At 43.1% G+C, this 72,089-nt stretch overlaps 4 protein-coding genes, 1 long non-coding RNA gene and 1 pseudogene across 5 annotated transcripts; 3 read left to right on the forward strand and 3 right to left on the reverse strand.

The window, feature by feature from the left end:
- The first annotated feature begins 4,500 nt into the window (after positions 1–4,500).
- LOC111258300 lies at positions 4,501–5,696 on the forward strand. The gene is made up of 2 exons (XR_002678967.1): positions 4,501–4,662; positions 5,248–5,696. It is a non-coding gene; the product is annotated as an uncharacterized LOC111258300 (long non-coding RNA).
- A 3,523-nt stretch (positions 5,697–9,219) lies between these two features.
- LOC101774436 (fruit protein pKIWI502-like) lies at positions 9,220–34,198 on the forward strand. Its single transcript, XM_022829516.1, has 2 exons — positions 9,220–9,364; positions 33,690–34,198. Exons 1-2 carry the CDS (start codon positions 9,220–9,222, stop codon positions 34,196–34,198), a joined length of 654 nt encoding a protein of 217 aa, XP_022685251.1.
- A 1,156-nt stretch (positions 34,199–35,354) lies between these two features.
- Positions 35,355–37,188, reverse strand: LOC111255656 (pre-mRNA-splicing factor 38B-like). The gene has a single exon (XM_022829278.1). It carries the CDS (start codon positions 36,382–36,384, stop codon positions 35,566–35,568), a length of 819 nt encoding a protein of 272 aa, XP_022685013.1. The 5' UTR covers positions 36,385–37,188; the 3' UTR covers positions 35,355–35,565.
- LOC101778352 (vegetative cell wall protein gp1) lies at positions 36,346–39,639 on the reverse strand. The gene is made up of 6 exons (XM_022829517.1): positions 39,634–39,639; positions 38,382–39,482; positions 38,194–38,282; positions 37,915–37,991; positions 37,196–37,367; positions 36,346–36,409 (listed from the first exon to the last, which is right to left on the reverse strand). The coding sequence occupies exons 1-5, from the start codon at positions 39,637–39,639 to the stop codon at positions 37,348–37,350; spliced, it is 1,293 nt and encodes a 430-aa protein (XP_022685252.1). The 3' UTR covers positions 36,346–36,409; positions 37,196–37,347.
- A 477-nt stretch (positions 39,640–40,116) lies between these two features.
- Positions 40,117–42,680, forward strand: LOC101780090 (zerumbone synthase). Its single transcript, XM_004979302.3, has 3 exons — positions 40,117–40,290; positions 40,549–40,617; positions 41,605–42,680. The coding sequence occupies exons 1-3, from the start codon at positions 40,262–40,264 to the stop codon at positions 42,431–42,433; spliced, it is 927 nt and encodes a 308-aa protein (XP_004979359.1). The 5' UTR covers positions 40,117–40,261; the 3' UTR covers positions 42,434–42,680.
- A 7,516-nt stretch (positions 42,681–50,196) lies between these two features.
- Positions 50,197–50,675, reverse strand: LOC101774833 (annotated as a pseudogene).
- Between the last annotated feature and the right edge of the window lie 21,414 nt (positions 50,676–72,089).

The raw sequence follows: 72,089 nt of genomic DNA on the forward strand, positions 1-72,089 counted from the left end.
TTTACGTACTAAAGTCGTCTGGTGCTAATGCGCAAAATTAGTACCGGGTAGAAAATTTTGGTCCTCGGAGGCCTTTTAGTACCGGGCAATAACACTGACCGATAGATAGTAAATGGTGACATTTAGTACCGATCAGTGTTATTGCCCAGTACTAAATGCCTCTCCACGGGTTACTTCAAAAGGAAAGTATATCTAACTCAATCACATGTGGTGAGATAGTAAAGAAGGTTCACATAAGGCTTGAGGTCGCGAGTTCGAATCCCACGGACCGCACACGCACATATTACGTGTGCGGGAACCTCCAGGTTGTTCGTCAATTTTTTTCTTTAGTTTTTGGATGCAAATCCGTTTAGTACCGGTCGGCGGTCGGTGTACTAAAGGTCGATTCTCCAGTAATAAACTATGTAGATTGCTTATGGGTTAGAAAGAAATATAAGCAACCTATCATATGAAGGGAATGAATTTTGATTTACGACGATGCCTCGAAGTTCCACATAGAGTCTTAAAAGAAACACTATCGCCAGTCATGAATACATGACGTTCTGGACATAAAGTAGTATCCATGCCCTCTGCCGCACGCATCGCGGATAAGCTTTTCAATTTGGTTTTTGGCCTTGTGCTTGTGGAGGCTTTCCCTCCCGTGGACCGTCTCCTTGGCTGATCCCTTTGCGTGTAGCCATGGATAAATCATGCGACCAAAGTGCTGCGCGTGCTGTGCAACCGTGGCCTTTTGCTGCGTGTCATTCTGCCTCTCTTTGTGCTCTGTCCCCTGGCCTGATCCAGTATGATTCACCCGAGTGCGGGCTTGGCTTTCAACACCACCAGGGGTAAAAAGAGGCACACCCCTGTCCCCCTGTATTTTTACTTTCTTGAGAAGGTAAAAGGTGCAGTGTCTTTCCTGTACGTACACGTAGCTTTAATTTTCAGACAGATTCATAGTGTTTTCGTGCTGTAAAAAATCAGATTCAGACACTCAAGTAGTGTGTTTACTATGACTAGCTAGTTTCACGATGAATATACTCAGTGTGTTTTACTCAACGAAAAAATGTGTGGATTTCTGTCTCAATGGAAGGCCTCTTACTTCTTACTCCCTCCGTTCCAAACTACTATTCATTTTAGCTTTTCTAGGTACATAACTTTTGCTACGTATCTAGATATACATATATCTAGGTCTATAGCAAAGGCTATGTATCTAGAAAATCCAAAACGAACAATATTTTGGGACAGCACGCTATTGGAAAACGGGACTTTAGTCCCGGTTGGATAGTGCCATAGATCCCGAAAATTCAACTGGAACTAACTATTCAAGACAAAAGGGGGTGTCCTTTATTCCTAGGTCATCCACCTGGGACTAAAGACCCACTTTAGTCCCGGTTAGTATTACCAACCGGGACTAAAAAAGTTTCCAAAAAAATAAAAAAAGGCCACCCGCGCCGGCCGGCCGTCCGTGCCCGCCCGCATCCGCCCACCATCACCGCCACCCACCTCTATCCACCTTCGCCTCCCGCCGGCCACCCGCCGCCGCACGCCCTCGCCCGCCTCCACCCCGCCGCCTCCGCTCCGTCCCCGCCGCCTCGACTCCACCCGCTGCCACTCGCCTCGGCCCGCCTCTGCTCTGCCCTTGCCCGCCCGCCTCCGCCCGCGCCTGCCTGTGCCGGCCACCACCCGCCGGTCACCCGCCCGCCTGCGCCCGCCGCTGCTCGACCGCCCACTGCCCGGCCGCGCCATTGCCCTACCCTCACTCTGTTGCCGCTCCTCACTGCCAGTGAGGGGCAAGCAGAGGGGGAAGGGGAGGGGCAGTAGAGAGGGAGGGGCGGCGGCAGTGGGAGGGGAGGGGGCGGCAACAACGTAGAGAGGGAGGAGAGGATGAGGAGAGGGAGGCGCCGGTGGAGAGGATGAGGAGAGGGAGGCGCCGGTGGAGAGGATGAGGAGAGGGAGGAGAGGAAGAAGATACGGTGGAGAGGAGGAGAGCGCTACCTGGAAGAAGATAAGGAAGGTGGAGAGAGAGGGGGGCCGCGTCGAAAGCACCCGTAGTCCCCCTTTGTCTTGGTTGGTAACTAAATCTTTTGTCCCAGTTGGAATTACCAATCGAGACAAAAGGGGGGGTGTTGGTGCCATATTTTTTAGCCGTTACAACCGGGACTAAAGTGGGGCTTTAGTCCCGATTGGTCTTTACAATTGGGACTAAAGCCCCTCCCCTCAGTGACCTTCGGTGCCTCATTTTTGACCCAGGACTAAAGGTACTTTAGTCCCGGGTTCAAAGTCAACCGGAACAAAAACACCTGGATGGAATGTCAGTTCTCTAGTTGCGGTAATTTGGGACGGAGGGATCGAGTGGATTTATCCATGCCATTTTTTTTTGGGAAATCTAATAAAGAAATAGAGCTTTATTAAATATCGTTCATGAAAACAATTGGTTCTTTAATTTTCAAGCCTTTCTTTAGCTTGCTGTAGGGATTTGCGAGCAAGGGACAGCTCCACGCACCTATTAAGTGATACAAATATTTATAAAAAACATAGATTTGAAGAGCAAATTACACTGTAAAGACACAATATTTTCTGAGCCCATCATGACGTAAGCTTTTATAGGTCCACCGCCCACGTTGCCTTCAGTGGATTTGGACAGTTGCCTCTGAATTAACTCCCTAGGCTCTCGTCTCCGTGGGGCAAATTGCTCCGCATTATACTCGCATTGGCATTGGCTTCGTAGAAGAAATTTAGATCCCGCATTGGCATTCTTCTTCACCCACCACAGTCAGGGCCTAGGTGTTTGTGATCATCCATGTTCTGGGACAAATTTGCTTGCCCTCGAGTACGTTCTTAATAATATTCTTTATAGAAAAGGCGATTGCAAATTTGACAAAATGATACCTAGCGGGGTACACAGCTTGAGGCATACTAAGCAACCTACATTTTAGGATCTACTAGAAGGGCACATCGATGCTTAACTTTGTTTACTTTTGCATGAATCGAGCACCAGACACAGCTGATTGACAACCAATCTGCTCCCCAATTGCAAGGGCTCTAAGTGGTCCAAGCTGATAGCTTCTTGATATAATATAATATTGCATCTAAGATAAAGGGTTTAAATACATACTGCAGGGGTGTGTTTGGATACGAGGGGTTAAACTTTAATAGTGTCACATCGGATGTTCGGATGCTAATTAGGAGAACTAAACATGAGCTAATTATAAAACTAATTGCAGAACCCTGTGCTAATTCGCGAGACGAATCTATTAAGTCTAATTAATCCATCATTAGCAATTGGTTACTGTAGCACCACATTGTCAAATCATGGACTAATTAGGCTTAATAGATTCGTCTCGTGAATTACACTCCATCTGTGCAATTAGTTTTGTAATTAGCCTATGTTTAATACTCCTAATTAGCATCCAAACATCCGATGTGACAGGTGTTAAACTTTAACACATGGTTGCCAAACAGGCCCGTACACAGCTTTGCATACAAAGTTGTTCTTAGCTACAAGCAGTAGACCTACAAATTGGTTTCATCACTCTATGTGAATAGAAGGATAACAATTGATGTCAAATCTGACCACATAAAAGCTTTCGAAGGACAAAGACTAGTGAGACGTTAGTACATTATATTTAGTAGTAGATCTTTTGTACTTTTTTATCTAAAAAGTATCTTCTGTACTTGTACTTGGCACATCCCCAATTTGTTGATCTAATCGGATTGAGGTTGTGCACGAAAAGGGAGCTGCTACCTTTGGTATGAAAAGGTCAAGCTATAGTTAATAAGCATATCCGCAATGTCCAAAGATGCCTGGTCACTTATTTCTCATGTGCCAATCAGGTCACTTAGTCAAGGAACAAGCTTACAAGCCTATTTTCACACTCTTACTATCACGGAAGCCTGATTTAATTCTCTTACATTTTCTAAGGGAAAAAAGTTCTCCCGGCGATGTGTTAATCATATAGGTTACTTTTTATATTTTTAAAAAGAATACTTCTCGGTTGAATCCATTTTCTATTCTTTTCATATAACTTTTTTATGGCATTCTTGCTATTTTTCCAACTATTTTTCAAGTAAATGCAACCTTGTTATTTTAAAAAGATGAATTATCCCTCTTAGATGTTGCTAAATTTTAAACCCTATGTTACTAAAAAAAAAGTAAACCCTATGTAGCTGTAACTTATAGCCAGAGCTAAGACATTCGTTTCAAGAAACATTGTGAGATGATGAGGTGGACCATATATTAATGGAATAATGGTGTGGTGTTCATCAATAGACAACTATTATACGAGCGAGTTGTTAGATCAACTGCATGTAACGTGCCACTAGTATAAAGCCAGCAGTTGGCTAAATTATTAGCCAGCACAGCAGTTGTATAAAACGTGTGAAAGTGAGACACGAAAAATAAACCGTCAGCTTAGATGAGCGGGGGCAATCATGCACGCCGCAACATGGGCCTTTGAAGCGAACCATGGGCCTTAACGGACAGCTCTGCCTGCCACGGAAGCCAGCCACCACGACGCGGCCCAGCGACCCAAGCCACTCCCCTGCTCCGTGCTCTCCGCTCGCCGTTGACCACGACGCCGCCGGCATGGATCGAGTCGAGGAGCCGTTCCCGCGCGCCGCTGCTCCTCCGGATGCCGGCTCTGGCGTGCCGCCGCCGCCCCCGGCCTGCGTCTCGTGAAGGTACAATAAACCCCTCTCACCCTCCTTTCTGCCCCACCGCCTCCTCCCCCTCTTCGGTGGTCGCCATCCTTGCCTCCACCACGCGGTCGCACGGTCGTCCGGGAGCTGGATCCGCACACGAGAAGTGAGAAACTCTGACAGGAACATAGCATTTTTTTCCCATTGTTGGGTTTAATGCCAATTAGATTTCGTGGGTATTAATGTTCTTCAGGAAGAGAAACAAGTTTTTTTCTCTTTTTATAAACGCAACAATTAAGTCATCAGGAACAGAGCAACTGTTATAAACTGATCTGAATGAAAGGAGCAGTCTCATGCCTGCGCTCTCCCTATCTCTGCTTTGTTGCCAAAATGACACACATGTTTGCCTTGCCCACGATTATCGAGCCATAATTTATACATTGACTCAAATGTGAAAATGTTGATTATTACACGCATATATACATATTACACATGTAGTGTAATCATACCATATGTCACATAGTAGATACTTTTTTTCTTATCAAGTAGATGCAGCATAGCTTCTCTTGATCAATAAGATGTTTGGCATCACTTTCAAACTAATGTTATTTCTTCTTGTCCTTTTAGACAGAAGCCGGAGGGTTGCAGATTCTTGCTGAACCAAGGAATTGGTTTTTATAGGGGAATGAATGATAATCATGGGATACAAAGCAACACATTAGTCCAATTTTACAGTGTACAATGAAATGTCGAACAGGACTGTAACATTTCATCACCAGGAAACACAAACCAGGTAGGAGTGGATCACAAACTGCAACAGAACTACAGAAGTCTTCCCTCTAGCTGCTTTTATTTACAATCCTGAGTTTGAGTCATAGGTTCAGCATGAGTGCTTATATTTTCATGGTTTGTTCTAATGATAAGCTAAGCAGCATTATTCTTTTAGTTGTAGGTGAAAAATATCCGTCAACAGAATAATGAATGGTTGAGTGCATAACTTGTGCTGGAATGAAGTTCTTTTTTCTAAAAGGAAATCAAATTGTGGTAGCTGGACTTCAGCTACCAATTCCTCTGTATGTCATTCCATCGCCATTCACAATGAATCCCATTTGCATTGCACCTCAGCTCGTTGCGTGTTTGAACCGGGTTTTGTCCAAATCATATATAGCTTGTGCTCATGCCAGCTCTAGTTTGCTGTCCATATCTGTCTTGACTTTACGAATCGAGATTTTGGCCTCCCAATTTGGGTACTAACTGCTGCAGTTTGTGCAAGAAAAGTTTTTCTTCTCCGCATGTGAATTTGAAACCCTAGCGTTTGTTGTGTTTCTCCACAAGTGCTGCTTTCAGTTTCAGGAAGCGTGGTGGGCCGTCCAAGGAAAGCTTGTAGCGTTTGTCGTCCTTCGTTAATGAGGCCAGCCTAGTGGGCCTCCGTATCTGGCCCTCCGTATCGGGCGGGGCTGCTAGGGTCTCAAAAAAAAGTTCTAGGATGGGCCGATGGGACAACCTTTGAGTTGAGGCCCCGTTTTCTTCCACTGACTTATTTTTAGCACCCGTCATATCGAATGTTTAGATATTAATTAGGAGTATTAAACTTCGAATAATGCCTTTTGTATGCCCTATGCATTGAGATGTCTCGCTGACATATGGACCCATGTCGTCTTAGTCCATGATTTGACAATGTGTTGCTACAGTAAACATTTGCTAATGATGGATTAATTAGGCGTAATTAGACTTAATAGATTCGTCTCGCCGTTTAGATTCGTCTTATGTAATAGGTTTTGTAAATAGTCGGGGCTGCTAGGGTCTCAAAAAAAAGTTCTAGGATGGGCCGATGGGACAACCTTTGAGTTGAGAAAACGTCCCCTGACTTACATGAGAGGCTATCCAGACGACGGAACGCGAGAAATGGGCGGCGAGATTACTTCGAATAATGCCTTTTGTATGCCCTATGCATTGAGATGTCTCGCTGACATATGGACCCATGTCGTCTTAATTCATTCCTCACAATATCGTGGATATATACTCCTAATATGTTATTCGGCGGCATATTATGGATTTATTGGAACAAATAACCCTAATTTAATTCGCACCTTACTGGAGTGAGTCAAGGCTCAAGGGTATGTTCAGATATTTCAGAACATAAAGTTTCCGTGGTTCCAAATATTAAGGAGATGTTAGCACATTTTCAGATAATCCATGCATTACTGTTTATTATTCCCAACGCCTATTTTTCAACTATGAATAATCGAAAGAGGAGCAAGAACATGCATGGAGCAGTGCGGTGACTCCGCATTATTGATTGCTCTGTGTTCCCACTGCAGACAAGGAAATCAGACAAAGGAAGTACAATATAAAGAGAGCAGATCATACTAATAATCCATGAATCACAAGAGGTCCTAGCAGGTGGCCCATCATCTTCATGATAATCTCGAACGAATGACCTATCTGCTTGTCACATCCATGCAAATTCGTGGTGCAGATCGATCTCAAAAGTCGGCACACACAGCTAGCCGAACCTCACAAAATTCAACCCCGAAATCCTGGAGATCGTATCGCACTAGCGCGAGCGCGTGTGAAGTGCTCCTTCCGTTCCAAATTATAAGTCATTTCAATTTTGTTAGAGAGTCAAAACATATCAAGTTTAACCAAATTTATACAATAAAGTACTAATATTCATGATACCAAATAAGTATGATTAATTTATTTATTAAATATATTTTTATATATCTATTCGGTACCATAAATTTCTGTGATCCTCTCTATAATTTTGATCAAATCAAGAAAGTTGGAACTTGTAATTTGGAATGGAGATGAATTAAACAATATCTATAGATATTATATATAGCAATCAGAACAAAAAGGTACTACCACAGCAGCAAGAAATACGGCACGCCATGATCTGATCGCTTTGTTTTGCTGGGCAAAGTGCGGGACAGATTTGGCTGTGCCTGAAAAACCAAACCGCGTATGAACAGAATCCAAGACGGATCGACGTAACGCCACTAAGTTTGATTACCTGAACACTAAACAAACTAGGAAGGCGCAAAGCTGGATCTGGCGCAACTAAACTACCGCGAGTCCAGCTGGGGTACACCAGGGCCTGTCCCCGGCCTGTCTCCCCTCTTCCTGACACTGCACACCCATGCATGCATGACATGATTGTAGGAGTACAATGTTGTTAAACACGTACTGTCGTCAAAAAATAATGCATGGACGATCATAGTGTATCACATGAGAACTGGGAGAAGTCGAACAAATTCAGTGATCAGCAGATAGTGGTGGGGGCTAAAAATGATTACCTTTTTCATCTTCTGTACCCTGTGATGCATGAATGATGCCTTAATCAGGACTTATCCACCATATACTATATATCCATGTAGGAACAACACACATTCTCGTCACAAAGTACAAATGAATCGATGGGACTTTTTGATCGTTGCTAGCTGTAGATAACAAAATTCAAAACAATTAATTGTCCGATTCTTGAACTCCATCTGTACTAAATGAAAGAACAACGAAAAAATTGTGATGGTGCTCTATCAGTCTGGATCATGCTGTGTAGGACGATCTCTTTTGGATGCTAGTGCTAGAAATGTATGTGCATGCCTTACTAATTTACGGAAGGGCATGGGTGGCTTTTGAGCGAAAAGGGGGTAGATTAGGTAGTCACGGCGGGGGCTTTAGGGCAGAGGAGGCAGGCGAAGACCACGGCACTGTAGGGCTAACGCACGGCACAGGGGCGTCCCCTTTTCGTTGCGTGTCCCTTGTATATATTGTTGTTTAATTAGGGTCGGGCGTACCTAAAAAGAAGGCGCTGTTGATCACAGTATGCTAGAGGCATGCATATGGTGCATTCTTTTGTAACATTTGTCCCCCCTCGTGCGCCCCTCAGTTTGAGGATAGGTGAACTCTTTGATCTGATGCTGAGCAACAAAGCAAATCCCCTTGGAGTAAGCGCGTTTGCATGCAATATTGTAATGGAAATGGGGAATCCGTTTTTTTAATATGACATTTCAGTGTTAATTAGCCTACACGTTGGGAACCATCGGCGTCAAATAAACAAAAACGGCGATAATATACTATGTAGCACGGGTTTATATAGAATTAATAAGTTGAATAAACCAGCTGGCAGCTGATATATACTACTCCCTGCGGTAATAAGTTCCGACGCCGTCGGCTTTTTTGATCTTCCAAGTTTTATGTTGACCGCTATCTTTTCCTTATTATTATTAGAATATAGTTGCATCTAATCACTATGGGAAACTAATTTTGTAGGCAAATAATAACAGTATAATAATAGGTCGAGGCACCCTGCGCTAGCTGCGCAGCAACCAGGACCGGACCCATGCATGCAGGCATGCAGCGCGCGCGTCGGTGTCGCCGGCGTGTCAGGCACTCAGGCTCTGTGGCGTGCAGACATGCATGCCATGCCCCTGTGGCTCTGCCCGGTGTCAGGCTATCCTACCACCACAGGTCTAGGCTAGCTATCTGCTGAGTCCGCGGATAGTTCCGATGCCTAGACATATCTTCAGAAATTAAAACGATCTGCCAATTTAAAAGAGGGAAAATAGCTGGTAGAACGAAAATGTAGCAACGTGCATGTCGTGCCATGGAGATGATGATGAGACAGATGCTTCGTGCCTGCCGGCGTTCGTCTCCATGCATCCTCACCTCACCGGCCGGCGACAGTCGATGGAGGGCCGGCCGGCCGTATATACAGTGGTGATCCTGTACTTTGTACACAGTACACACGTGACACGCCAAGAGAGAGAGAGGGGGGTGGTCACGAATGGATTACTGGAACAAGCAGCATGCCGCTTTCAGTAATTCGTTGACAGACACGGCTTTGGCCTTACCGCGCCGCGCACCATGTGCAGGGATTAAAAAAAGCTTTATTTGTGTACACGACGTTTCTGAGAATAAACAGAGTACCATCAAAGTCTTTTTTAAAAAATACCAATCATCCTTGCTGCGGTTGGCCGATTTTATTTGGTTGCACAAAGGCTGAATGGAATATATATTGACTAGGGACTATTTATGCATTGCGTTGTGATGGCTCGTAGCACTACAAGAAAACTGTGCATTCATCTAACGCGTTAGTACCGGATGGCTTTTGATCCGATACTAACACACGGAATTCGTACCAGCCTAAATTTTCGATCCTTAAAGATCTTTTAGTAATGAGTCAAAATACCACCCGTACTAAATATCACCCCTTAGTACCAGTTGGTGTTAACCCGATACTAAAAGACCTGGACCATTTAGTACCGGGTAATAACACCAATACCCCGTGGAGGACCATTTAGTACCGAGTAATAACACCAACCGGTATTAGGCAGTGTTATTGCCCCACAGGTTACTTCAAAAGGAAAGCATGTCTAACTCTATCACATGTGTTGTGGAGGTGAGATGGTAAGGATCGTTCGTGCAAGGTTTGAGGATCGTGGTTCGAATCCTACGGACGATTTAGTACCGGGTATATTAGCCGGTGGCATTTACTACCGAATAAGCGGTACCGATCGGACGCTCGGTACTAAAGAGGTTTTCCGAGGTTTTCCGACCGGTACTGGAAGTGAGTTGTCTAGCAGCGTAGAATTGTAGGCCACTTTAGCTTTTATAGATATAAAAATCATGTATTAAAAAACAAAACTACTTATAATTTGAAACAGATGGCTTACATATGTATTATCCCTTTTCTTTCTGTACTAGAACACGTCTCTTTATAAGTATGTAGGAGCAATTAACGTAACCTAGAATATCATGAAGTACTCTATCCTTTGAATAAATGTAAGGTGCATTTTGTTTTTTTGAAAAGTCAAACTTTATATGTATTGATCGAAAGTAGTCAAAATACAATTTGGTGTAAAAGGAAGTCAATTTGTAGTATGTTTACGTATGAAATTGTTCAATCAGATCTGCCACATTAGTAAAGTCTGAATTATTTCGAGAGTATGCTTCAACATGAATTTATAAAAAAAAGCGCACCTTGTTACCAAAGGAATGCTAGCTTCGCTCCATTCTCAAAATGTACGTACAGCAAAGTAGCATGGACCAGGTTGCTATAGCAGCGCTGCTAGCTCCGCACATATGCTACCTGAAAACAGACAGGCCATGGGCGTCCTTGATAAGCTAGATTGCCTAGGACACTGTACATGTGGCCCTGCAATTGCCAAATTTTATCCATTCAGGTGGCTTTGGTAGTTTCAAGTTATATTTTATTCTTTTCTGTTAATTTAAGATCGGAAAGAATCGTCAAAATTCACCAGTTGTTTCCCATAAACCACACAATGCAGACCTTAGTTTCAGTTTTTTTCCTTCATGTTTTGCATAAAATGGGTTTTAGTTACCAACTTAACTACCCTTTGCTGCCGTGCCTCTTGTTCATAGTATCTGCTGCCTGTGTATGTTCAGCTACTGCATTATGTCGGCATCACAGCGAGAAATTACTCTACGAGATGGTTCAATGGCATGAGAGAAATTCTCTCTTTTTGTTTGTTATTTCCTTCAGTTTGTTTTTCCTGTTTTCCAAAGTGTTAAAGCTTTTTAACCAGACACCTCCTCAATTCACGAGTACTGTCAGTGAAGTCTTGGGTAATCTGTTTCTATCGACAAGTTCTTTAGGACTTCTCTACCTCCATGCATGTGCGTACTTGAATTCTGTCATAGACAATCAGCGTGTGTACAATATATTATATATACACAAACACACGTACACATTCTTTCTCTTTTTTTATTGTTTCCCCATGTTCTAGACCTATATGTACACACGTCCAATGAAAATTTCCCCCCCGACTAGACTATTTATATAAAGTATGGACACGGTTAATTTACGGCCGTAAATTAGACTGGTCCTACGGCCGGACCATTTTTGGACTACAATGATAAGAAGGCAAACGGCTTTTCCTTTTTATTCATTAGCCCACGTGACCGTGTCAGAAAAAATGAAAACTAGACAGGTTTTGTCTCTCCGGTCTCCCAATTTTCCTGCTTTTGAGATGAAGCGCAAATAAATCATACTGCACGCACACAACACAGAAAAAAAATACATATGGACCAAAAAATGCACAGTACAAGATCCTAGATCTCATGTGCAAATACAGGAACCTAGTCTGCCAAAATTAAGGTTCATAATAGCCTATTTTACACAAACAAATTTGCCACACCCCTCCTGCCCTGAACCTAAAAATACAGCATCACGGGCAAAACTGAATGACATGATTCATGGGATTGCACACGCATCTCACAGAAGGGTTACTACCTGCATAACAAATGAGCTTCTTTTATGACCTACAATACAATTGAGGAAAAAAAAGGCACCAAATCAGTTAGGCTGTAGCACATAATAAAAGGACAAACTAAGAAAAATTAGTTGGATTTGGTGAAGAACTAGATTGTGTATCCTGATAATCAACAGAGACACTAAGAAAATAAGGCTAGCAAAACTTGCCTCTGCAAATTATTGTTTTGCTTGTTTGTAACAAAAAAAATTATCTAACTAATAATATTACTTTGCCTAACTGATAACAGTGATTTGCCTAAGCATACTTTGACTAACTGAGAACAGTACTTTCCCTAACTCACACAAATATCACACTATCAACATCATTATCTATCATGAACTCCAGTTCTGCAAAAAAAGCAAGTAGTCTACGTATCTAACTCGGTACCATAAACCAAATGATAAGTCTAAATATACACAAAGTCGTCACCCCTGATCCTCTAGCACCAAAAAAGCATGGATTTGCTGCATCATTGGCTTTGTGCGAGCCTGATCTAGCACAATCACAAATTAGGAATTAAATCAGTAGAAAAATGGAAAGAAAAATGGCAGATCATCATAAGCACACAAAATTGCTAAATCAGAAACATAAAAGTTTGGTAAACTAAAATAAATAATTTGCTTGTTGATTTAACATGAGTTGCCTACAAAATAAAATCCATAAAATTGATTCAAAGCCCATGATGGAAAATCATAAAAAATACAGGAAAATGCTCAAACAAGAACACAAAAAATCCTAAACTAAACAAATAAATTGCTTGTCGATTTAGCATGAATTGCCTACAAGCAAAATCCGTAGGATCACCTCAATGCCGTCGGTGGTGATGAGATGCAACCACCATAGCATAAGTTGCCTCACCATGCTTGACAATGCATATATGTATTCAAATATGTACTTTATAGTGTACCTGCATAAAATTCATCTATGATGAAATAAGAATTGCAATGTCCACCCAATTTAATGCCTATACCTTCTTGGGCCTAACATTTCTGTTGTTCTATATCATTCAAAAAGAAAATTGACTCAATTTGAAAAGAAGACACTAATTTGTGTTAGAAAGCTATTTTTCTAGAAGAAGATTTAAGTTGGATTAAGGGAATTGCAACTAAATGAATCAACAATTGTGTATTCCCTAAAGATGGAGAAGTTGGTCATAAGTCATAAGTCATAAATTGTACCCTACTCTGATTTCTTTCTATGAATCAATTTAAACCTCTCAATTTCTCTAATCATAAGCCACCGTAGAACTTCTAGGCGTTCTTTTTCCTCTTTTCTTCCTCTTCTCGCTAAATGTGTGTATCAGTCATTGGTAATGATTGTTTACCACTAGTAGAGCACTGACCTTCCATCCAAGTGCTTTTGTCCTGATTAACATTAGACCCATGACTAAAGTGCCTTTAGTCTCGGGTCAAAAATGTGGCACCGAAGGCCGGAGGGGGGGGACGCTCTAATCCCGATTGGTACAACCGGGACTAAAGCCCCGCTTTAGTCCTGGTTGTAACGTCTATAAAAAAATTGCATCGACGCTCCCCCGCTTTTGTCCCGGTTGGAAATTCCAACCGGGACTAAATCTCCTCCCCTATAAATCCAGAAACTCTTCTTCCTCCCCCAGCCAGAGCCACTCCACTTGACCGAGAGCTTCATCCTCCTCTCCATGGCAAGCAAGCAACTTTAGGGAATGTGCTGCCCAAATCTTTTTTCCTCATTTTTGTGGGGATTTCACTCATCCAAAGTGTTGTGAAGGTTAGCTACTTCATCCTCCTTTCATTTATTGTTATTATACTTTATTTTATGCTTTAGAGAGGGAGAATGGAGAGGATTTTTATTTATACATGTTTTTGAGCTAGAATTTGATGGATAGCTTGTTTGTTATATATCATTAAAAATAACTTGATCAATATTAGGTATGGGAAAAAATAGAGTAAATATGTTTTTAATATTTAGTCATTGCAATAAAATTAAGGTAAATAAATTGTAGGTGTAAGAAATAGAATTTGGTCATTGCTAATCTTTTTAATGTCACTGTAATTTAACAATAATTGTATTTCTTTGACCAATAATTTATTTATCTCATGTTTATTGCAAGAACTAAATATTATAAACACACTTACTCTATTTTCCCCCTACCTAATATTGATCAAGTTCTTAATGTAATACAAAGCCCTATGTTCATTTTCCACATAATACGGTGCAGATGGACTGGCAATGGATGTACCACCTCTGTTCCTTCAATCCCAGAGAACAGTGTCTGCACATGGCATGAATGTGCTTACACTATTCTCTGCACATAACACAATCTTCTATGAAGTCTATGGAAAGTCATCCTCACTCCTCCAGTACAAGAAAAATAATGGTAGAACAGAAGAGCTTCGAATCCACAAACTTAGGTTGAATATCATAAAAGAATCTTGAAATAGTATTCCAAATGCCTTTTGGAGCCTAATTCTGATAATAGAAGTATGCTGGCCCAATAGCCTATTCAGGCAGAGATCTGTTCACTGACCTTGACCCATCGGCTTTTGGTTGGTTTTGGCTTGCCCAAATGGGCCATGCTTAGTGAACAGATCTTTTTCCTAGATGGGCTATTGTGTGCCACCATACTTCTATTATGAGAATGTGGCACTTGCTCCAAAAGCCATTTGGACAATTATTTCAAGATTTCTTTATGATATTCAGCCTGGATTCGAAGATCTTCTGTTGTACCATTATTTTTTGGTACTGGATATGTGGAGGTGACTCTCGATAGACTTCGTAGAATATTGAGTTATGTGAGATGGCTTGGAGGGCAAACATTCTGCTATGTTGTACCATTATTTTAGGATAATTAACTACATGAACTAAAGTGCGGATATCATGCCTGCACCCACTGTTTAGATGACACAGACAACATGTATTTGAAACACTATAGGAAGGTTGTGTATATGGGCCATCGTCGATTTCTTCCTGCTAACCACCTGTTAATAAAGAAAGGGATGTGTCTCAAAGGGGCGCCAGACCATCGTAAAGAACCTACACACCATAATGGAAAGCGTGTATTTGAGATGATAAAGGATGTAAGCATAATCTTTGGAAAGGGTCTCGGTAGCGAACCTGTTCCGAATGACAATAACGGATGTGCACCCATGTGGAAGAAAAAGTCTATATTTTGGGAGTTACCTTATTGGGAATTCCTAGAGCTCCGCAACGCAATAGATGTGATGCACCTAATAAAGAATTTTTTGCACGAACGTGCTAGGCTTTATGGGTTGTTATGGGAACTCAAAAGATACATTGGAAGCACGATAGGACCTGAAACATATGAAGCAATGAGATGATCTACATCCAAAAAAGAGAGATAACGGACAACACTACTTATGTCTTGCCAGTTAAACTCTCGACAAGGAAGAGAAGGATACCATGTTTGAATGCATGAATAGTTTCAAGGTTCTGTCTGGGTACTCTTCGAATATAAAGGGAATAATAAATATGAAAGAAAAGAAATTCACAAATCTCAAGGCCCATGACTGCCACATGTTGATAACCTAGTTGCTTCAGGTTGCACTTAGGGTTATTCTACCAGAGAATGTACGATTGGCGTTTGTAAAGCTATGCGTGTTTCTCAATGCAATTTCGTAGAAGGCAATCAATCCAGCCAAGCTAGTAAAGCTACAGAACAATGTGGTACAATGTCTTGTCAGCTTTGAGTTGGTATTTCCACCATCCTTCTTCAATATTATGATGCACCTCTTGGTTCACCTAGTCAAAGAGATTACTATTCTTAGTCCAGTATTCCTGCACAATATGTGGCCTTTTGAGAGGTTCATGTCAGTCCTAAAAAACTATGTTCTTAATCATGCCCATCTAGAAGGAAGCATCGCTAAGGGATATGGAATAGAAGAAGTCCTTGAGTTTTGTGTTGATTTTATTGACTCAATTAATTTGATTGGGGTTCCAATATCATGCCACGAGGGGAGGCTGCAGGGAACGGGCACCCTTGGAAGGAAATCAAGTTTGAGCAATGAAACTGATTTGTTCCATAAAGCACACTTCACTTCTCTACAACAATCATACTTTGTGGCTCCATATATCGAGGAACACAAGCAAATTCTACTTTCCTAATACCCAAGAAAATCTGATGCCTAGATTCTACGTCATCACATGGATACTTTTCCCTCTTGGTTGCATCAACACCTTATGGGTAACTCCATGATTCATGAACAACTCGCTTGGTTAGCCAGGGGACCTTCTAGCACAATCATGAAATTCCAAGGTTACAAGATAAATGGTTATACATTTTACACGAGAGCCCAAGACAAGAAAAGCACCAACCAGAATAGTGGTGTCCATATAGATGTCATAGACAGCAACAAGAGCAAGGACTCATATTATGGTTTCATAGAGGAGATCTAGAAACTCGAATATGGACTGCTGAACATCCATCTATTTTGTTGCCAATGGGTGAAACTAACTGGAGGTGGCGTAACGAAAGATCAGTATGGAATGACAATAGTAGACCTAACCAAGACTGGATACAATGATGAACCATTCATACTTACCAATGATGTGCATCAGGTTTTGTATGTGAATGACATGTCTAGCAAACCAAAGAAAAATTCAAAAGAGCCATGGGAGCCAAAGCACTACATAGTGCTTCCAGGTAAAAGAAAAATCGTGGGACTCGAGGAGAAAACAGACCAATCAGATGATTATGATCAGTTTGATGGCATGCCTCCATTTGCTATTGAAGTTAACCTAAGCATCATGCTACCCAAAGAAGAGGCTCCATACTTACGCTGCGATCATGACCAAGGAACTTTCGTGAAGAAGAAGTTTTTTAACATTACATTGTAATGCACTATGCTTCACCTTTATGTAAAGTTCTATGATTTCATGTACTACTTGATACAATTTTTAATTTAATGTATCTATGATTTCATCTGTGTTTAAATTAGGTGAGGTGAAGAATTATTCGTCCTTACCAATGATGTGCAGTAGGTTTTCTATGTGAAGGACATGTCTAGCAAACCCAAGAAAAATTCAGAAGATAAAGAAAAATCATGGGAGCCAAAGTGCCACGTAGTTCTTCTAGGTAAAAGAAAAAATCGTGGGAGTCAAGGACAAAACAGATCAGTCAGATGATTATGATCAGTTTGATGGCATGCCTCCATTTGCTATCAAAGTTGACCCAAGCATCATGCTAGCCAAAGAAGAGGCTCCGTACTTATGCCACGGTCATGACCAAGTAACTTTCACCAAGAAGAAGTTTTTTAACATTACATTGTAATGCACTAAATATGGTTTGCCTTTATGTAATGCTCTATGGCCATCAGAACCTTTGCATTATATTGTAGTGCTCTATGAATTATATTGTAATGCTCTATGGTGAACATTTATTCGATCAATATAAACAATGTTACCTTAACCACATGCATCATGCATTTTTTGCGCGTTGAAATTATTTAATGAATAGTTTGTTGATCATAATGATGCATTAAAATAATTATTTTAGAAACTTATATAACTAGTATAGAATTAATGACTGATTCAAACTTATTTTAACTATACTCTATTTAATATATTTCTGCGTGCTCAAAATATGTAAAGTTTTTATTTTTTTATTTAACAAAATCAGTGGAAAACAACTGAAAACATACATAAATTGTAATTGGAAAACATAAATTTATTCGATCAATATAAACAATATTAACCTAACCACATACATCAATTGCATTTTTTGCACGTTGAAATTATTTAATTGAATAGTTTGTTGATGATAGTGATGCATTAAAATAATTATTTTAGAAACTTAAACAACTAGTATAGAATTAATGACTGATTATTTGCCCGCCATCTCTCCGCCATCACGGCCGCCCTGGCCACCGTCATCCGCTTGCACCATCACCCCGACATCGTTCGCCCGCTGTCGATCTCCCCGCCAGCCGGTACGGGCTGACGCTCCCCCTCCCCCTCCGCCCCGCGCGCGCCCGAACCGGGGCCCTTACTGACGCAAGGGTCCCTTTTTTACTGTTTTAATTTCATTACAAGTATGTATTACTATTTTTATTTAATTATAATTATGTATTACTATTTTTATTTAATTAGCTTCAAATAGGTTAATTGTTTATTAGTATGGAGTAATTAATTATAATTATGTATTACTATTTTTATTTCATTATAATTGTGTATTAATTGTTTTTATTTAATTATAATTGTGTATTAATTGTTTTTATTTCCTTCTACATTTTAATGAGCTAATGAGATCATAAATGCTTCAAATTTGTCCGGTATAATACGTGGAGTGTATATGTTCCATTTTGAGTGCTAGTACTTAAAATATGGTGTATAAAATGAAGTATCCAATTTATAAATAGGTTAAGTGATCTCGAGCTTAGCTTCAGAGTTTCAGTGATATCCTGTCATGATCAAAAATAGTGATAAGTTCAAACTTTAGGCTCCAAAATAAATAATCAAGTCTCCGTTTTGGTCCTCCTTAACTTCCTAAATCCATTTACCCGGTATTGCTATAAATAAAAGACACAATATCTCTTATCTTTTCTGATAGCATTTGCTAAGGAAATATTCCTAGAGGTTCCAAATTTTGGAAAGGCATTATTGATATAGGTGCATAAGTTAACTTATCTTTTTGTAATATTTGTCTCATTCGATGCTAATACTTGAGTTCAATTCGAAGACATGTCGGTGCTTATATAATTTTTCAACATTACTTTTAGGTTATGCTTTTATAGTTTTACGCACTACTTCGTTCAACCACTAGAATAGTGGAGTTTTGGTTTCATGAAATCAACAAAATCAAACTTTGATGCTGAATGATTCATTGATGCTACATTCAAAGTCTATGATATAATTTTTAATTTAATGTATCTATGATTTTATATGTGTTTAAATTAGTTGAGATGGGAGATGAAGAGGATGCAAGGTATTTAATGGAGTAGATTATTGCTAGTGGTAGTGGTTCCAATGTTCCAATAACGTACACCAAGGATGAGGATAGCCAGGCGGACATGTTCCTCAACATGTCCGGTGATGACAATGATGAGCCCGAGCACTGCGTTGATGACAATGCGGAACAAAATCTTGTCGTGACGGAAGGTTCGGCGAGGTATATATCATTTTCATTGTTTAACTCCATCTATAATTTCATATTAATTCTTACTATGTATTAATTAACAAATCTTGAATTGTTAGCCCTCTAGATCGACGAAGCGAAATAAGCCCCGAGATCGTACAAACATAATGGAGGGAAGGCTTCACATGACGGAAGTGATAGAAGAAGGCAAGCCAATTGCTCCCGAACATCTGGCTAGAAAGTTCGTGAGTTAGATTGGGGCTATTGTAACATGCCCATCAGATTAGAGAATGGAAGGGTAAAGAAGATAATCCATACGTGCTCCCGCAGACACAAAAGGATATGTTGTGGACAGATGTCAAGAAACACTTCACACTTCCTGAAGGTATCGTAGAAAAAGATTTGAAAGAGTGGATGCTAAAGAAGATGGCAACCCAATTCTAGACCTTCAAGAAGAATCCGGATGCCAACTTGATAGAAGGGCCAAACTTCAGATTTCAATGAGTGGCCAAAGTTAAGGGATCACTGGAACTTATTTGTCGAATACAAGATGAGCGAAGTGCAAATAAGGTTCGCGTCAACATTGCCAATGCTAGCAAGAAGGAGTACCATCATCGTCTAGGGCGAGGTGGTTACATGAGTGCAATTCCCAAATGGCACAAGATGGAATAAGACCTATTCGATTGAGGTATTGTACCAGCAACTATTGACTGGCCCGATCAATTGGAAAATTGGTATTACGCTCATGGAGGCAACCTGAGCCAAGAGGATGGGACACTTATGTTCAATGAAACAATACATCAGAAGGCCGAAAGACTTATCAAAAATATTGAAGATGCTAAACCTAGGAAGTTGAAGGTGGATAGAGAGAACGATGAGCTTACATTGGCGCTCAGGGATCCCGAACACCTAGGATGTTGCCAAGGCTACGGGATCATTCCGTGGAAGTTCGCTTTCTGTAGGTATATCGACTTATACAGAAGTCGCAAGCGAAGAAAGGAACAACAAGATGAGAGCTGGCAGTGCATGTTAGAAGCCAAAGTGCATTCACAAGAAGTAAGAATGCAGGAAGAAATTAATCGTCGAGTGGCCCTGGCAGTTATTGAGCCCTAGTAGTTACATTCAATACAAAGCTTCCGGTACGTATGAAGTTTGCACATTTTGTACATTCTATAACACGAATCTTTCATAACTTATTTTTTCCCACTAAAGTGCTTGAGACAGGAACAAGGCAATAATCTATGTGGATACTACGTCTATGAGCACATGAACAATTTTGTGCGTTGTCGTTGCATGATATAAATGTACGTAAAATAAAACTATTAATAATTAATTGTTTTCTATCTCCTTATATTTAATTGTTCGTGTAACATTCACATATTTCCAAATTACAGATGTTTAATATTCAACAAAAACTCTTGGAGAAGGACAGGATTTTGGCAATATGTGAAGGTCTCATAGGATTCCTGGTGGACGAGGTGATAAATCCCGCGGGAGAATTTTATTACGATGAACGTTCAATAGACGCATCGAGCAACGCCATGACAGGAGGATCCTAAGAATGAAGAGGACAAATTATTATATATATAGTAATTGCATAAATACTAGTTTGATGTGTATAATATACTAAGAATTATATATATATATTTATTGTCATGAAATATATATATGACTTGAATACAATATTAATATGGAAAAGAATTTTTTTAAAAAAGTCTTAAGTACTAAGGAGTACGTGCATGCGCCCTGCAGGCGCACATACAAGTGCATGCACGTACCCCCTTTAGTCCCGGTTGGTAAAAGGAGCCTGTGCTGTGCCTGGCGTGACCGCCTCTTTAGTCCCGGTTGGTAAAACCAACCAGGACTAAAGGGGGTCTTTAGTCTCGGGTGGGGTGAATAATCCGGGACTAAAGAACCCCTTTTGTCTCAAAAATTTAGTCTCGGTTGGATTTTCGGGATCTATGGCCCTATCCAATTGGGACTAATGCTGTGTTTTCCACCAATGTAACCAACATCCATCCTTGCCGCCACAAGCACTACCAGCCAAAAAAATCCCAGAAGTGTGTTGCTGGACAATAAGCACATGCACATGCTTCATTTGACTAAATTAAATCAGTTATATCTAAAAATGATGGACATGTAAGAGCACATAGGGAGTGCATCTGCTGCAGATGAAACATTTCCATGCATACCCACTACTATTATGTTATTGCCTACCTGTAGTATTGCCTCATTCAGAGCTATGTTATTGCCCAATAGAAAATGGGGGAAGATATTCATAAAAAACTATGTTTGCAGTTTTATTATCGGAAGCAGAAAATTTCTCAGATCATGACCATGCAAATATAGAAAGTGCTAGATTAGAAAAAAAAATGCTAATATGTGATGGATAATTTATCTATTGAATTAACATAAGTTGCCTACATATCTGAAAAACAGCTATTACAGGAAAAAATATGATAGATACACCCATGTGTAAAGGTAACTTTTGATGAACAAGCAGGAACATTCACTCTATAAATTCATCTAATATGATGTATCCACACTAGAAATTCATTCAGTTGAGAGTGGAAATCACATGAATTAGAGAGGCAGGGCAATTTGATTTTATATGTGACCAATTCTTTCAGTAAACCACCGTCAACTGAAATCACAAGAAATAGGGAAGCAAGACTTGAGCACACCTCTGATAACCAGACCTGAGCTAGAAGCTAATCCTTTTACTAGGTTCCATACTTACAATGCATATGTGTGTATGTTGTTCACTAGTGAAGCTGCACTTTCTCTTTTCTCCTCACTTCACCAGCTGGCAGATATTGAAAAATGCGACGACCTCCTTCTTGCTCCAATTCAAACTAGTAGGAGCAACTGAAACGAAGTGCAAGATACCCAGAAAGAAATAAAAAAAAACTGTCAAGAACACTGAACCTAATGAAGAACACTGTAACAATGCAGTTATGAACAGGATTATTGTTTTTTCCTATCTGTCCATGAGTATAAATTGATTACTTTGAATGCAGCTTACGTGAATTTGTTTTATAGAGAATCAAACAAAATCACTAGTAGAGAATTGGCTTTCGATCCGCCCCCTTTTGTCCCGGTTTAAAGTTGGCCCGGGACAAAAGGGGGTGCGCCACGGTAGGCAAAATTGGAGGGGAGATTTACTCCCAGTTGGTAATTGCAACCGGGACTAAAGGCCCCCCTTTAGTCCCGGTTGCAACAGCTAGTGGGGGGCTGTCGGCGGCGGGACCCGGTTGGAGCCTCCAACCGGGACTAAACTTTCAACCGGGACAAAAGGTGTTCCTTTTTGTCTCGATTGGAGTTTTTAACCGGGATAAAAACTCATCCCCATTATATACGGCCAAGACAGAGGACTTTCTTCCTCCTCCAGCCCGAGCCAGTCCAGCACATTGACAGAGAGAGCTGAGCTTCACCTACTCTCCGGTGGTGCCGAAGCAAGCAAGGAAGGTGCTGCCCGAAGTTTTTTCCCTCATTTTCGTGGGAATTTCACTCGGCCAACACAAGTGTTGCGAAGGTTTGCTACTTCATCCTCGTGTTATGCTTTGATTTATGCTTTGGAGATGGAAAGATTATTTGCTAGAATGTGATGATGAAGTAGAAAAATGGAGAGATATTTTGAGCTAGAATGTGAGGGAGATTGATGTGTCATATATAATATGCATTATTGCAGTGGTTTAAAAATGATGCTACCTTGTCTAGACGGTTTATCTTATCAAATTCAATATGGTTTTTTAAATCCATACTTGTTGAACTTGCATACCGTGTTCATTTCTGCTACGATGTTCTCCGCCGAGCAGCAACGTATGTCAAGAAAAGGAGGTTCGATTTTACGAGAAAGAGTGGATACGGACATCGTGACCGTGTCCCCTTTTTCGTAGCATCTAACCTCTTTCATGACGAAGTGCGGTGCCGCCCAGCTGAGGACATCCTCGCGAAATGATCACGGTCTTCAAGTTCAACAACTTCTGTAGTGGTAAGGAAAGAATTTTTGTACATAGATGACTTCTGCTACTTGTTGAACTTGCATACCGTGTTCATCTCTCCGAGGATGTTTTCCGCCGAGCAGTAACGTTTGTCAAGAAGGAGGTTCGATTCTACGAGAAAGAGTGGATACGGACATCATGACCGTGTCCCCTTTTCCGTAGCATCTAACCTCTTTCATGACGAAGTGCGGTGCCGCCCAGTTGAGGACATCCTCGCGAGATGATCACGGTCTTCAAGTTGAACAACTTATGCAATGTTAAGATCATAATTTTTGTACATAGATGGCTTCTGCTACTGGAGGAAGTGGCGATGGTGGGGGCGATCGTGGTTCCTATTATGGTAAGGTTCTAATCATAGTTGGCCCTCAGCATAAGCCGAAGAAAAAGAGCGCGCTGGAAAAAGCAATGCTTCGTTATTTGCAGCAACGTCATGAAGAAGCTGTTGCCGCGGGTCAGGAACCTCCTTTTGGTGGTCGTTATGCTCCACCCTCAGTCCCGGGTGTTTCACGTCCACTTAGTACTACCGTTTCAGGCGGCACAAATAAACCTAAGGATGAGGTTGGGTCAGCGGAACCTTCGTCTTCACCGTCCAAGGATGCTTAAAGTCCTCCTTGATAATAACCAGTGGATGGCTTGTTGTATTGTATCATGTTGTTTGGGACTTTAATTTAAATATGTGTATTTGGATCTTCATGTTGTTTGGATCTTTAATCGATTTTCACGCGTAATCCATTGTCAAGTGTAATCCATTTTCATGCGTAATACGATGCAGATGGACCGGCAATGGATGTATAATGCAGACAGGCGGAGCAAGGCGTTTATTGATGGCTTGCATTATATTCTCGAAGTGGCAAAAGAGAACAAGCCAGAGAATGGGTTCGTATGTTGTCCATGCTTCCAATGCAATAACAGGAAGGAGTATTCAAAGGATTCCTGGGGGACTATTCATAACCACTTGTTTAAATACGGTTTCATGCCTAACTATTTGGTTTGGACCAAGCACGGTGAACTAGGGGTTGTAATGGAAGATGGCGAGGAGGAGGAGGAAGATGACACCATTCCGGACTGGGTTGCAGGCCAAGCTTTTGCAGGTACTACAATGGGCGAGGCTGATGAAGATGAGTTTGCAGAAAATGGCCCTACTGATGACCTTGGTCAGGTGATACGAGATGCATACAGAGATTGCGAAACTGAGAAGGAAGCAGCAAAGTTGCAGCGCATGATAGATGATCACAAAAAATTGTTGTACCCAGGTTGCCAGCAGGGCCATAAAAAACTAGGTATGACACTAGAATTTGTGCAATGGAAGGCAAAAAATGGTGTGTCCGATAAGGCATTTCAGGGGATGTTGAACATTGTCAAGAAGATTCTCCCCGAGAATAATGAATTACTGTCCACAACATATGAAGCTAAACAGATTATTTGCCCTCTCGGATTGGATGTTCAGAAGATACACGCATGCCCTAATGACTGTATCCTTTATCGTGGTGATGAATACGAGAAATTGGATGCTTGTCCCGTCTGCGAAGCCCTGCGGTATAAGATCAGGCGAGATGATCCTGGTGATGTCGAGGGGCAGTCTCCCAAGAAGAGAGTTCCCGCGAAGGTGATGTGGTATTTCCCTATAATACCACGCTTGAAGCGCTTGTTCAGAAACAAGGCGAATGCTAAGTTGATGCGATGGCACAAAGAAGACCGTAAGGAAGATGAGATGCTGAGACACCCCGCAGATGGGGCACAGTGGAGATCAATTGATAGAACATTCCTAGACTTTGAAAGTGAAGCAAGGAACATAAGGTTTGGTTTAAGCACTGATGGATTCAATCCATTCGTTGAGTTGAGTAGTGGCCATAGTACTTGGCCTATGACCCTTTGTATGTTCAACCTTCCTCCTTAGCTGTGCATGAAGCGGAAGTTCATTATGATGCCGGCGCTTATCCAAGGCCCAAAACAACCCGGCAACGACATTGACGTGTACCTAAGGCCGTTGGTTGATGACCATTTACAGCTATGGAAGGAAGAAGGTGTACGTGTGTGGGATGAGGATAGACAAGAGATCTTTAATCTACGAGCACTGTTGTTCGTAACCATCAACGATTGGCCTGCATTGAGTAACCTTTCAGGATAGACAAATAAGGGATATCGGGCATGCACCCACTATTTAGACGGCACAGACAGCATGTACTTGAAGCACTGTAAGAAGGTTGTCTATATGGGTCATCGTCGATTTCTCCCTGCTCACCACCAGCTGAGAAAGAGCGGGATGCATTTCAAAGGGGCGCCAGACCATCGTAAAAAACCTGCACACCGTAATGGAAAGCGTGTGTTCGAGATGATGAAGAATGTAAATGTAGTCTTTGGAAAGGGACTTGGTAGCCAACCTGTTCCGAATGATGATAACGGACATGCACCCATGTGGAAGAAAAAGTCAATATTTTGGGAGCTACCTTATTGGGAAATCCTAGAGGTTCGCAACGCAATAGACGTGATGCACCTGACGAAGAATCTTTGCGTGAACGTGCTAGGCTTCATGGGTGTTTATGGAACCTCAAAAGATACATTGGAAGCACGACAGGACCTGAAAGCCATGGGGCAACGAGATGACCTACATCCGGAAAAGAGAGATAATGGACAGCACTACTTACGTCCTGCCAGTTACACTCTCAGCAAGGAAGAGAAGGATAGCATGTTTGAATGCTTGAATAGTATGAAGGTCCCGTCTGGGTACTCCTCGAATATAAAGGGAATAATAAATATGAAACAAAAGAAGTTTACAAATCTCAAGGCTCATGACTGCCACATGTTGATGACCCAGTTGCTTCCGGTTGCACTGAGGGGTGTTCTACCAGAAAATGTCCGGTTGCCGCTCGTAAAGCTATGCGCGTTTCTCAATGCGATTTCGCAGAAGGCAATCGATCCATCCAAGCTATCAAAGCTACAGAACGATGTGGTGCAATGTCTTGTCAGTTTTGAGTTGTTATTTCCACCATCCTTCTTCAATATTATGACGCACTTACTGGTTCACCTAGTAAAAGAGATTGGTATTCTCGGACCTGTATACCTGCACAATATGTGGCCTTTCGAGAGGTTCATGGCAGTCCTAAAAAACTATGTTCTTAATCGTGCCCGTCCAGAAGGAAGCATCGCCAAGGGATATGGAACAGAGGAGGTGATCGAGTTTTGTGTTGATTTTATTGATTCAATTGACTCGATTGGGGTTCCAACTTCACGCCACGAGGGGAGGCTCCGAGGAATGGGCACCCTTGGAAGGAAATCAAGTTTGAGCAATGATACTGATTTGTTCGACAAGGCACACTACACTGTTCTACAACAGTCATCCTTTGTATCTCCGTATATCGAGCAGCACAGGCAGATGGTAGCTTCCAAAAACCCGACCAAATCCGATGCTTGGCTTACCCGTCATCACATGGAAACTTTTCCCTCCTGGTTGCGCCAACAACTTATGGGTAACTCTGAGATTCACCCACAGCTTGCCTGGTTAGCCAGGGGACCTGCTACCACAATTGTTAAATTCCAAGGCTATGAGATAAATGGTTACACATTTTACACGAGAGCCCAGGACCAGAAAAGCACGAACCAGAATAGTGGTGTCCGCATAGATGCCATGGACAGAAATAATAGCAAGGAGTCGTATTATGGTTTCATACAGGAGATATGGGAACTCGAATACGGACCGCTGTACATCCCTCTATTTCTTTGCAATTGGGTGAAGCTAACTGCCGTCACCAAAGATCAGTACGGAATGACAATAGTAGATCTGAGCAAGACTGGATACAGTGATGACCCATTCGTACTTGCCAATGATGTGCATCAGGTGTTCTATGTGAAGGACATGTGCAGCAAACCCAAGAGGAATCCAGAAGAGACATGGGAGCCAAAGTGCCACTTAGTTCTTCCAGGTAAAAGAAAAATCGTGGGAGTCGAGGATAAAACAGACCAATCAGATGATTATGATCAGTTTGATGGCATGCCTCCATTCGCCGTTGAAGTTGATCCAAGCATCCTGCTATCCAAAGAAGAGGCTCCGTACTTACGCCGCGATCATGATCAGGAACTTTCGTGAAGAAGAAATTTTACAACGTTGTATTGTAATGCGTTAAATGTACATGACCTTTGTGTATTAATTGATACAATTTGTAATTTACCCTATGTATGATTTCATGTGTTATTAAATTTGTTAGGTGAAGATTTTATAGATAAACATGAACAATGTTAACCACAAACAAACATGGATTTTTCTGCGCATTGAAATAATTTAATTGAATAATTTCTTGATCACAGCAATGCAGTAAAATAAATATTTTACAGGCTAAATGAACTGGTATAGAATTAATGATTAATTCATACTTATTGTCAATTTACTCGTTAATTAAATATATTTTTGCATGTACAAAATCTGTGAAGGTTTTGTTTTTCATCCTGAAATGCAGTGAAAAGATAAAATAAAATCCATTTCCAAAAAACAGGCGGGAGAAGAAAACTAGGAAAAAAGACCTTTTGTCTCGGGTGCTAACAGCATCTGGGACAAAAGGCCCCCCTTTTATCCCGGTTGCAAACTGAAACCGGGATAAAAGGGTACTTTTCGTCTCCCGCCCCAACGTACCCTTTTATCCCGATTGCCAACTGCAACCGGGATAAAAGGCCCCCCCTTTTATCCCGGTTGGTGGTGGCACCCGGGATAAAAGGGTACGCTCCCAGCCCCACCTGGCGGGGGCACCCTTTTGTCCCGGGTGCCATTACGAACCGGGATAAAGGGGGGGGGTTAAAGGCACTGTACTCCCTTCTACCCGCATGCCAGTTACACTTAGCCAAATTTTCGCCAAGTCCCGCGCGTTCTGCTCCGCCGTCGCCGCTCGTCCGCCTCCCTCGCCGGCCGCCGCCGTCGTCGTCCCCCATTGCGCTGGCTGTCGTCGTCCCGCCGCCGACCGCGCCCAGACATCGTCGTCCTCCATCCCCCCGGCCGGCCCGCCTCGATCCTCCTCGTCCGTCGACGCGCCCGGCCCCCGGCCCCCTCGTCGCCTCCGGCCACCGGCTCCATCCTCGTCGCCGGCTCCATCCTCGTCGCCCCTCGTCGCCCCTCGTCGCCGTCCCGCCTACGCCGCCGTCGTCGTCGTCGCCTCGGCCGCCGTCCTCGCCGCACCGGCCGCCGCCGTCCCGCCGCCCGGCCGCCGCCGTCCCGCCGCCCTGGCCGCCGCCGTCCCGCCGCCCGGCCGCCGCCGTCCCGCCGCCCTGGCCGCCGCCGTCCCGCCGACCCGGTCACCTCGTCGCCCCGGCCACCGTCGACGACCGCGCGCGAGAGGTCTGCCGCCGCGCTGGCCGGCAGCGCCGGGAGGGCTTTTTTTTTAAGTTAGAAAATTAAGTTATATTTTTATGATAGATTTTTAATTTTGATTGTTAAGTTAGAAAATTAAGTTATATTTTTAAGTTAGATTTTTTAGTTAGTTTGTTAAGTTAGATTTTTAAGTTAGTTTGTTAAGTTAGATTTTTAAGTTAGAAAATAAAGTTAGAAATTCGTAGTAGGCACCGCCGTCCCCTCCGCCGTCCCGCCGCTGTGACCGCCGCCGTCCCGCCGCCCGTCACAACCTAGTAGGCACCGCCCGTGGTTCCGGGGAACCGTCCCCGCCTCCGCCGTACCGCCGCCCTAACCGCCGCCGTCACCACCTAGGCACCGCCCGTGGTTCCAGGGAACCGTCCCCGCCTCCGCCGCCCTGATCGCCGCCGTCACAACCTAGGCACCGCATGTGGATATTGCTAGAAATTCGTAGAAATTCGTAGAAATTTGTATAAATATTCCGGACTTTGTAGGATTCATGTTATTTTATGATTTCATTATATACATGTATGATTCCGGACTTTGTAGGACTTTGTAGAAATTTGTAGTAAGACGATTTCTATGACTGTCATGTATGATTCCATGTATGTTTCCATCAATAGTTGAAATGGCAGACGATGAGACCGCAAGGTATATCATGGAGCAGATAATCGCTGGTGATGGTAGTGGCAACAACGTTCCACTATCATACACGGATGAAGAGGGCACCCAGGTGGACATGTTCCTCGACATGTCCGCCGATGGGAATGAAGAGCAACAGCCGCAGCAACAACTTGCCGTGGCGGAAGGTTCCGGCGAGGTATATATAACCATTCTTGTATTGTTTCACGCCACCATTACTACTAAGTACTAATTAACGAATCTTGAACTGTTAGCCCTCCGGATCGACACAAGGGCAGAAGACCCGAGGTCGTACAAAGGTGATGGAAGGGAGGCTTGTCATCACGGAAGTGACAGAAGAGGGCAGGCCGGTTGCTCCCGAGAAAGTAGCAAAGAAGTACGTGAGTCAGATCGGGGCAATCGTCCGGGACAACGTGCCTATCAGCATCAGAGAATGGAAGGGTAGAAGCACTAATCCGTACGCCCTTCTAGAGACAGAAAAGAATATGCTGTGGGAAGACGTGAAGAGACATTTCACATTCCCCGAAGGATATAGTGAGAAGGATGTCAAAGCGTGGACGCTTAAGAAGATGGCTACTCAATTCCAGACATTCAAGAAGATGCTGGATACCCACTACATCAAGAAGGGCCGAACTCCAGACTTCAATGCGTGGCCAAAGTTGAGGGACCACTGGGATGCATTTGTTGAATACAAGAGGAGTGAAGAAGGTGTGAAAAAGATCACGACCAACACAGCAAATGCTAGTCAGAAGGGCTACCACCATCATTTAGGGCGAGGTGGGTATGGCTCAGCAATTCCCAAGTGGAGGAAGATGGAACAAGATCTGATCGAACGGGGAATCGTACCTGCAACTATTGAATGGCCCGAACGATCAAAAAATTGGTACTACGCTCATGGAGGCTCCCTAAGCCAAGAGGATGGGACGTTGATTTTTAATGACACAATACGTGAGAAGGACGAACATCTCATGAAGAACATTGAAGATTCTAAGGCTGGGAGGTTAAAGGTGGACTGAGAAAATGATGAGCTCACATTGGCCCTCGGTAATCTAGAGCACCCAGGACGTTGCCGAAGGTTCGGGGTGGTTCCGTGGAAGTTTGCTTTCCGAGGCGACAGCGCCTCGTACAGAAGCCGGAAGCGAAGAAAGGAACAGATCGAGGAGAGCTGGCGGCAGATGCTAGAACAAAGAATAATGGATGAAAGCAATCGGCGGGTGGCCCACGCAGTTGCGGAGTTGGCCCAATCTGGAGCACTGCTGAATCCTAACACCGCCAGCCCTTCTCAACGCCTCGGGAGCAGTTGTGCTTCTACAGGGGTCCCCGATGCGCAGACGCCCAGGTTACTCGTGGAGGAGCAACGGTTCCCCGTGGATGCCATCACGCAACGGACCTCATGTGAGCTGCATGCACCGGTCGGCAACCTCACTATTAAGGTATACTTATACATAATATTTATGCAATCTTGTCAATTGATCCAGGCCTCGAGATCGGAGTTCAACTTGTTTACTTCTGCTATATGTACAGGTAGCGTACGGGAGTGCGTTAGCAACCCTAGCAGGGCAGAGCAGTCATGGCATGGACATTCCAACAGGCTACACCAGCGTCTGCGTCGAGCAAATAGTTGATCCCCAGTATGAAGGTCTAGAGCTCGACTTCCCGGGAGGCGACGGGGAAAAGACATTGGCAGATGCGCTTCATGGGATCATTCTATGGAAGAAACGTTACATCATTATTCCCAGCACGGAGCTATCTCCTCAGACCTCAAGACAGCTCCCCGTAGATCCCCAGCAGCAACCTTCTCCTCATACCTCGAGACCGGCATCTCCTGCTCCAGGACCGTCCCTTCCATCTATATCAAGGTCTCCATCTCCACCACATCCTGGTGCTGGGAGTGACGACGACAATAACAACACCCCTCCCCGATCACCGTCGCCGGCACCAAGAGCGGCCCCCTTGAAGGAACCTGCAGCACCACTAAAGAAGTCACGAGCACCGCCTCCCAAGCAAAGACAGAGAAAGAAGAAAACAAAGGACCCTGAAGTGACTCGTAAGGAACGCTGGGAGGCAATGTCTCATGAAGAACAGTGGGCAGAAATCCAACGAGAGGCCAGTGAGTGGTTCAAGAAACAAGCCGAATTAAAAAAGGCAAGGGAGATGGAGCCACCGCCAGTAAGTCGGTGAGATTTAAACTTTTTTATCAGGATGGAAGAAGGAGCCAAGAAAAGGATACCACTCTTGTCAAACTATGAACGGGCTCTAGTAAAGGCTGATGAAAAGGATAAAAGGAAAGGAAAATCATCCTCCAGCGGTCCAGTCCCCGACCTCAGCCATTTATCAAAAAAAGATGCTCAACGGGTAAAAGCAATGCCCTTGGATCAACAAGCAAATGTATTGAAGTTCATGGAAGAAACAGGTCTGGGACTTGATGAATGCATAGGGCAAGTTGAGACACCAACTGCACCGCCCCCTGAGCCGAAGTGGCCTTATGAGCTAGGAAAACCTCTAGTAAATCCTTCATTGGTACGGAAGCTATCAACAAAGATGTACGAATTCCATCAATGGTACATGATGGCATCCGCCGACTTGAGGGAGATGATCGGCATGAAGGTAAAACTGATAGATTTTCACGGTGAAGGGGAGAAAGTGCTGTGGCTAGACTTCAAGATATATACGAAGTGTACCATCATGATGCCCTGGACGTCTCTCTGATCAGCGCTTGGATGCTATAAGTGTCCGTTTATCTCTACATGTAAATTTTGGCGTGCGTCACCGTACTAACTTCATCTTCCATTTCATGTAGGATGCTAATTCAGACATGCCGCCGAGAGGCGTACCTACATATAGGCTTCATGGATCCATCTGTAGTTAACCAACAACAGATACAATTAGCGCCGGAAAAAACCTTTGCGGAAATATACAATTTCCTACACAAACAAACATTCAAGGATTTCATACTACTTCCATACAACTTCAAGTAAGTGTGTGTATACCGTCTACTTTCGATGTCTTTTTCCTTATCTCTACATGTTAGTTAGCTCTAATATGCATGAACATTTTACGCACGCAGCTTCCACTGGATCCTTATTATAATTGAGCCTGAAAGAAGCCACGTCACTGTCTTTGATTCATTAAGGAAAGATCCGGTGGACTACCAAGAATTGCAAGACATGCTAGGCTTGTAATAATTCTGGACCTTTATCTCTATGCAAAAATTTATTTCCTAAATTTTATCCCTGTTACACTATATCATTCATTATTTAATCCGCAGCGCATGGAAACAATTCATAAGGAGACACAAAGGTCCATTCAAAGAAAATCTTACATGGAACACAGACTTCCCGGTACGTATGCAGTCTGCACATTTATTACATTGTATAACACGAATATTTCATAACTTATTTTTTTCCGCACTGAAGTGCTTAAGACAGGAACCCGGGAATAATCTATGTGGCTACTACATCTGTGAGCACATGCACAGTTTTTTGGGACCCAAGGGACCGAAGATGACGCCGCACAACTTTAAAGTACGTAAAATAAATATATTACTAGTTAATTATTTTCTAGCTCCTTATATGTATTTGTTCATGTAACATTCACAAATTTCCAAATTATAGATGTTAAATATTCAACAAGGACTCTTGAAGGAAGAAAGAGTAGCGGCAATATGTGAAGGTCTCATTGGATTCATAATGGACGAGGTGGTAAATCCAAAAGGAGAATTTTATTACGATGGACGACAATTAGACACTCCGATCAGCAACACCACGACGGGAAGATCGTAGGAAGATACTTTGATTTATTTGTATATATAATACGCGCTAATTATGATTGATTTGTACTAAGCTAGTTGAATTGTGTATATGAATTGTGTATAAGGATTGTGTATATATATAGTAATTGTATAATTACAAATCCCATTCGTTTAAATACTAGTTGATTTCGTTCTAAAAAAATCTCAACTACAAGGTTAACAAATTAAAAGGGCCGCGGTACTACGTATACGTGATGCATGCATGAAAAATTCAGACGTCACGGCAGTGCCATGCAAGCGCCATTTAGTCCCGGTTGGAATCGAGCCGGGACTAAAGGGGACCCCTTTAGTCCCGGTTGGGAAATCCAACCGGGACTAAAGGGCCTGTCCCGCACCTGGCGTGGCAGGCCCTTTAGTCCCGGTTAGTGACACCAACGGGACTAAAGGGGGACCTTTACTCCCGGTTAAAAGACCCGGGAGTAAAGACCCCCCCTTGTCCCGGTTGGTTTATCCCGTTGGATATCCGAGAGATATGCACCCTACCAACCGGGACTAAAGGCCAATTCTCTACCAGTGTATATAGGATACAATTGTAATTTTTTAATTGAAATGTATAAGGCATGGCTCGAGCTAATACATTTGCCTTGTTACCAAATTGAGTTATATGCACCAGCTAATTCACCCAAATGTCTAAGCTAGCATGGAAATATTAATTGAAACTATGCAGTAGTCATACTTCAACAAGGCTATTTAAATTCATTTTACCTCTTCTTGTATTAGTCATATTGCATTATTTATGGGTTGTCTGTTCTTTTTATTTGTTTATATATATATATATATATATATATATATATATATATATATATATATATATATATATATATATATGGTACAGAATAACTTATTCTGTACCGAGCCGCGACCAGCATCCGAGCGTTCGCCCCTCCGCGTCCGGTTTTTCCACGTGGGCTGTGAGCCTCCTTCGGTCGTGCAGTAACTCCTCTCCCATGCTCTCCCCCACCACGACCTCGGCCAGAACGCCTCCACCTCCTCCGCCAGCACCACCTCCGCCTCCTCTCCGCGGCCGCCCCCACCGAGTGGGCCGAGGCGCCGCTCGCCTCCGTGCGCCCGGCCACCGCCGACGCCTCGCTCTACCACATCTCCCTCGACCTCTCCGCGCACCGCGGCCTCCTCGCCTCCCACGCCGCCGCCGGCCAGTTCCTCCCCTTCCGCCTCCCCGCTGCGCCCTACCCCATCTTCCTCGCCATCGCGTCCCCGCCCCCCTCGCCCGGGTCCTCCTCTGCCGCCGCCTTCGACTTCCTCGTCAAGCGCGTCCCGGGCACCCCCTCCGCGCGGCTCTGCGATCTCCGCCCCGGCGACCTCGTCCACGTCGGCGCCAGCGTCGTCGGCCGCGGGTTTGAGGTTAACAGGATAGCTGACGCCCGTGATGTCCTCGTCTTCGCCACCGGATCCGGAATCAGGTGCCTACCCCTGTGCTTCTAAACTAGCATTAGTTCGTTTGCTTCTACTTCTCAAAGGAATTGGTCAACCACGCATCAATTGCACTGAAGTATGCACAAATGCTCAATTTTAGGTCTCAGTAATCCGAAACCTGATGCAATTGGCATTGTGGCATAAAGAACAATTTTGTTACTGTGCTAATCATGTGGGTGCCATCAGCACTGTGGTACATCCACTGCTGAGCTATTTCTGGAATTACTTCAGACTTAAGAGTCTTGAGCCATAAGTTTCAAACATTTTTGCTACCTAACCGGCTGTTAGTTCTCTTCAGATACAATAAATACTTGCGCATAAATTGTATGACATTTACTTAGGCTTTTGCTTCTTCGGATAAGTAATTCAATTCTTGCAAACTGTCTGTTTAATGCTTCTGCATGTCATGCCAAGTAATTTACCCACAATATCCAATTCTTGATTGTATTATTTTATCACTTCAGTGAATGAGCAATATAATTCCCATGAATAAACTCCGTATCTTTGCCTGATTCATTTGTACTACGATTTTGGATGTTGTACCATTTTTGTACTACGATCTAGCAGTTATTCTTTACAGTAAGTGCGACTGGAAATTGCAACAGGAAGACAGTTGCGTCCTTACAAATAATACTCTCAACAGCCACTGGGCATCCGAACCAGTCCCTAGTTGAGAGAATGTTTTGTAGCATGAGACTACTTCCTTGTAAGGTGTTGATGTACTCAGAAAGCCCCCTCTTTGGAGAAATGATAGGGGATATAGATAGTAGCATTATTTTCAGTTTATACCCTCAAAATATTAGCGCTGCACATGCCTTTTGCAGCACTGAGATTTTGGTGTATATTGTCAAATTTTGAAATGAGTGATGTGTTTAATTTTGGTGCTCACTCTGCCTTTTGCATGCTGTTTAATTGAGATGTGTTCTGGTGCGTGTTCAAAGATCAAGGGATTCTGTTGCAATGCTATCTCAGCCCATTCCTCTGTGGCGTCTCAATTGAGAACTAATAACCAGAAAAAATTCCGCCATTTAGAGCAATGTTGCAAGGCGGGGGAAAGAGTATGCATGATGAATGCCTCCGTTCTATACTATTTTTTGAGAGATCCGTTATCAACTTTAGAGACTTCGGAGGACGGGCAGCCATCTAGATGCGTATAAAACGTTGATAAATGATAACCGTGCATTCATTATTAACTTCTAGTATCACCAAATTATCAAAGCCAGCACAGCTCGTAAAATTAAATGATTAAAGTATCTTCTAAGGTTTAATCACCAAATCAGACAAATGTTATCAGTACAACAAAGTTCAGATTCCACGCAGTTAACCAGAGAGGCAACATCACGAATGAGAATTAAACCTTCCCCTCTGGAGGCACTTCAGTCTGCGCTGTCACCTTCAAGGGCTTTCTGGTCGTCGTTAGGTTCTGCAGAACTACTACTGCGTTCATGATGGTGGTGCCGATGGTGACAGTGATGGTGGTGGCTATTCTTGTGAGACCTTTTGCCATTTCTCATCTTCTCTGATTCATCCGCAGCTCTTTCATCAGAAGACTCCTCCAAGGAGCGGCTCTTGTGATGCTTATGGTTATTGGAATCTGATGGTGCGTCTTCGTCACTAGATCTCTGACGCTTCCTGTGTCTCGACCTGACCTTGCCCTCGGAGTCAGAGTCATCATCTGATGATCGATGACGGCGTCTCCGGCTCCTAGAGTGGTCCTTCTTGGTCGATCTCCACTCTTCCTCATCACTGCTATAGTCTTCAGAATCTGACCTTGATGAATGTCTATGGTGTCTTCTTCTGTGTGAGTGCTTCTTCCTTCTACGTTCATCTTCAGACCCACTCTCACATTCACTGTTGCCCTCATCACTTGAGTCTGAGCTCCTCCTATTCGACCTCCGCTTGCGTCTCCTGGCATCGTCAGAGTCTGAATGACCATGTTTCCTGTTCCTTTTGTGTTCCTTCCTCTTCCTGTGTTTCCGATCAACATCACTGTCAGAGTCACTATCGGAGTCTGAGGAAGAATCCCCTCTCTTCCTGTGCTTTCTTGACTTAACTTTCTTCGCCTTGGCTTCTGCATCTGCCTTTGCTTTAGCTGCTGCTTCCAGTTTCTGCTCCCATTTCAGTGGTGCTTCTTTCTTCTCGAGGATCCTCTTTTCCTTCTCTTCGACCAGCTGCAGGAACTTCTTGGCATCCATCCCGAAAAATCAGATAACACTAAACCTGTAGGGATGTGAAATGATGCAAGGTAGTGCATCTCATAGAAGAGACAAAAACACTGTTAGTTTTTTGAACGTATGAAATTATATAGAACACTACTAGAGAAGTAAATCTAATCAGAAATAGAATGAAAGCTTTGGATATCACAAAGACAACTGCAACAAATTTACATCTACAGGCATAACACAATATGGTGAATGTGATCCCTAACAACAAAAGACAAATTATTTGGAGCGCACTTCCAGTTAATTAAGCTTCAAACATAACCAGCATATTCTCAAATTAGACTCATGCAGTTCACTTAATGTTCAAGTCAACTTTCTATGGACATGAGCCGTCAATTACATTCAATGTTACAGGGACTCCAAACTTTCATAAATTATGTTAACAAGAATATGATTGTGAATCTTGGTTCAGGAAAAGAGAACCAGACTGCTAATTAGTTTTAGCCCCAAAATCTTATTTAGAAATGAGTACATAATAGCAATGCAAGCTTTGAACCAAGTAGATCACGGTATACCATATTCAAAATTGCAACAGCAAAAATGCTAAATAGACAAAACCTTTTGTTATGTCAACTTCGTCCAAAGAAGCAAAACTAGCTAGTACTATTGATTTACGTGTTCCATTTTGTGAAAACAATATGCAGGTTCTATACCATATACTAAAAAAAAACAGAGAACTGAGCATAGACAATTTTCTTTTTACCAAGCATAAACAGTGGAATGACATTCCTAGCAAATGAGATCAGACTGAAGAAAACTTTGTGAAGCATCAAAGAGAGCTTGCCTCTTGTGTATCTCTGCTACTGGTCACAGGTTTATCTTCATTGTTCTGCAGCAAGATACTTCGGAAGGTTTAGTATCTCTATTTATCTCGTCATTACAGGTCACAGCTTCAAATGAGTTGATGTAGATGATCAGAATAATTTTATTTCTAAGCTATTCTGTACCCTGGTATTCTGTGAATAAGCTTCAAATGAGTCAGAACCTTACAGTATTGATGAGAGGCATTAGCATAAATAAGATTGTGTGTTTGTCAGCATTTCCTATCTGCACTTCATTGCTAGTTAGAGAATCTGGAGTCCAAAACTCCAAAGAAAAAACAAAGCATATCTCCTAGTAGTTCATAAACATGATTATTAGTCTTTTGTCGACAATGAAGACAAACCAAACCAAACAACAAATTAAAAAATGGCAATATTTCAGTATTTGCCTCCTGCCAACATTTCAGATGACAATATGAGCTCTAATCTTAATTAGCCTAAATTAGAAAATCTAACCATATCACAAAAGCATATCTACATATCCAGATGGGTAAATTTAACAGCAGGAATCATGCCCATCTGAAACAGGAATTCAGCAACGGAAAAAATGTCAGTTTGGAAACACTAGAATTTCAAGTTGCAGCAGGCCAATTTCCTCTTATAATTCACTCAGCCCCCCTCGTTTCACCCAAACTCACCAGGCTATGGAATTCCAGAAGAAAGAAACAAACCTCTTTATTACCTGAATATTTCCGTTGCTGCCGGTTTGGACTCCGAGTACTCAATCGAACCAACTGCCACTGTAAGGTCCTAGTAATCCTGCTTAATGTGGTAGAATTTTTAGTCTACTCCGGCTCACAAGGTTTTAGTCTGGTAGGGCAGTCAAAACAAAATGAATTAACACCAATATATCAGCTGCCATTTGATATGCATAAGCACTACGCGTCTAGGTTAACAGATAACACATTTTTCCATTTGCAATAAACAAAGGATAACACAAATAAAAGAACAAAAAACATACCCAGAGATCTGATGTTCAACCGAAGCGCCAGAATGCAAGCTCACTGAATGAATCCCAAGAGGCTTCAGGGGTTTGCATATCGATCGCACCTGCCCAAACGACACCAAATTAACTAAGTCATTCACATTTGATTCATTAAAAAGCTATACAGATAAATACACAGTAAGCATCAAAATGGCAGTACCAACCTGCGTGGCCTTCTCCTGGGACGGGACGAGGTACAGCAGGAAGGGGCAGGAGACGACCATCCCAAGCCTCTCCTTCCTGGTGACGATGTCGCAGGCAGTGGAGACGAGCCACGCTGTCTGCTCCATCGTGGCGCACGCGCCGCTGGTGTCGAGCACGTCGGACGGCGCCGGGGAGGAGCAGGACCTCCAGAGCTCCACGCCCCAGTCGCCGCCGCCGTGGATGCTGCTGCCGCCGCCGTCCTCGGTCGCCACCTCATCCCGGATGGCATTGAGGCAAACCACCAGGAACTTGGACAGGCGGTCGAAGTCGAGGGGCGGCGCGGGGTCGACGCGAGGGGCGCGAGGCGTAGATGCGGAGGAGGAGAGGGGCAGCGCGGGGTCGACGCGGAGGAGAGAGGCGGTGCGGGGTCGATGCGAGGGGCGGCGCGGCGTCGATGCGGAGGAGGAGAGGGGCGGCGCGGCGTCGATGCGGAGGAGGAGAGGGGCGGCGCGGCAGCTGCGGGCGAGCGGCGGCGGCGGCGGCGGAAACGGATGGGGAGAGATTGAGGCGGCTGCGGATGGGGAGCAGCGGTGACTGGATGCCGGGCGCGGAGTCGGCGGTGGAAGCGGCGGCGGCGGTTGGCGAGCGACGGCGGCGGAGGAGAGGGGCAGCGCGGGGTCGACGCGGAGGAGAGAGGCGGTGCGGGGTCGATGCGAGGGGCGGCGCGGCGTCGATGCGGAGGAGGAGAGGGGCGGCGCGGCAGCTGCGGGCGAGCGGCGGCGGCGGCGGCGGAAACGGATGGGGAGAGATTGAGGTGGCTGCGGATGGGGAGCAGCGGCGACTGGATGCCGGGCGCGGAGTCGGCGGTGGAAGCGGCGGCGGCGGTTGGCGAGCGACGGCGGCGGTGGGCGAGCGACGGTGGCGGCGAATGGCGAGCGGCAGCGTCCGCTAGCATGAGAAGTGGATGGACGGGAACTGAACACCACCCACAACGGAAGACCCACGTTCGGGAAAAAAAGCTGGAAAACAAACCGGGGGAACCGTTTGAGAAAAAAACCGGCGGGAGGAGCGGGAGAAAACGGGGGAGCCGGATCCGCGGGTGAGCTCGGGTACGGAATAGCCTGTTCGGTACCCAGGGTATTGTATAGTATAATCCTATATATATATATATATATATATATATATATATATATACGTACATATACATGTCTTTTGTATGCCAGTGCTGGCCTCCCCTCATTAAATCTGTGCTGTTCAGTTAAGTGAACTGACCACCATGGTGCACATGCATGACATGTACTTTTGTATAGTATACACAAATAATTTGTTGCCGCATTTGCATATATTAGTGGTAGATGCATGGATTCATCAGCAGCTCACAACAGCTAGCTGGTCAAAACAAGAGAATGATAAGGGGACACAAGCATTGTGCTTTTCAGTCTGACTGATTGGTCTACTCTCCAACAACCCTGTTCATTCCACAGTCCACACAGCCTAATTCCATCGCACCCATGCACACACAGAGTGCCTTGCAGAGCCAGAACACAGCCTAGTTATTAGCTTATCAGCCTCCTGCCAGAGAACAGAGAAAGAGATGAACCCAGGGGCATGCATGGAACAAAAACAAATGCATTAGTAGGAATTAATTGTTTGGATCACCAAATTGTCCCCATATTAATAAATAATGGTGGTTGGCTGAGAGAGAGAGAGAGAGAGGCCTCAAGCTCAGCTCGTCTTCTTTATATAAGTAAGGCCGTAGCTGAAGGTCCAACATCCCTTCGGCATAACACTTGCTCTCTACACACGAGAGCAGTCATTCTCTCTCTCTCTCTCTCTCTCTCTCTCTAGCTCTCAACCAGCGAAGGAAGAACAAGAAGCAAGAAGAGCAGGTACGGTGGACATGATTCACCGGCTCTTCGGCGAAGCTAGGTACGCACTTGTCTCATGGACCTTGGCAGTATATCTCTCCTATCGCCATCTCATCCATTTTTCACCATGATAGGCTCAACTTATTCCTCCAACAGTTACATATCTTTGCAAAAGAGAATCTCCTTCTAGTTCATCACATGTTTTCCCTCACGAAAAGAGATTTATGTACTCTAGCCACGATATATAATCCTGTCCCGTAATTGTGCCATTAACGCGGAGATCCTGATGCGGGTCCGTTCATTCTTCGGGGCTTTTCAGGAGAAGGGCGGCATCGCCGGTGATGGCCGGCGGCGAGCGGTGGCTGTCGGCAGCGGCCAGCAAAGGAAGGTGAGAGAAAACACCAGACTCACTCCTAGAACTATGCATCCTCTGATCCTCTTGCATACTAGAAGTTTTAAGGCATTACTACTAGCCAGGAGAGAGCCAGCTACCATTTGGTGCAGAAACTTTGGTGTTATCTGCTTAATTAAGATCTCTCCAGGGTGTTAGATTAGATTCCAGGACTGCAGGTGTTAATGCAGCTGCCGGTACTGTTGTGTCATGTGGTTGATCTCAGCCTCCCAGTGACAGGAGATAGTGAGAGGAGAGAGAGAGAGTAGTAGATGAGAGAGAGACAGGGGGGATATGTGGGCCCGCGTGTACGTTTGCTTGTGAGTTGGAAGCACGGCAGCTTCCAAGAACAGTGAGTGCCCTGCTGTTTCAAAAGGGCAGGGCCAGCCCACGGCGATGTCAGGCCCCCTTTTGCCAATGCCAAGAATCTTCCCGTTAACCACGCGCGCGAGTTCCCTGGATTTGTTAGCCAACCCACCCAATTGTTTAATCTCCCACTGTCTGCTCCCAGTCTTTGCAATGCTCCCTACAATATTTTCAAAGCTGCTTTTTAATTGACTGCCCAAACAGTTTTGAATTCCATCCAAACCCATGCACAAGAATAAAATGCAATGTTTAGTTCACAAAAAGTAGAATAAAAACAAAGCATGAAATACTTTCCTTTTTCTTTCTGCATTTCTTTATTTTCGTCAGTGTGTGCATTTATTTACCTAGAAAATGAATTTTTTTTATTATGTTTATGATGATGCATACACATGCCGGTTTTTTATTGTAAAAAATTATTTTCTTCCCCGCTGTCAGCTGACATTGTTGTACATCTCAATGCTCACAAGAAATTTTATGTTCCCCCCTTTGTCATTTGCCTTTATAGATTTCAACTACCAGTACAAGTTTCAATGTCTAATTTTTCTAATCAAGTTCCAACAAATCTCACAACATTCAACTCGCATCCAATTCTGACACCAAGCACTTAATTCTGCACAGGCTTGAGGGGAAGATCGCAGTAGTCACGGGGGGCGCCAGTGGGCTCGGAAAGGCTGCGGCCCACGAGTTCATTCAGGAGGGCGCGCAGGCCGTACTCATCGCGGACATCAACTCAAAGCTGGGCCCCGAGACGGCGCGCGAGCTGGGCCCCAAGGCCCACTTCGTGCACTGCGACGTCGCCGTCGAGGACAGCGTCGCCGCGGCCGTGGACGCTGCCGTGGCGCGGCACGGTCGGCTGGACGTCATGCTCAATAGCGCCGGCGTCGTGGGCCCGCTTTCGCCGGGCACGTCGCGGCTGGCCAGCCTGGACTTCGGGCAGTTCGACGCCGTCATGTCGGTGAACGTGCGCGGGACGCTGGCCGGGATCAAGCACGCCACGCGCGTCATGGCGCCGCCGGCCGGTGCCGGCGTCGGGTCGATCCTGTGCATGGCGAGCATCAGCGGCATCCTCGGCGGGCTCGGGACGTACCCGTACTCGGTGTCCAAGTTCGCCATCGCCGGGATCGTCAAGGCTGCCGCCGCCGAGCTGTCGCGCGTCGGCGTCCGCATCAACTGCATCTCGCCGTACGCGGTGCCGACGCCGATGGTGGTGGACCAGTTCTCCACCATGCTCGGCGGCGCCGCCTACGAGGAGCAGGTGGCGGCCATCATCAGGGCGCTCGGCGAGCTGAAGGGCGCGACGTGCGAGGCGGTGGACATCGCCAGGGCCGCCGTGTACCTCGCCTCCGACGACGCCAAGTACGTATCCGGGCACAACCTGGTGGTCGACGGCGGGTTCACGAGCTACAAGAACATGAACCTGCCCTTCCCTACGAAGCCACAGGAGTGACTGTACAAAACTGCACCTAACCATCAGGAAGAAGAAGAAAGATAATGTGATGAGTTGTTGTGATCGTTGTTTAGAAGGGTTGTGAGTGACTTTTGAATCCATGGGAAGTTACTGGATTCTGTAGAGAAGGATGTGGATTTGCATTTCCTGCTTTCTTAGTGTGGAGGAGTTGTGAGTTGTATGTGAAACCGCAAAGGTACTAGATGTTTTGATTTCAGTCAAAAAGACCATGGAACTTTTAGTTCAACAACATGTGCCACAAGTTCAGACTAAGTACTCACTTGCATTCATATGCAATTCTAGATCATTGCAATTTTATTCTCATCTAATTCTAAGAAGCTCTTTTTGTTGTAAGGGTGCAGGGTTCAGCAACAGAACCACTCATTACTAACTGAACATATTCCATTAAAATTCAGTCTAACTTGTTTGGAGGAGGGATGGAACTTTTTTAATACAAGGACGACACACACGCGTACACAGTAGCATTGCACATGCAGACCTGCGAGGGGTGGACTACAATTTTACCACTAATAGTCCTTGTCTGCTCTATTATGACAGAGTTGATTTCCCCTAGGTGGAAAATTTCTCTGGATTGGTACTTTCCGGTGTTTCTGGTCCAAATTTGGAGTCGAAAATCTTGGACCGCATTATTCCATTTATATAGCAGGCAGTTAATCATAACCAAGTGATTAGTCCCCTTAATTTAGAAAAGAGTACTTAGCATCTTGGAAATTTCTCAGTGTTTGACGATTGATATCTTAGATGGCTAGTGTTTTATTTCTAATTGGATATTTTATAAGATGCAACAGTTGGCGAACCAGTAGGAATACAAGGCCACGTGCTCACACAGACGCACAGAATGACCCACTCGGAGAAACAGAGGAGGAACTAGCCTGGGCACTCAGCTAGAAATATTAAACAAAGAAAAAGAAAAATTCACTCAAGAGCTCCAAGCACAAAAATTAATAGCCAGCAAAATAGCAAAGCTAAACGAGGCTAAAAGACAACTAGTGGAGTAGCAGCAGGAGCTGAACGAATTGCAATATACCACGCCACAACCACCACCACAACCGCCACTTCCGAGTTGATCACCAATGACACACCCATCATATACCCAAACCCCAACTTCTTTGGACATAACACCCCAGTGACAACTAGCACCTACACAACAATTGACAAAAGCTCTCCACTGTCCTTAAGCTTGCAAACAGCTCCGTGGCTCACAACCTACAAGGAAGTCACATTGCCAAAGTTCAATGGGCAAATAGACCCTCACCAGTTCCTCATGAGCTACTAGACAATCATAGCTTCGGCGGGAGGAGATGAGGTGAGGCTAGCAAAATCGTTCATAATAGCATGCGAAGGGGCAGCACTGAATTGGTACTCTCTGCTTCCACCACAGTCCGTATACAGCTGGATAGATCTCAAAACCAAGCTAGTTCAAAACTTCCAAGGCTTTCATAGAGCTCTGACTGATGAAGGAGATCTATTCAACTGTGTTCAAAAAGATAAAGAGCCCCTAACAAGCTATGTGAAAAGATTTGTCCAGCTCAAGTCACAAACTCCAGATGTGGAGGATAGCGTGGCTATAGCAGCTTGCATCAAGGGGCTCAACCTAGGTCCAACAGCCTCGAAGCTATCAAGGAAAAAGCGCAAAATAATGGAAGCCTTGTTCGCAGAGCTGGACAAATACTGTAGATCAGATGAAGACCATAGGAGGAGAGTGGCAGAGAGAAACCACCAGAGGCAAGCTGAAAAGACCAAAACTGGCAAACCTCGCGGTACAACCACGCGCAACGACACCACTCATACCCAGCTCATCAGGTGCTATCAATCAAGGGTTAATCTGGGTGGTTCCGCCATAGTCTTGATCTTGAATGTAAAAGGGAGGACACAAGACACAGATTTATATAGGTTCGGGCCGCCAGAGTAGCATAATACCCTATATCCTATTTGGGGTGTTGTATATTGTGCCCTGCGCTTGGGTGTTGTTTGGTGTTGAACCTCTTGGTGGTTCTGAGGGTTCATCTAGGTACCCCTACCCTCCTTTATATACTTCAAGGGGCGGGATAACTTTTCGGTTACAAGGAGTCCTAGTATGATTATATGGTATGAGTCCTAGTAGGACTAAAGAGAAATCCTAGTAGGAGTCTGTCTTCTTCCTTATATGAGTTTTTCCCTATATGAGTTTTTCCTCATAAATGCTTCTCATAAAAGGTTGTAACGAGGCAATATCAATACAAGAATATATGTCATATCACCTATTTTTCCCACCGAGATTTTTAAAGGTGATATTCAAGACATATTATATGTCATATCTTCTATTTTCTCTACAAGAGTTTTCCCATTGGGTTTTGGGAAAGATTATTCGAATATAATATTTAGATCATAATATTATATTATTGATCACCAAACTTACTTATGAGTTTTCCTTTTCAAGGTTTCTCATATGAGTTTGCAATGAGACAATAATCTAAATATCCTATATCATTTTCTCCTTATATTTTTCCACTAGGTTTTAAAAGAGTTTTAATCGCATATGGACATATAAGTTGGTTTCTCCTCAATATTTTTCCCATAGGATTTTTGGAGGAGTTTTTCCCATATGATAATCAAAGATGATTGAACAAGGATGACATGAAGCTTAAAAGACGCAATTGATCAAGGGGGAGTGTTGTGAACCACTAGAATTTGATATGAACCCGCTAGGGTTGTTTCCCGATCTTTCGATGAGAGGTCTGGGATAACTCGATTGGTCGATGGAGACGATGTTCACGGCCCGACTACAGCCTTCCAAGGATCGCCTTAGCAACCAATACACCACCTCCAATGGTCGTCGTGATCTTGTGGAGCACGATCAACCAAACCACTAGGGTAATTCCTGCAAGCAATCGAGGAACAAGCAAATCAATTGAAAATATCAAGATGAAAATAAATCTGAAATCACAAAGTTGGAGTTCTTAATCGAGTAGAACGGATGGTCTAGTCGACACACACGTCTACAAGGAAGTAGCAATGGCTAAACTTACATCAAAACAAAACCCAATCTGTTTGTGGCAGCTCTAATCCTTATTAATACCTAGGAGGACAACCAGGGGAGTGTTTGGGTCGTGCTCCAACCCTAGGACATGTCCCTAATGGACCCAACATGATACACGGCCCATTGGGCCAAAATAAGGCGACACAACACCTCTGGATAGAAAACCCCTCGGTAGTATTTTGGTGATTGTGTTCTCCTCAGAATAGATATGGATATGAGTCTATCTCCATATGAAAATAGACTTCATAAGAATTCCAAGGAGTACTTGAACGCCCAAAACAAAGTCTGGATGAGGTTGTGGCGGCCGTTGCAAGTTGGGGTAGAGCTGCGGTCCGAATCCAGCGCCAAAACATGTTGGATTGGATCTCTTTCTTTCCTTGGGCAAAAAGTGACGTGGTGGCCTGGTGGACGACGTTGGGAATACTTGGACTTGGCCTCCAATCTACTTCTTTGGTCCTCCCTACCTTTCATGTGTGTTTAACACTATTTTTGATCCACGTATGTATTTTTGAAATTAACTACGAACACACATCAGGGTGCAACATCAATTCATCAAATGTATTAAATACAATCATGGTAAAGAATTATTTCACCTGTGAATCAAAAGATACTAATGTGGTTGTATCTGAGCAGGTGATGTCCTCATCATTCTCTCCTTCTTGGCTGTAAGTCGTCCTTGACTTGCTCCAATGGCATTCTAAGGTGCTTGCTTTGATGTTGGAGCACGGAGCGACGACCATGCTGCATGGCCACAACCAGTAATGCTCCCCTTCTTTAGCCTTACCCTGTTGCATATAGGAAAATCTAGGAAAACTTTGCAAGATATTATTAGTGTTAGTGCAGCCCTCTATTTGATCATAGTATTGTTGCCCAAAAGGATATTTCAGATTAGAGCAAATATAAAATTTATGCACCAAATCTTGTCCTTTGCTATCGTATTTGCCAATTGGATGAAGCGAACAATGATTAAAACTTGGCAAACCAGAATTAAATTTAAGTTTTTCTTTTAGACAATTTAGATTACATAGAATATCAAATTCAATATAACCCAAAGTATTTAAAGAGGATAGCAAATTAAGTTCATCTTGTGCATAAGTAATAGGATGAAAAGGCTTATCTTGAGCACATTTGTATTGTTCCAAACCAAAAGTATCACACTTATTCACTACTTGTGGCATAGGATTTAAAGAATCAACAATACACAAGTCCACTTTATCGCAAGGAATAGCAAGTAAATCATTTTGTGATAAAGGAAAATCAGCAATGGGTTCCAATTTTTGTTGCTCTTCATCAGCATGCCGGGTGGACAATTTTTGGTTATTATGGGTCACATCATCATTGCAAGTACTCATAGATAAAAGAATCTCCTTTTTAGCATTGAGAGCAAGATAAAATAATTGACCAATATGTCTGTATGATTTACTAATTAACAAGGTTCAAATTTTAGAATTGAGCCCTCTCATGAACCTACTCATAACATCTTCCATGCGTTCATCTAATCCACCATACAAGATACAAATTTTAAAATCATGGAAGTATTCTTTCACAGTCCTACTACATTGCCTCAAGTTGTCTAATTTTGTAAGCAAATAATCAACATAATATTCATGAATGAATGCCTCTCCAAAAAGAAATTTGAAGTCTTCCCAATATTCTAGAACTTTCTTATGTCTACAAATGCGTTTCCATTCTAGCAAAGCATATTCAGTTAAAACATTAGAGGCAATATAAATTTTTTGTTTCTCAGACAAGTCATGCTCATAAAATTCATTATCTACTTTTATCTCCCAATCAATGTAAGCTTTAGGATCAAACTTACCATCATAAAATATCATATAATGGCAAGTGTTGAATAACATCCTGAATATGAGGGTCTAGTTTCAACAGCTCAAAAATCTCTGTATCACCTGCCATGATTAGTAGAAAATAATAAACACAAAACAATATGTATCATCTGTCAACTACTAGGATGTGTTGGTTGTAATTCTCTCAAACTCAAATTGTTTCAAATAAGTCAAGTTCTTACCAAGCCAAACAGGAGGTGATGGCAACCAACAAGTCTACAACCGTGGAATGAAGTGTATCGGTGCCGCAACAACAGGACCTGTCAAGTTGTAATCGAAATATATGGAGTTGTAGGTGGGTTGAAGCAAGGAAGTACTAGCATCACGTTAGTCACAAAAGCAAACTGAATAATCGTTCAACGGTGGTACTGTGCTGGTCCTAGCCTAGACCGTGCTAGAGACGCGAGCCTGGACACAAGGGAAGTCACAACACACCACTGAAAAAAATAGAGAAACACAACGAATAGCCCCTTTTCTTCCTGTTTTTTTGTCTTTCTTTTCTTTTTTCTGTTTTTTTGTCTTCTTTTTTTTCAGGGGATCCTCAAATCTGATTATATGAACAAAAGGACTTCACAAGAGTCACACACCACACAAACTTTTTCCGAAAGGTTAGGGGTATTCTAGTAAAAAAAAGATATATGCAGGACGTGGAGAGCTCGAGTATAGGTAGGACTAACAGTGCACAAAGATGTACTCAGATTCGGACTCAAGATAGCAACAAGGCAGCTGTCAATTTGGACTCCAAACCGATTCCAACTCGAACTCAACACCATGTGGGATTCGGTCTTAAACAAACTCAGAGTCCTACTTGGACTTAAACACAAAGATGTATTCGGATTCAGCCAACAGAAGGTTTATATGGTAGCACACGGCTGTGACTAGAATGTGACAAGAACTCGAAACTCTAAAGGATTAAAACTAAGACCAGCAACTCGACACAACCGATGCAACCAAAAACTTAACAAGTCCTAACTAAGCAATGCTAGCAAAGGCTCAAAGGGTTTATAGGATTGCGGGTAAACTAATGTACTAATTTTTTTTTTTGGCTTTTTCTGGACTTGGGAAAGTAAAACAACGAAGGATTGGAAGTCTCTCACTGATAAACCTTGCTCTGATTACCAACTGATATGAACCCGCTATGGTTGTTTCCCGATCTTTCGATGAGAGGCGTGGGATAGCTCAATTGGTCGATGGAGACGACGCTCATGGCCCGACTACAGCCTTCCAAGCTGCACCTTAGCAACCGATACACCACCTCCAATGGTCGTCGTGATCTTGTGGAGCACGATCAACCAAACCACTAGGGTAATTCCTGCAAGCAATCGAGGAACAAGCAAAAACAAGTAGAACAAGCAACTCAATTGTAAATATGAAGATGAAAACCAATCTTAAATCACAAAGTTGGGGTTCTGAATCAGTAGAATGGATGGTCTAGTCGACACACGCGTCTACAAGGAAGTAGCAATGGCTAAACTTACATCAAAACAAAACCCAATCTGTTTGTGGCAGCTGTAATCCTTATTAATATATAGAAGGATGACCAGAGGAGTGTTGGGGTCATGCTCCAACGCTAGGACATGTCCCTAATGGACCCAAAGTGATACACGGTCCATTGGGCCAAAATAAGGCGACGCAGCACCTCTGGACAGAAAACCTCTCGGTAGTATTTTGGTGATTGCAGTCTCCTCAGAATAGATATGGGTATGAGTCTATCTCCATATGAAAATAGACTTTATAAGGATTCCAAGGAGTACTTGAATGCTCAAAACGGAGTCCAAATGAGGTCGTGGCGGCCGTTGCAAGTTGGGGTTGAGCTGCAGTCCGAATCCAGTGCCAAAACGTGTTGGATTGGATCTTTCTTTCCTTGGGCAAAAAGTGACGTGGTGGCCTGGTGGATGACGTTGGGAATACTTGGACTTGGCCTCCAATCTACTTTTTTTGGTCCTCCCTACCTTTCATGTGTGTTTAACACTATTTTTGATCCACGTATGTATTTCTGAAATTGACAACGAACCTACATCATGGTGCAACATTAATTCATCAAATGTATCAAATACAATCATGGTAAACAATTATTTCACCTATGAATCAAAAGTTACTAATGTGGTTGTATCCGAGCAGGTGATGTCCTCATCAGAATTAGTGACCAATTACTCTCATTACTTAATCATTAGTTATTGATGTTATTAGCAACTGCTAATGACAAGTCACTGAAGGGGCCATTTGAGAAGGGACCTTCATACCCTTTGGGCTTGTATATATGTGGGCTTGTATATATGTGTAATAGTACCTCTTTTCAATCAATCCATTCCATTACATCGTTTCACTTTTTCATTCTTCAACAGGGTCTATTGAGCCTGTACAATGCTGCTCATATGGCTGTGCCAGGCGAGGATATCCTTGATGATGTCATCGCCTTCACTAGGTCCCATCTCGAGACTATGAAGAGAAATGTTGGCTCTCCATTGGCAGAGCAGATCTTCCGTGCCCTTGACATCCCGCTCCGGCGATACATGCGTCCACTAGAGACCATGTACTATATTGCCGAGTATGGGAAGGAAGAGACAGACAACGCTATGGTGCTAGAGCTTGCGAGACTGGATTATAAAGCATCACCAGGTCCATCCAGCTGAAGGAGCTCCGGGACTTCTGCTTGTAAGTCCATATTTCTCTTTTCTTTTACACCTCTTTATACCTATATAAGTTAAGTAATCTAAGAAAACTTCCATGTGGGCCTAACTGTGCAACGCACGGAACGTGTTGCCAATGATATCTGATAGAGAAAATCCCCTGTTTGCCGCACTCCGACGCTAGTACTGAAAAAACATCGGGGCAACAAAAAGAAAAAATAAAAAAGATCAATCAAAGCTAAGAACACTTCATCTAGTAGGGATCATGTTGGAGACGGCGCGGCAGTTCTCGGACATCTCGATGAGCGACCTGTTGAGGTCGCAGACCGGGCTCTTGGCAGCGGCCTTTCTGAACTCCTCGTCGCAGTTCTGCATGTCCTGCGCCGCCATGGTCATGGCGGCGTAGATGGTGATGCCGTCCCTGAAGCTGATGGCATGCTTGCAGGCATCGAGGTTGTCTTGGCGTCCAGGTAGAAGCTCTTGCAGAGGTTCAGCGCCCTTCGCTGCTCCGGGGTGACCGCTGGATTGGTCTACTTCTTCGCACGCCACCTCACCGCCCTCACCTGCTTCTTGAATGCGTCCACCTGCATCTCTAGCACCGTCAGCGAGTCCACCGTGTCGTACTTCCCGGCGTGCTTCTGCAACGAGCCTCTGCATAGGTCCGGGAACTCGGTGTTCTTGCATACCGACGCCACCGCGGCGACCGGCAGACACCGACCCCTGTGCATCACGGCGCACCCCCGCGGACTGGCCACTGCGCCGTGCGCTTTTTTCGAGAACTTGCCTGGACAATTGCGTGTGTTTCGAGAACTTGCCTGGACAAGTATTTCATTAACAAGAAGCAGAGATTTGTACAGAGTTTTAAACGACCTCTTACCTAAAATAGAAAAGAAAACTTACAAAGAAAGGAAGATGAAAAAACGATCTACCACTAAAAACAAACTAAAACCGCGTCGTGCTCTTGTTTTCTTCGTCGAGAAAGAGAGGAGAGGAAACAATGGGTAAGGAGAGAGAGGGAAAGGAACGGGAGAAGGGAAGAGGTAGATGGTGGGAGAAGATTGGACCAAGTAGGGATGAAAGTGGTACGGATATTATCTGTCCGTTCATCCGACAAAGGGGTCCAAGCACTCAAATAATAAGTTTGTATCCGAATCCGGATGTACTATGTCCGAATCCGGACACTCAAAGTTGCATTTATAGGATCCGAATAGGATGAATATAAATATTCGATACATCTTGGCACTATTTGTATCCGAATTCGATTCAAAAAAATAACTATCCGCATATATCCGTTCGTATCCAATCCATTTTGTATTCGCATATATCCGTTTCTATTCGATCCGTTTCCGTTTTCATCTCAAGGGCTCGGTTTGGTGGCGTGGATTGCTAACGTGGCAAGGTGTGTTTCTTTCATGTAACGATTTTTCGGACTACTAAACGATTTCAAATGAAAAACTGTCAACTACAAAGTTTTAAATCTCGTTGAGATCTACAATTTTAATATAAAGTTTGTATTCATCCGTTATCACAAGAAAATTTTTTTATTAAAAAAATACATCCATAAAACTCATTCACTTATACTTATACTCAGACATTTACTCATACATTCACGTATACTTATACGTTAACATATATACTCACGCATATTTTCATTTATTTATATATACTTATATACTTTTAAATCTTGTTGAGCGTTACAACTTTCATATAGAGCTTCTCTGTAACCGAAATCATTTAAAAATTCAAAAATTGTAAATTTCAAAACTAGAGAACTTATAATACTATTTTGGAGTATTAAACAATCGCAAATGAAAAACATGTCGACTTCTGAAGTTTTAGGTCTCGTCGAGCTCGAGCTTCTCTCTAGTTGAAATCATTTGAAAATTCAGAAATTTTATATTTGAAAACTAAAGAACTTATAATGTCATTTTGAAGTATTAAACAATTTCAAATTTGAAACTTGTCAACTTTAAAATTTTAGGTCTTGTCGAGCTCTACGAGTTCGACTTATATTTTGACTTGCATGTACTTAATTAATTAGTTCAATTTGCATGTCTCATGTCTGAAACGACAAATTAATGATTGGAGGTAGTACTTCTTTCCCTTAATTACGGAAACATATCCTGATTCAACTCCAGCAAATAGGTTGTCGTGTCCGAACGTAGTTTGAGTCGGTCCGTCCATGTCGCAGCCGATCCGACCCGGTCGCGCTACGTAGTATCGTATCCGAGACATCAATAAAGCTGCGGACGAGGTAGCTAGTTTTCGGCCTCCATCGTGAACCTAGATTCAATCCGGCAGGCCAAGCTCATCCTGGACGTTGCCGGCATGATCATCGATGCCTGCCTTGCCTTGGCCATCGCCGCCGTCGCGGTCTGCCGCTTGGCTGCTGGCGCGCCGGCGAGGTTTGGGAGATCCACGCACGTGGTGCTCGCCATCGTGCTGCTTGTCGAGGCTGGGGTGCTGATCCTCCCGGCCGCCAGGGATAGCAGAAACACCGCGTTGCGCCTCGAGGAGACGGTACTGCAGATGGAGGAAATCCTGCGTACGTGACCCATCTTTCAACTACCGTTCTTGACTTCTTGTCAGTGGAGCTATACCACGATGTAGCACAAAATTTCCTAGATTCAGATTTTTTTTCAGGACATATATGTGTCTAGAGTTTTTGCATACTTAACGACAATGTGAAATTCTATTCTCAGTATATTAAGTCAGTAATGATAGTTGTATTTTGGATATCGTTTACTGTCTACACCCAAAAATAAACGAGTTTGACCCGACGGTATATTCTTTTTCTTTGAATTCAGAGGAATATGAGAAGCACAACCAGGAGATGGTCAGTAACTTAGCTTCTATGCTCTTTAAGAATACCGAAAACATCGAGAAGATGAGTTACAACAAAGCTAGGAGACCAGACGGCACTGAGAACACTGAACTGACCATCACAATGAAACCTCCCAGTGTTGATCAGCCTCCGGTAGATGATGATGATGATCACACGGACGAAATCATGGTAAGCATAGATGCATTAAAATTTTAGCTTTGGACAAACGGAGCATTTTCTACGGCTATAACTGTGGTACTTCTTCCGTTAGAAATTAAAAATCGTTTTAACCTTTTTAGATACATAGTTTTTACTTTATATCTAAAGATAACATATATTTAGATGTATAGCAAAAATTATATGTAGTTAGAGAAGTCAAAATAACATACAATTTGGAACGGAAAGAGTAACGTTGTGTATAATTAGTAAAAGGTGAGAACGACGTGGTATATACTTAAAGTCTAAAACTGCTTATAATGGCTTTTGCCTTTGCTCTGTGGTAATGACTTGGCAGCAGGCTCCAAAGCCCAATGACGATGCTCCACCAGCTGCAGCCGGCTCGCCTTCACCACCGGACGGTGACGCGACGATGGGAGAACACAAGCAGAATCCATGGAGAATTTTCTCGATCCCTCAAGACCACGTCTTCGTTCTCGACTGCACTGACGACGAGCTCACGTTGCACGTCCGGCCGCCCTCGGCCGACTTGAACGACGACGAGCTGCAGCAGCCGGCAGCAGCAGCCTTTCCTGTACGACTACGGTTCACACCGCACGCTGTTCGTGTCGCCGCCCGGGAAGGAGCGCGTCGTGCCGGTGCCGTGGCCACACGCAGAGATGTACCAGAAGTTGGTGGCGGCGATGCTGAGGGGGAAGGACTCGCCGGCGGTGAAGGAACAGGCGGTGCCGGAACCCTTCTCAGTTTCCCCTGACATGGTGCTGTTCTACCGGCCGGTGGAGGGCGGGCCGGATAACGGAGCTGCTCGTCGTGGCAGCCGAGGTACTTCAGTACAAGGAGGTTTCGGAGGAGGTCGCCGTCCGAGCAGCTCTCACCCTGCCCGCCATCCTCTCCACCTCGTTTCCATAATCACCTGGAGGTGGTCTAGTTAAGTTAGTGCTCTAACTTAGGAATTCACAGGAACGCCTAGTTTCAGGGTTTTAATGTGTTCTATATGCTAGAAAATACCTTTGTCGGAAACAATGAAATGTCATTTAGTTAGTTATATGGATAACTATGTCCATTTTATTGCTGCGTACAGACGTGATATCTTTTAAGAAAGAGGTTGTGCGTGATAGCTGCAACTATAAAAGGACTATCAAAAAGGTAAATCTCAATTTTTAATAGGACTATCTTTTAAGACCCTGTTTTTATGATATGTAAATCAAATGTCACAAAAGGCAACATGTGTTGTAGTGGCACTATGCCAATTCTGGAAACAAGCTCAGTTAGATGGGTACCTCTTGTCTTCAGATTGCAGTAGATTGCACAGCATTGGCACTGAAATCCATCACAGACATGGAACAATCTTCAGAGACCTTATTGTAGGCAACATGACTTATTATGTATCATTGAGAGTAGGGATGATAAGCAAAGATTCTTGACTTACTCGAGGAAGAGTAAGGTTCGAGGAAGAGTAAGGTTTAAGCGTATATGTGGATTGCTAGCACTCGTTAATGACACATTTTTACTACTATTTTAGTGTCATTACTGTTCTAATTCTCTTATACTTATGTGTTGTATTTTAGACTATATTAAAAAAATAGAAAAAATATGTGATTTTTGCATAAGCTTGGTTTGGATTTGGACTTTGGATGATGCAAGGAGCCTGCACGAGAAAAAAGAGCACCAAAGGGTTCAAAAAACCCCTGGTCAGAGCATCTTAAAGTGTAATTAAATGTTATTAGGACAAATATGGTCAAAGACACTTGCCTTCCTCCGAATAATTCTGCTCAGATGTCTTCTACTTTTCGTATTGAAAGTCCATGTATTGCTCTTGAAATTTATAGGACTATATGTCCCTTATGTTGGAGGTATGCCCTAGAGGCAATCATAGACATGATGATATCTGATTGTATCCATGATTTGTATATTATATTCATTGAATATCCATTAAAGGCTACTTGAATTGATCTGCAATTATGTGAATTGTATGTGGAACTCTTTACTTGTATGGTTATTCTAAAAGTTGTCCCTAGTCGGAGTTCATGTGTAGACACACATGAATATTAGACTAGTACATGTATTAATTGATGACTATGTTTCACAAGTCATGGACATGGAGATGTCAAACTAATAATGTAGGCACATGTAGAGACATGTGCTAGGACTGACCCAACACGAGAAATAGTTCTCTCTTTACACAACATGTACACTTTGTCCTTAGACTTGAGATTGTCGCATGTACTCAAGATGTGGATCGACTTACTTAGGGGTTATCAAACACTACACCGTGACAGGGTAGTTAAAAATGTAGCTTTCGGATCTATCAAGAAGCATGCTATGAGGCGTGGTCAATCAAGATGGGATTTGCCCCTCTCTGATTGAGAGTGATATCTCTGGGCCCCTCGAGTGATTGGATATGAAAATGCATGGCCATGCTACCTACGGTTAAGAGTTAACCTACAAAGAGATTTCGAATCACAGGATCGAGAAAGAGCGGTCGGCTTGGAGGTAGACCAAATATCGTGAGGCAAAGGGAATAGCATGTACGTGATGTCGTGATGGTTCGTCTGATTTGATCTTCGTGTGCGTATAGGAGTTGGCACGTCTTGCTAGAGGCTGCTACCGACTATTGGGCTGAGTAGGAGTACTCGGGCCATGTCTATACGTATCCGAACCCATAGGATCACACACTTAAGGGGCTGGAAGTCCAATTCGGATGTGATCCGAATTGGATTAGGTTTAGAAGTACTAATGGGCCTCGGACCCAGAGGCCGGTTAGGAACCTCTATAAATAGAGGGGTGGGGGCGCCCTAGGGTTTAATCCTTTTGGTCAAAACACATCTGTCGCGCCTCTCATGCCCTCACCCTGTTGCAACTCGCAGACCTAGCAGTCCGGCTTGCGACACTTCCTCCCTGCACGTGTGGATACCTTGGAGGTGTTGCACCTGTAGCACTTGGACGAGCTGCCGACGAGCCACGACGAGCCGCCGACAAGCCACGATGAGCCGATGACGAGCCGTGGCACGAGGACGACCTTGCTGCACGTGGACGAGCTGCTGAGGAGTTGCTCGACGTCGACGTGATCGACTACGTGTTCGACTACGCTGATCGACTTCGCTGCCCCGACGCGATTCTACATCTTCCGCACCAATGCGTCAAGTGGTAATCCCATGATCCATATACGGCAGTTTTCATGGTTTACGTGGTAGAAAAATTTTGTTTTGCGCTAGCATAGCCTACAAACACAATCAAAATAGTACACTAATCAACATAAAAAGAAAAATATATACAATCTAAGATACTTGGTTGGATTTAGTGGCCCAAGCGCTTCATAAGGATTATGCAGCTAAATCCCCTGATCTTGGGATCATCTCCTCAAGGCTCAAGGGCAAGATCACCTACTTCATTTGCCAGGGCACACTCTCCACTACCAGACATGTCTCCTAGCATGTGTCCAGTACTAGAAAGGAATCCAAGTATGAGTCCATCTCCCCCTCCTACGAAGACGCATTCAATTCCTCCTCCACCTCCACCTCTTAAGAAGAAGCAGAAGAAGCAGAAGGAGAAGGCACCAGCTAAGAAATTATCAGATGATATGACAGATGAGGAGAGCAAGGCTGCAGTGGCTGCTGAGCACGAAAAATGGCAAAAGGCTTGTAAAGAAGCAAGTTGAAGAAACAGAATCCGGAGCCCAAAATGCTTGTAAAGAAGCAAGTTGAAGAAACAGAATCCGGAGCCACCACTGGATAAGCATAAGCTTCGGTCTTTCATCAAAAAAATGGAGGCCGAGCAAAGGAAAAAGCTAGAGAAACCTCCGCTATCTGATTACGACAGGCAGATAACAAAGCAGGCAGCTCATAAGAGGAAGAAAAGTGGGATCTATTTTTCAACTCGGAGAGCAATCCAACCAATCGGTTGCCCCGTTTGTGGTGCTTTCACCCTGGGAGAAGAACCTGCTGGAATTTAGTAAAGATACAAATCTGACAGTAGCACAACTTTGAGGGGAGGATGAGATCCTAATACTCCCTGTGGCTGAAAAATGGAAATATGAGTATGGTAAAGAGCTCGTGTCTTCAAAGTTGGTGAGATATCTGCCAACTAAGATGTACAAACTGCACCAATAGTACATGCAGGCTACATCAAATGGTTATGACGCGATGGAAGTTCGGGTTGGTGATGAACATTACTTCCATGGCGATGACATCATAATGGTGCCCCTGGAGAAACTGTACATGCTATACAATCAAGAAGCACTAGACAAGTCACTGATTAGTTGTTGGGTTCTGTAAGTCTTTAGTAAATTCCTCTAACTTCAAAATCCTCGCTTTAGTCAATTTGTGATATCTTAACTCCTATTTGATTTTGTATCATGCAGGATGGAGATGCAATATTGTCGTAGGATGGGATACCATGGCATAGGCTTCATGGAACCCTCAATTATTTCCAGGAGAATCTAAGAGACTGAAAGAATATATTTACGTTCCTCAACAAGCATTGGGACAAGAGGCGCAAATTACTACCGTGGAACTTTGAGTGAGCGTTTTTCCCATCTCTTTCTTTTCCGAACTAGCACTTTAATATAATACTAACTACCTTCAATTTGGATGTACAGGTACCATTGTGTACTCAATATTATTATCCCCGATCAGAGCATAGTGATTGTCTGGGACTCTTTGAGGAAACCAAAAGAAAAATTCAATGACATCATGAACACACTGAACAAATGCTAGACTCGATTGCGTCAAACTCACAAGGGTGATTTCAACGAGCAACTTGATTTGGATACAAATTTTCCAGTATGTGTTTTTCACATCAAGTGACACTTCCTTTAACACAACAAATATTTCATACTAACAACTGTATTTTTTATGGAAATCATTGTTCTCATGAGCTGGTGTATTTGGATGGCAAGAAATGACTGGATATTCAGAGGTATTACTCCATCAGTTCAAGATGCTATGTTGCGGTTTAAGATTGTTTTTACTCAGGTTGTTCTGCGAGTAAAAGAGGCTTGGAAGCAACCAATGTTGGAATGGCTAGAGCATTCATTGTAATCTTTATGATTTTCTTTCTTTCTTTCTTTCTTTCCTGATTTGTACCTCTCAAACTGCTGTTCTTTTCTTTATAATATATATCCAGCAGGGGATCATCCCCTCCTGTTTCATAAAAAAAAACAAATATTTCATAACCTTTTTCCATATATATAATGTACGAGACAGAAGGAGGGTACTCATTATTGCGGATACTACGTTTGCGACTTCATCCATGAATTTGTGGGTCCGACACATACCACCGAAGAAAAAATAACCGTACGTATACAAAATTAATTTGCTTGTACTTCAAAAATAAATTATGAACTTATAGAAAAATTCATGTCTATATACTTAGAAAAATTAGATTAAGTATTTCAATTCATATGCTTATACTTCAAAAAAGTTTCAATTGTTCAAAAAATTTAGATTAAATATTTCTAATTCATTTGCCAATGATACAGATGATGAACAGGAAGGAAAAACTCCTCGACACCGAAATTTTCAGGGCAATCCAAGATCAATTATGTGGATTTCTTCTAGATGAGGTCACAAATCCTGCTGGGGAGTTTCACCATGACGGATCTCCGCTAGTGCACAAACCGGCCTTAGATTCAGAATAGTAAATACGATATGTGTATGCAATGTGTAATATTTTTCATATATGTGATGCACAATATGTATATATATATATAATATTATCTCAAATGTTATCTTAAAGATAAATAGAACTTTACATATATTAGCATATTAGAACCAGTATAGTAAAGAAAACAATAAAGGAATAGAAAATAAGGAAAGGAAGGAAAAACACATTAGTACCGGTTGGGGATACAAATATCCCCAACCGGTACTAATGAGGCTGCACCCCCCCCCCCCGGTGTGGAAGCCCTTTAGTACCGGTTGATATCCCCAACCGGTACTAAAGGCTACCCTTTAGTACCGGTTATTTGAACCGGTACTAAAGGAACCCCTCTAGTACCGATTGGCCAGTGCCGGTTGCGCATCCGGTACTAGACGGGGGTTACTGACCGGTACTAGACGTCAGTTTTCCAGTAGTGTGAAACTCCCCATTGAGACTAGCATTAGTGCCTTCCAATGATCTCTTAAAAAGACTCCTTAGTTATTTAATGCAATGTTTTCTGGTTTTTGGGATGATCCTACACACAAAGTTCGTGGTTTTAAAGCATTAGATTGCAATTTAAACATGGTGACAATAAGCACGTGTAAACTATTCATACTTTCTTAATAAGATGGCATGCTATTGTCAGTATATTAAGTCAGTGATAACGAGAAGCACAACCAGAGGAGATAGTCAGGAATTTAGCTGCTATGCTGTTAAGAATCCCAGAAACATCAAGAAGATGAGTTACAACAAAGTTAGGAGCCCAGAAGGCACTGAGAACGCTGAACTGATCATCACCACGACACATGCTGATGTACTGTTGACCAGCCTCCGTCGCATGATGAATTAATGATAATCACATGGACGAAATCATGATATGAATAGATGAAGTAAAATTTTAGCCTTGGACAAATAGTGTGATTTTTACAGCAAAAAGTACTAGAAATTATTAAAGGCGTGGTACTTAATCTGATTATGACAATGGTCTTTGCCCCTTGGTCGATGATGACGATCACTTGGCATGGGCGCGCGGCACCGATAGTGTGATTTTTACAGCAAAAAGAACTAGTAATTTGCGCGCGCCGATGCACGCGGCTGAATCTATAGTTGCATGAGGAAAGTTAATGTATAGGTGGTTATATGATGATGAAGCTGGTATAAGTGGTTGGATCAGAGTGACTGTGCATGTAGTGTTTGTTGCTTCATCATGGGGTTTTACAATTACAAACACATGTCATGGTTACTGATTGCGATAGGATTCTCGATGCATATGCTTTGTAAATAATTTCATGTTATTCCTTGAGGATTACTGTTGAGTGAACCTATCCTCTCACAGAGCTGCTTATTGTAAAATGCTGAAGCATCAGGAGTTCTGCTCCTGACCAAAGCAGGGATGATTCACTATTTCTAAATGGAAGTGGGATACTTAAAAAATACTTTTGCTTGCAGTTATACTCATCCATAGGACGAAGTTTGACAGGCTAAGATTATAACATAAAAGCTACTAAAACTGACACATGCATAATTACTATCAGCGATATACTGGAAATCAAGGGCATGCTTGGATGTTGGCTTCCAGTGGCCAAGCCAAAGCACGCGCCGAGGCCACAATTTGGCAGCTGATTCGGCTGCCCCGTTTGGCCAGCCTTCGTGGCAAAAAATAAACTACATAAGTCTGGTCAAACCAAATTGGCACCATCATGCAAACATCGCTGATGCCCACGGCCAATGGCCAAATTTAGGCCAGGCCACTTGGGGTTGGCATCCAAACATGCTCTAAATAATGCACATCCATATGCAGCCGCTTGACTACCAAACAGAGGGTAAACTATAGACTATAACCTTTTGCTACTAGACAAAAACTAATATTTTATAATAAAAATTAAGGAATATCAATATTAGCACTGCTCTACATCAAATTAGGCAGCATATAATAAAAAAATAATCTGTAATTGCTTACAACACAATAAGAAGGTGAGGGCGAAAAATTGTTATTTAATTTACGATTGGGAGGTAAAAGGCGAAAGATACATCTACTTCACCGTGATCTGGTCCGTGTAGCTACATTCAAGGAGTTCATATCTAAGAAAAATCAGTTGTACCCACAACAAAGTAGAAAAGGATGAGTCTGCCAACAGATATTTTTGCATGTACCGGGAAAAAAAGATCAGAAATACACAGATCGTCGAACTACTGTCTATGGATATTTTTTAATACTATGAAGAGCTACTCTAGTAAGCTCTAGCCGAAAGATGATGTGTGAAATGAGCATTTTGCTTACCAACATTCTGGCAGTCTTAAAAGTTAAAATCATATATCTTGGCCTGTGAGTCACATGTTGAACCTTCCAAAATCAGTGAAATGAGTATCATTGAACTGAATTTGGAGTACCTGTCAGTTATGACCATGACAATCCCTTTCATTTGGTAACCCTTTCAAGATTTCACACTCATATCACAATCACATGTGAGGTCACTCTGAGTCATTGACACGTGGGTCACAGTGTCAAATGTTGAAAGGCTTGCGAATTCAGGGTCAATTTTCAAATTTTCTCGCTACTCAACTGCCATGCCATTGCTGTTAACAAAAAAAATCAATTATATTATATTTCCGTAAGATTGAGCTAGAGCTTACACCCCCCCCGCGAGAGGACCACTCTGTTGAATCTGCCTATTATGAAGATAAACTTTCATCATTTCGTTTTCAGTAAACAATGGAACAGTACCATCATTATTTTGACCCTTTGAAAAGATCAGGCAGCATGTTCATTTGAACCAAGATCATTCTACATTTAATTTTCTTTTGTGCATAGGTGAGTAATGAATCTATATATATCACTAGTAGAGAACTGACCTTCCATGTGCCCCCTTTTATCCCAGTTTAATGTTGGCCTAGAATAAAAGGGGGCGCACCACAGTAGGCTAGAATAAAAGGGGCCTTTAGTCCCGGTTATAACAGCCAGAGTCCAGGCATCGGTGGCGTGCCCCTTTTATCAAGGTTGGAGCCTCCAACCAGACAAAAGGGTGGCCCTTTTGTCCCGGTTGGAATTACCAACCGGGACTAAACTTTTTGTCCCGGTTGGTAACACCAACTGGGACAAAAGGGCCCTTTTTTTCCGGTTGGAATTACCAACTGGGAGTAAATTTCAACCGGGACAAAGGTGTTCCTTTTGGTCCCGGTTTGAGTTTTTACTTGAGATAAAAACTCATGCCCCATTAAATCCCAAGACAGATGCCTTTCTTCCTCCTCCAGCGTGAGCCAGTCCACTCCATAAAGACAGAAAGCTTCACCTACTCTCCGGTGGTGCTGAAGCAAGCCTAGGGGAGGTGCTGGCCAAATTTTTTTTCCCTCATTTTCATGGGAATTTTATTCATTCAAAGTGTTGTGAAGGTTAGCTACTTCATCCTCTCGTTATGCTTTGATTTATGCTTTAGAGAGGGAGAAAAATGAGTTTGTTTGTTAGAAAGAGGGAGAATGAAGAGGATTTGTATTTATATATATTTTTGAGCTAGAATGTGATGGATAGTTTGCTCGTTATATATGATTCGTATTAGTTAAAACAACTTGATGTGTAGAATGGAGATGGATAGTTTATTTGCTAGAATGTGAAGTAGAAAATGGAGAGGATTTTTTGAGCTACAATGTGAGGGAGATTGGAGTGTAAATGTGAGGTAGAATTGAGAGTATTTCAATATTAATTATGAGGACAAAATTAGAATGTCATATGTGTCATATATAGTATGTATCCTTGCAGCGGTTTAAGAATGATGCTATCCTTGTCTAGACGGTTTATCTTGTGAAATTCAATATGGTTTTTAAATCCATACTTGTTGAACTTCCATACCATGTTCATCTTGGTAAGCATGTTCTTCGCCGAGCAGCAACGGACGTCAAGGAAGAGCTCTGATTCTACGAGAAAGAGCATCAACGGACATCGTGGAAGACTGTGTCCCATTTCTCGTAGAATCAAAGCTCTTCCATTGCAAAGTACGGTGCCGCCTAGTGTAGAACATGCTCGCCGAGATGATCATGGTCTTCAAGTTTAACATGTTTTGTAGTGCTAAGGTATGAATTTTTGTACATAGAGATAGTTTCTGCTACTGGAGGTAGTGGCGATGGTGGGGGCGATCGTCGTTCCTCTCGCGGCAGGGGGAAAACCATAGTTGGTCCTCATGATAAGCTGAGGAAAATGAGCACGTGGGAGAAAGCAATGCTTCAATTTTTGCAAAGACGTCATGTAAATGCTGTTGCGGAGGGTTAGGAACCACCTTTTGGTGGTCGTTATGCTCCACCGTTAGTCCCGGGTGTTTCACGTCCACTTAGTACTACCATTGCAGGAGGCACAAATAAACCGCAGGATGAGGCTGGGTCAGCAGAACATTCATCTTGGCCACCCAAGGATGCTTAAAGTCCTCCTAGATAATACTCAACGGATGGCTTGTCATAGTGTATCATGTTGTTTGGATCTCAATTTTAATATGTGTATTTCTATCTATATCTAAACTTTCAGTATTATTTGCACTACAAAGTTTGACATACTTTCAATAGTGAATAGCATGTAGATAAGTTGTAAAGCGTATAAAAAAAAGGAAAAAAATTCGTAATCCATTTTTATGCGTAATGCATTTTCAAGCGTAATCCATTTTCATGCGTAATACGATGCAGATGGACCGGTAATGGATGTATAATGCGGACAGATGGAGCAAGATGTTTATTGATGGCTTGCATTATTTTCTTGAAGTGGCTAAAGTGAACAAGCTAGAGAACGGGTTCGTATGTTGTCCATGCTTCCAATGCAGTAACAAGAAGGACTATTCAAAGGATTCTTGGGCACTATTCACAGCCACTTGTATAGATACGATTTCATGCCTAACTATTTGGTATGGACCAAGCACAATGAAAGAGGGGTTGTAATAGAAGATGGCGAAGAGGATGATGATGATGACAACATTCCGGACTGGGCTGCAGGCCAAGCTTTTGCAGATACTACAATGGTCGAGGCTGATGAAGATGAGTTTGCAGAAGATGGCCCTACTTATGACTATGGTCAGGTGTTACGAGATGCACACAGAGATTGTGAAATTGAGAAGGAAGCAGCAAAGTTGCATCGCATGATAGATGATCACCAAAATTGTTGTACCCATATTGCTAGCAGGGCCATAAAAAACTGGGTACCACACTAGAATTTGTGCAATGGAAGACAAAAAATGGTGTGTTCGATAAGACATTTTAATGGATGTTGAAAATTATCAAGAAGATTCTTCCCGAGAATAATGAATTGCCATCCACAACATATGAAGCTAAACAGATTATTTGCCCTCTGGGATTGGAGGTTCAGAAGATACACGCATGCACTAATGACTGTATCCTCTATCGTGGTGCTGAATATGAGAAAATGGATGCTTGTCCCGTGTGCGAAGCGCTGCGGTATAAGATCAGGCGAGATGATTCTGGTGATGTCGAGGGGCAGTCTCTCAAGAAGAGAGTTCCTGCGAAGGTGATGCGGTATTTCCCTATAATACCACGCTTGAAGTGCTTGTTCAGGAACAAGGTGAATGCTAAGTTGATGTGATGGCATAAAGAAGAACGTAAGGAAGATGAGATGCTGAGACACCCCACAGATAGGGCCCAGTGGAGATAAATTGATAGAGCATTCCTGGACTTTGAAAGTGATACAAGGAGTATAAGGTTCGGTTTAAATACTAATGGATTCAATCCATTCGGTGAGTTGAGTAGGGGCCATAGTACTTGGCCTGTGACCCTATGTATGTTCAATCTTCCTCATTGGCTGTGCATGAAGCGGAAGTTCATTATGATGCCGACGCTTATCCAAGGCCCAAAACAACCCGGCAACAATATTGTCGTGTACCTAAGATCATTGGTTGATGAACTTTTACAGCTCTAGAAGGAAGAAGGTGTAGGTGTGTGGGATAAGGATAAATAAGAGATCTTTAATGTATGAGCATTGTTGTTCGTAATCATCAATAATTGGCCTGCACTAAGTAACCTTTTGGGATAGACAAACAAGGGATATCGGACCTGCACCCATTGTTTAGACGACACAGACAACATGTATTTGAAGCACTGTAAGAAGGTCATCTATATGGGTCATCGTCGATTTCTCCCTGCTCACCACCAGCTGAGAAAGAGCGGGATGCATTTCAAAGGGGCACCAGACGATTGTAGAAAACCTGCACACCGTAATGGAAAGCGTGTCTTTGAGATGATAAAGGATGTAATGGTAGTCTTTGGAAAGGGTCTTGGTAGCCAACCTGTTCCGAATGACGATAACGAACATGCACCCATGTGGAAGAAGAAGTCAATATTTTTGGAGGTACCTTATTGGGAAAATCCTAGAGGTCCGCAACGCAATAGACGTGATACACCTAACGAAGAATCTTTGCGTGAACGTGCTAGGCTTCATGAGTGTTTATGGGACCTCAAAAGATACATTGGAAGCATGACAAAACCTGAAAGCCATGGGGCAAAGAGAGATAATGGAAAGCACTACTCACATCTTGCCATGGGGCAAGGAAGAGAAGGATAGCATGTTTGAATGCTTGAATAGTACGAAGGTCCTGTCTAGGTACTCCTCGAATATAAAGGGAATAATAAATATAAAAGAAAAGAAGTTCACAAATCTCAAGGCCCATGACTGCCACATGTTGATGACCCTATTGCTTCCAGTTGCACTGAGGGGTGTTCTACCAGAGAATCTCCGATTGCCGCTCGTAAAGCTATGCGCGTTTGTCAATGCGATTTCGCAGAAGGCGATCGATCCATCCAAGTTAGCAAAGATACAGAACGATGTGGTGCAATGTCTTGTCAGTTTTGAGTTGGTATTTCCACCATCCTTCTTCAACATTATGACACACCTCCTAGTTCACCTAGTAAAATAGATTGGTATTCTCGGACCTGTATACCTGCACAATATGTGGCATTTCGAGAGGTTTATGTTAGTCCTAAAAAACTATGTTCTTAATAATGCCTATCCAGAATGAAGCATCACTAAGGGATATGGAACAGAGGAGGTGATCGAGTTTTGTGTTGATTTTATTGACTCAATTGACTCGATTGGGGTTCCAACTTCACGCCACGAGGGGAGGCTATGGGCAATGAGCACCCTTAGAAGGAAATCAAGTTTGAGCAATGATACTGATTTGTTCGACAAAACACACTACAATGTTCTTCAACAGTCATCCTTTGTGGCTCTGTATATTGAGTAGCACAGGCAGATGGTACTTTCCAAAAATCTGACGAAATCCGATGCTTGGCTTACACATCATCACATGGAAACTTTTCCCTCTTGGTTGCACCAACAACTTATGGGTAACTCTGAGATTCACCCACAGCTCGCTTGGTTAGCTAGGGGACCTGCTAGCATAATCATGAAATTTCAAGGCTACGAGATAAATGGTTATACATTTTACACGAGAGCCCACGACCAGAAAAGCACAAACTAGAATTGTGGTGTCTGCATAGATTCCATAGACAGAAACAATAGCAAGGATTCGTATTATGGTTTCATACAAGAGATATGGGAACTCAAATACGGACCACTCTACATCCCTCTATTTCGTTGCAAATGGGTGAAGCTAACTACCGTAACCAAAGATCAGTACGGAATGACAATAGTGGACTTGAGCAAGACTGGATACAATGATGAAACATTCATACTTGCCAATGATGTGCATCAGGTTTTCTATGTGAAGGACATGTCTAGCAAACCTAAGAGAAATCCAGAAGAGCCATGGGAGCCAAAGTGTCACATAGTTCTTCCAAGGAAAAGAAAAATTGTGGGAGTCGAGGCTAAAACAGATCAATTAGATGATAATGACAAGTTTGATAGCATGTCTCCATTCGCTGTTGAAGTTGACTCAAACATCTTGCTATCCAAAGAAGAGGCTCCGTACTTACACCACGATCATGATCAAGGAACTTTCATGAAGAAGAAATTTTTTAACGTTATATTGTAATGCGCTAAATTTGCTTCACCATTATGTACTACTTGATACAATTTTTAATTTAACGTATGTATGATTTCATGTGTGTTTAAATTAGTTGAGGTGAAGATTTATTAGATAAACATGAACAATGTTAACCACATACACAAATTGCATTGAAATTATTTAATTGAATAATTTCTTGATGATAGCGATGCAGTAAAATAATTATTTTAGAAGCCAAAAGAACTGGTATAGAATTAATGACTCATTCACACTTATTGTCAATATACTTGCTAATTTAATATATTTTTGCATGTTCGAAATATGTAATGTTTTTATTTTTGCATCCTAAAATCCAGTGAAAACATAAATAAATTTCATTTCTAAAAAACAGCGCGGGAGTCGAAAAATGGGAAAAAGCCCTTTTGTCCCGGGTACCAATAGCAACCGGGATAAAAGCCCCCCCCTTTTATGCCAGTTGCAAATTGTAACCAGGATAAAAGGGTATTTTTCGATTCTTGCCGGAATGTACCCTTTTATCCCGGTTGCAAATTGGAACCGAGATAAAATGGGGTGCCTTTTGTCTCGGTTGCTATTGGCACCCAGGACAAGAGGTGCCTTTAGTCCCGGGTTCAATTACGAGCCGGGATAAAAGGTGCGGGGGATAACAGTAACTGTAGTCTTCTACCCCCCACCCCACCCTTCAATACTTGGGCAAATTTTTCACCACCGCAAAGACCTGCGCTAGTCCGCCTACTCCATCGCCACCCATTCGCCTCTGTCGCCAGCCGCCGTTCTCCTCGTCGCCCGTCACCCCGCCGCTGTCTGTCCCACCACCCTGGCCGTCTTGCCCGCGCTCGGACCGCCACCTCCTCCGTCGCTTCGGCCCGCCGCCTCCCTCCATCGCACCCCCACGAGCTCGTCGCCACCAGCTCCGTCGTGCTGCCTCGTCGCCGCCTCCGTCCCCGTCGTTGCTCCCGGCCTCCGCCCTCATCACTGCCACCTCGCTTCATCCCCGCTGCCTCCTCCGTCGCGCCCCCTCGAGCGCGTTGCCGTTGCCTCCGTCGCACAACCTTGTCGCCGTCACTGCCTCTATCCCCGTCATCGCTGCCGGCCTCCACCCTCGTGGCTGCCACCTCGCTTTGTCCCCGTGATGAGGACATCGCCATGTTGGACATGCACGATTCATGGTCTTCCCCAAGTTACAATTCGTCACCAACTCGGTCGTCGCGTTCATTTCGGATTCAGCCAACACCCCTGCACGGTTTCGGCCATATATCCCTCATATGACGTTGAAACAAGGCGTTCTTCGATGCATTAGAACGGGGACGCTGCCGCCATTCTTTTGGTTCTAGTCCTAGCTCCAGAAGGTTCGTGGATCATTTTGTGTAACCATGACAAGGTCCTGCATCACCAGTTTTTGGCCAACTTGGCCTTGTATCGTGTCGGTCCTTAAGCCAAAGTTGTGGGCGCCCCCTTCCTGGTCGCCCCCAACCCTAGTTCATACCGTTTGATATATACTCAGTAACCGCCACCTTAGAAACTCAGGTTTTGTTTAGTTCTAGTTTTCCTTCGAGAAACTTCGATTGCTTCATTGTAACTGTGGCTACAAGTCCTTTTACAGTGATCCAGGGCCCCTGTTCTTGTTCTTCTCGACTGTGTCGATTAGTCCTTTCAAATTGAGAGCTTGAACCCTTCTTACGTCATTCATATCTGCAATATCAGATTGCGTGTTTACACTTTCTTGCTTGTGTCCTTCGATCCAGCCTTCTCGGCGAGGTCAATCAAGTTGTGCTGGGTTGATAACCAACGGAGCAGCAGTGCAGCAGTTGCAGGGATTCAAATTATGTCTGATTAGAAGCTCAGATCATCAACATCGAGTCTCAACCAATCGAATTTATGACTACCTTTCGGAAGATAGGGCTAGTGCTACATCAAGTGGTATCAGGATTCCAGGTTACCCGTGAGGTATACTGTCGTGTTTCCCCTTTAGATTCAGTTCGTGTCCAACACCTATAGTACACAAAAAGCCCAAAAATATTACATTTTCCGCAGTCCTATCACATTTTTAGCCTTTGCAATTTCTGTTTCCAATTCGCTTTGTTGAGTTTGTGTCCATAGTCGAGTCTTGTTGCTGGTTTTGTGTGTTCATGGTCGTAGTTTCAACTGCCTATCGCTGTTTGATTGTTTCCGCCGCTATCCCATCCACCTTTACCCAAACAAAAAGTTGAACCGCCACATTACTTGACTTGCCCCGCTAGCCGCCCTGTGTGAACTCTCGCTGCGCAATCCCTAGCTAGGTTGCAAGCCGCATTGTGTCGCCTTTGCATCGCAACCCTTCTCTATTCATCTAGCGAATACCTAATTGCTGCATACCAAGGACGTTGGTGCCCCTATATTACTTGCTGAGAAGCTTTGCTCAGCCGTGATCAGCGTTGGACGGAAAGGGACGCTTTGCCTTAGCCGCCGCCACCTTACCAGCCGCGTTGTGCCTTTTCGAAACCCTAATTCGAGTGACCTTCCTTGAAACAGGCATAACTTTTCGCTCGGAACTCCGATTGAGGTGATTTTTTTTTTCAAATTTTCAGAACGAAAAGTTACACATACGATTCAACCCCTTTGGTGCATAACTTTTCAAACTCTCAGTTTTCCCAAAAAAAATTAGGAAGTGGAAGTTTTCAAACCTCTAAGTTGTTGCATGATTTTCAACAAACATGCCTATTTTTCTATAGACCACATCACACCTCTGTTTAAGGTGCAAATTTTTGTGGTTCAATCTTGTGTGATTCCTATTCAGAGAAAAATATAAAAAAAATAGTTGAGAATAACACATAAGTGGATTCCTACTAGTCCTGGAGGGAAAATCAGGGAAAAGAATAAAAACAATTGTATGAGTTGTTGGTTGCTTCTTCTTTGAGTTCTATCCACCGTCGCTCATTCCATCTTGCTGTGCTATGTTTAGGGACACATCTTAGCCAGCAACTGTGACTTGTACTTTGGATACTTATTGAACTTTGCTAATCTGCTTCGGCTATTGTTTTTCCTTGCTACCATATCTTGCTTGCCCAAAGCTCCACATATACTTCTATCAGCACAGGTTCACCTGCAACTGTTACACCCAAGCTTGACAACAGATCGTGCCGCCTTGTTGGCTTTGGTAAGAACACTTGCAAGACGGTAGTAAGCCGTTTGAGATATTGCTTTCTAGTTTTGCCACCACCCATTAGTTGCTAGTTGATAGGGATAATACTTTTGTGTTGTCTTTTGCTATCTTCTAACCAAGTCAGGGAAAGGGAAAGGAGTGGAGTCCCCTTTGAACTTCAATGAGTGTGTGTCCAAGGATGAGCTTATGAAGCTTCTTGCTGACTAGCGCACCTACATCGACGGGAAGTTTGATGACTTGATGCGCAACATTAACATTCTGGTTACCCGGATTGAACATGTTGAGCAACGACCTACCCAGTGCCACCACACCGACCCACCCCTCATGATGATGGTCTGGAGGATGATCATGATGCTTCTTTTGATAATGATGCACATGCCATGGACCATCTTTGGCATAATCGTAGTGGTACGGGAGGTAATAATCATCACCGTGGTAATAATGATCCTTTTGCTAAAACTAAATTTACCATGATTCCTTTTGCTGGTAATGCTGATCCTGAGGCTTATTCATATTGGGAACTTGCCGTTGAACAAAAAATTAATTCTCATTTAGTTCCTGCTAAGCATAGAGTTAGACTTGCTACTAGTGAGTTTACTGATTTTGCTCTCTTTTGGTGGAATGATCTTTGCAATAATAATAATGCCAATGTTGTACCTCAGATTTGGAATATTTTAAAACAACGTATGAAATCTCGTTTTGTTCCACCTTATTACCAACGTGATTTGTGTATGAAACTGCAAACTTAAAACAAGGTAAAAAAGGAGTAGAAGAATATTATCAGGAATTGCTCATTGGTCTATCACGTTGTGATATACATGAGGATGATGAAGATACTTGTGCTAGATTCTTTGGTGGTTTGAATCGTGATATACAGGATATTCTTGATTACAAAGATTGGAACAGGTTCAACCAATTATATCATCTTGCTCTTAAAGCTGAAAGAGAAGTACAGGGATGTCGTCAACAACACACTTTCAGGTCGAACCCTAGATGATCTCTTCGGCAGCAACATTCCGACGTCGAGAAGCCCAAGGCTTCTATGGCCCACCAGTGACACCGTCTACTACTACACATGGTTCCGAGGTGAGCAATTTGTCTCCTATGCAGTTCCAACCGCAGAAGAAAGTTATGGCCCCTGGTGCGCCATCGAACAGCTCCAACAAAATTGTGTGCCACCACTGCAAGGGCATTGGACATGTCATGAAGGATTGCCCAAATTGTCGTGCATACATAGCCACCGCTGATGGAACATGATATGTAAGTGCTAATGATATTGAAGATGAATTGGTTCTTGCTACTAACATTGTTGCAGATGAAGCGAATAACGAGGAGGAGGTTGCCATTGATTCTCTGGCTGCCTCGACGGGTTATGAGAGCCTTCTTGTGCAACGGGTGTTGACTTCCCAACTAGGACATGAGGAAGAGAAGCTCCAACGCCACAATTTGTTCCACATGTTTCTCATCGTCAAGGATCGTCGTGTTATCACCATTGTTGATAGTGGGAGTTGCAACAACTTGGTGAGTTCAGATCTAGTCGAGAAACTTGGTTTGACCACATGTGCGCACCCACATCCGTACCACCTACAATGGGTTAACAATAGTGGTAAGACAAAGGTAACTAGATCATCACGCATGCATTTTTCTATTGGCTCATATAATGACTATGCTGATTTTGATGTTGTACCTATGCAAGCATGCTCTCTTTTGTTAGGCCACCCATGGGAATTTGATGTTGATGCTTTACACCATGGCAGAACTAATAAATATACTTTTATGCATCAAAACAAGAATATTACTTTCCTTCCTTTATCTCCTACGGATATTAGGAAATATCATAACGAGCTTGCTGAAATTGTTAAGACTGATCATGCATTAGTTCCATCTCATGCTACACATAATGGGATTAAGTTAAAAGAGGTTGTTTATCTTTCCACCACTACTACTACTGCTGCCTTGCTATACTATACTTTGTCAAGATGTTTGTGTTACCGATAATCCTATGTCTCGTACTTTGCATCCTGCTGTACCTAACCTTTTGCAAGAGATTGATGATGGGATGGAGTCGAGGTTGACTCCAATTCAAAAAGGGGAGGATGATGAGGACATCTCCATGCTAGAAATGCACGAGTCATGGTCTTCCCCAAGTTACAATTCATCACCAACTCGGTCGTCGCGTTCCTTTCGGATTCAGCCAACACCCCTACATGGTTTTGGCCATATATCCCTCATACGACATCGAAACGAGGTGTTCTTTAATGCGTTGGAATGGGGACGACGATGCCATTTTTTTGGATAAAGGAAGTCCAAAATTACAACTTGCAGGCCCAACACGATACAAGGCCAAGTTGCTGTTATTTTGGATATCACAGTCTGGTCCTATCTCCAAAAG

Source organism: Setaria italica, chromosome VIII (genome assembly GCF_000263155.2).
Source record: "Setaria italica strain Yugu1 chromosome VIII, Setaria_italica_v2.0, whole genome shotgun sequence".
Classification (NCBI taxonomy): domain Eukaryota; kingdom Viridiplantae; phylum Streptophyta; class Magnoliopsida; order Poales; family Poaceae; genus Setaria; species Setaria italica.

Excerpts from the sequence above, each read along its gene's own strand:
- LOC101774436 (XM_022829516.1), top strand. The coding sequence starts at position 9,220 with ATGTCGTGCCATGGAGATGATGATGAGACAGATGCTTCGTGCCTGCCG. Across the intron at positions 9,365-33,689 it reads GATCCTGTACTTTGTACACA|TAACTCCTCTCCCATGCTCT; the intron begins GTACACACGTGA and ends TCGGTCGTGCAG.
- LOC111255656 (XM_022829278.1), bottom strand. The coding sequence starts at position 36,384 with ATGGATGCCAAGAAGTTCCTGCAGCTGGTCGAAGAGAAGGAAAAGAGG.
- LOC101778352 (XM_022829517.1), bottom strand. Across the intron at positions 38,283-38,381 it reads CCCAGGAGAAGGCCACGCAG|GTGCGATCGATATGCAAACC; the intron begins GTTGGTACTGCC and ends TCGTTTGGGCAG. Across the intron at positions 37,992-38,193 it reads GTTGAACATCAGATCTCTGG|GATTACTAGGACCTTACAGT; the intron begins GTATGTTTTTTG and ends CACATTAAGCAG.
- LOC101780090 (XM_004979302.3), top strand. The coding sequence starts at position 40,262 with ATGATTCACCGGCTCTTCGGCGAAGCTAG. Across the intron at positions 40,291-40,548 it reads CGGCTCTTCGGCGAAGCTAG|GAGAAGGGCGGCATCGCCGG; the intron begins GTACGCACTTGT and ends GGGGCTTTTCAG. Across the intron at positions 40,618-41,604 it reads GCAGCGGCCAGCAAAGGAAG|GCTTGAGGGGAAGATCGCAG; the intron begins GTGAGAGAAAAC and ends AATTCTGCACAG.